The 72,089-nt window shown below is 31.6% G+C and overlaps 4 protein-coding genes and 1 pseudogene across 9 annotated transcripts; 4 read left to right on the plus strand and 1 right to left on the minus strand.

Moving 5' to 3' along the window:
- The first annotated feature begins 3,325 nt into the window (after positions 1 to 3,325).
- Positions 3,326 to 5,924, plus strand: LOC114168679. 3 transcript variants are annotated; one of them, XM_028053580.1, is made up of 4 exons: positions 3,326 to 3,431; positions 4,659 to 4,892; positions 5,017 to 5,091; positions 5,519 to 5,924. In XM_028053580.1, exons 2-3 carry the CDS (start codon positions 4,716 to 4,718, stop codon positions 5,071 to 5,073), a joined length of 234 nt encoding a protein of 77 aa, XP_027909381.1. In that variant the 5' UTR covers positions 3,326 to 3,431; positions 4,659 to 4,715; the 3' UTR covers positions 5,074 to 5,091; positions 5,519 to 5,924. The 3 variants fall into 3 exon arrangements, with proteins under 3 accessions (XP_027909381.1, XP_027909382.1, XP_027909383.1); XM_028053581.1 differs by having other exon boundaries at positions 3,337 to 3,431; positions 4,619 to 4,892; XM_028053582.1 differs by having other exon boundaries at positions 3,390 to 3,478.
- Positions 5,925 to 15,305: 9,381 nt separating this feature from the next.
- On the plus strand, positions 15,306 to 17,638 carry LOC114168154. Its single transcript, XM_028052888.1, has 2 exons — positions 15,306 to 15,539; positions 17,011 to 17,638. Exons 1-2 carry the CDS (start codon positions 15,425 to 15,427, stop codon positions 17,295 to 17,297), a joined length of 402 nt encoding a protein of 133 aa, XP_027908689.1. The 5' UTR covers positions 15,306 to 15,424; the 3' UTR covers positions 17,298 to 17,638.
- Positions 17,639 to 25,062: 7,424 nt separating this feature from the next.
- LOC114169915 (transmembrane protein 184A-like) lies at positions 25,063 to 29,362 on the minus strand. 4 transcript variants are annotated; one of them, XM_028055308.1, is made up of 5 exons: positions 29,266 to 29,362; positions 27,957 to 28,247; positions 27,686 to 27,808; positions 26,200 to 26,490; positions 25,063 to 25,563 (listed from the first exon to the last, which is right to left on the minus strand). In XM_028055308.1, exons 2-5 carry the CDS (start codon positions 28,203 to 28,205, stop codon positions 25,354 to 25,356), a joined length of 873 nt encoding a protein of 290 aa, XP_027911109.1. In that variant the 5' UTR covers positions 28,206 to 28,247; positions 29,266 to 29,362; the 3' UTR covers positions 25,063 to 25,353. The 4 variants fall into 4 exon arrangements, with proteins under 4 accessions (XP_027911109.1, XP_027911108.1, XP_027911111.1 ...); XM_028055307.1 differs by having other exon boundaries at positions 29,168 to 29,327; XM_028055310.1 differs by lacking the exon at positions 29,266 to 29,362 and adding an exon at positions 29,147 to 29,259.
- A 15,177-nt stretch (positions 29,363 to 44,539) lies between these two features.
- On the plus strand, positions 44,540 to 50,846 carry LOC114170185 (annotated as a pseudogene).
- A 2,050-nt stretch (positions 50,847 to 52,896) lies between these two features.
- On the plus strand, positions 52,897 to 54,362 carry LOC114170186. Its single transcript, XM_028055669.1, has 3 exons — positions 52,897 to 53,256; positions 53,344 to 53,748; positions 54,192 to 54,362. Exons 1-3 carry the CDS (start codon positions 52,897 to 52,899, stop codon positions 54,360 to 54,362), a joined length of 936 nt encoding a protein of 311 aa, XP_027911470.1.
- The last annotated feature ends 17,727 nt before the right edge of the window (positions 54,363 to 72,089 follow it).

Below are 72,089 nucleotides of genomic sequence, written 5' to 3' on the forward strand. Positions count from 1 at the left end.
ACATGAGTAATTCTCCTCACTTTAAAATTTTAATTAGTCAAAAAGCATGTTGTGAACTAATTTAAAAAATACAAAACTTACCTTACATTACATCTCTCCTATAAAAAAGTGGGCTAAAGTAGTCATTCGGTCTATTAATTTTCCGAATAAGTGCGAGAGGAAATAACATTAACATATTTGGCTATATTAAAAAGTACAGAAAAAAAAAGTAGAAAAAATATAAGTTAACCATTATCCGACACATAACAAATAATTCTCAAGGGTCCAAACATCTAAATGGAAAAACTTGAAAGTATGGTGGAGGCTAGTTTTGAAATTATTTGAAGAATTGCACTTACATCTCTCATGCCGAATAATATTTACAGTTATTTTAATTTTTATATAGAGAATCACCTTAAACGAGAATCACTTTTTCTTTAATTTTATTTTTAAATTACTTGTACTCTAATTTATAACAATATGTAAAAGTAATTTTTTCTTTTGTGTCCACATTTCATTTTTTTAGTTTTATCCTTAATTCTTATTTTAAAAATTAATTCTTTTATAAATAGTTTACATTTAACTGTTATTCTAAAAACTTCTTTTGTCTTTAACAATTATTTTAAAAATATTTTTTATGTGTTTTTCAATTTTACTTATTATTTTAAAAATTAATTATTTTATAAATAATTTATCTTTAATTATTATTTTAAAAACATTTTTTTGCTTTTGTACTATACTAGGCGAATAGAGCCGACTTCACTATCCATCCGGCCCAAACCACTAACATATAATAACACAAAATAGGGATATTGGTTAAACATACAATACAATGCATACATAGCGGTTATAGCCGCGCACTTCAAACACCACAGGAGTATTGGCCGCCCACTTCAAACACCACAGGAATATTGGCCGCCCACTTCAAACTTAGATAATGAGCCAAACTTCTAAACATCAACTCACAAACTTGGTCTTTGGGCTTAGAGCCAAGCCCATACATCCCAAACAGTGGACCAACACAATAAAAAAATGCTCAACCCATAATTCTATAAATATATGTGGACCCCAACAATCAAGGGTACGCAATTCATTAATCCACTAATATGTGATTTTTTTTCATTCACTAACAATTATTTTCTCTTCTTTTCTTCATTTATTCCACTTTATTCTTAATAAATATAAATTTACTTTATATATTAATTTAATAATATTACAATATCATTACCTACTAATATAATATCATATATATTTAAAAAATGATACAGGTGTGATATCCATTTCTATTATATCATGATATAATATCATATATCATACACCAATTTTTAATAAAGTAATACCCATTTCTATTATATTTGTTATTTTTTTCCTGCCTATTGATTTTGTTAGTTTGATCATATTATATATATATATATATATATATATATATATATATATATATATATATATTTTTTTTAAATAATCCCTTATTTTGGAATTGTAATATTTTAAAATACTTTAAGAAAAATTACCTGTGTTTAGATGATGTGAGATTTTAAGAAAATGTATGTATTTGTGTTCTTTAAGAAAGTGATATTTTCAAAATGTTGATGCTTATATTAGTGATGGTTATTTTGCTAAAGTAGAGTGTTACAACTAATATTTTTTTAACAAATTTTCTTATAAAGTGTAATTTATGTTTAATCTTAAAAAATAATTGAAGATATTTACATTAAGAAAGAACACATCTCACGATAAATATTCGAAATGAAAATAAATAGTTATGAATAATATGGATGACAAAATAAATTTCACAAAATTTGATAAAATAAACTTTAATAACTCCTTAAAAAGTAAATTTAGCTAATTTAATATTATAAAACCAATTTTTAAAAGTGTAATATACACTCACTAAACTAATAATACAATTTAGTCATTTATATTAGAGTTAAGATATCAACATCTATTTTTAAGATTTACCTTATATAATATATTATCTGAATTTCCCTACATGGAAACCTTTTATTAGATGTCCTATACATGTAACTTTCATAATTGTAAGTCTTATATGATATGATATTTTGGAAGGTTAGTTGAATATACTATACAAAGTAACTATGGTGGTGGATATATCTTGAAAAAGCTTTGGTGTGAAGGCAAAGCAAAAAATGGTGGCAAAACCTTATTTTATGAGTAAAATGCATTGTGCTCAATGATGAAATGCAAAATACCAAATAAATGATGGGAATAAATATTAGTCAACAAATTTTGAAATGACAGTGGGTGTACCAAAGTCATAGGAGCCATGTGACTTCCACAGATAGTTGGACCTACTTTACCCATTTTGAACCCTTTGTTTTCATATGGATAATGTCCTTATAAAAGATAACAATATTATTATATTCACTTTTGTTGGTTAATTCATCTTAATCATTTGACTTTCTTGATTGTTTACCCTTTGTGATAGGGAAATCAATTGCTTAATCATCCACCACTCTAACTAAATTATTTAATCATACCAAACAAAAGATGTTGAAAGCTTTTTTTTTTCTTTTTCTAAAATTTAGTTAAGTAATCATCTAGAATAAAAGTAAGATAGAAGTAGTTAATATCCCAATTCAAAGTCTAATTCTTTTGACATTATTTAAATTTGTTTTCTGGTGAAATTATTTATTAATTATATTTTATTTATGCTCCTACTGAGATAAATTAATCCAAGACAAAAGCTTCATAAAGGATAAACATTATATATATATATATATATATATATATATATATTATGAACTTTGTACTAAAATAGATTTCTTGCACTAAAACCTATTTTAGTACAATAATTTTGAAAATGAAATATTTTACTCTTTACTTTTTGAAAACTTTTCTTTCACTGCAAATTAAATTTACAAAATTGAATTAATATAAATTAAATTTATAAACTCTATTGCAAATATACTTTTTTTGAAAATCAAGGTTACCGAGATCTGCCAACTGCGAAATATCACCGAGTTCGTTATCCTCACGCTATTATTGTTTTATGAACTTTAACTAGTTTAAACTAAGAAAAATATATTTAAAAAATAAAAAAATAATTATAATTAGAGTTTAATTCTCAATGAATATAGTGTATTTTTCTTTACATTGTCAACTAATTACGAGTAATCAACAAATTATAAACCATGTTTAAATTATAAAGGTATGTAATAGAATAATTTATGGTTAGACGATAATATGAAAGGCACAGTTGCCACATATTTTTCTCTTATAATTATTGATTCAAACTTAAACAACTAAAACTATAATTAATTTTAAAATTTATTTAATTATATCTGATTTTTATGTATTTTTAACCTTTTAATACCTCTCAGGCAAACCAATTTTATAGTTTATTTTGCTGTGGCAGCCTCTTTGAAAAACAACACATCTTGCTCCAAAACGGTGCGGTTTGAAGGGACCGTAGTTCTTCTGTCTTTCTCCGCGTAAGTTCTTCGTCACTTTCATGCTAGGGTTCCAATTCCTCTTCACTGTAATTTTTGTCTTCGTTCTTTCCGTTCTAATTCTTAATACTTTGAAAGTAGAAAGTAGAAGAGAAAAAGAAAATTCAGGGGCCATTCTCCCAACTCTGAGAAAGGAAATAAATAAATTGAGGATTACTTTTGATTAACTTAGTGTGTATTTAGGCGATTCATTGTGTATTGTCCATTTAGAAAAAAAATTGAAACCTTCTGCACTGATTGAACTATAATATAATATATTGTATAGAATTTGATTTTATTTATTCGTGCATACTCTATACTCCATTGGACAAGTTTGTACTGTAATAATCTTTTACGCAACTGTTGAAATCTACTTGAAAATTTGCTTACCTCTCTGTTGTCCATTTGACGATGTTGGAAACTTCCACTCTCTATCTTTTGATATTTTGTGGGTTTTATGATTCCTTATGGTGGTGATTTCATTTAAAATGACTAAAAGAAGGACGCTGTTTTATATCAAATAAATTTTCTTAATACCTGTGATGATCAATGCAAAGGGAGACACTTCAAAACAACAACTGTGGATGCATGTTTAAGTTAAACACTTCACCATAACTGAATAGTGTCAGCTCTACTTTACATTTTTCATTTAATTCTGCTTTTAAACGTCAAAACCATTTTAAATGGGATTGCTACAGTGATTCCATATGTTCACAATTTCTCATACTCATGTTTAAAACATTGATCATCTCTGGATTTATTTTTACTCATGTATTATATAATGGTTGTGGTATATATTTTGATATTTTAAAATGTGGTACCTCCATGTGTCTTTTAATGCGTGAAGTTGTTTTCAAGCTTTGTAGGTCAATAGTCTAGAAATGTTCGTTGGTTATATATGAATACTATAAATACTCAAGTTGTTTCTTACCTTGTTGATAGTAATTTGCTAAAGACTAGAGGCTTATCTCAAGCTTTTAGTTTTTGAGGATAATTGGCATCACGAGGTTGCAATGAAACTGAAGCATTTAGGAAAACATATATGGTTAATGTGTGTAACCTCAGTGACTGGTTGGAGTATTAGATTTTTCACCGGTGTGGAGTTTATCATGTTTTTATGATACGTTGTTATTGATGAGGTTATCTATGTCCATTTTGGAATCTTTCTACTCTTTGATTTTTTGGTGTAGTTGTGCTGTCTGAGCATTTCTCTTGTTGATGTTTGCTCAGCTGAGTTAAAAAGTGGATTCCTTTGATCATTTGAAGGGTAGCAATACCCTTGATCAAATGATGGAGAGTGGACCTATTGATCAGCCTAAACCACAACAACAAATGTGGTGTGAGAAAAAACAGGCTGCTGTCCATGAAGAAATCAAGAGAATGAACCAACTTCCTGCTAATAGTACATATGGCATGCATCGTCTTAAGGTTCTTAATAAAATTCTGCAACTCATGTCAGTTCAGGTAAACCATTCTTTGTTTGTCATCAGCCTTAGGTTTTTGTCTTACTTTTAGTTTCATAAGCATGTATTTGAATTTTGGTCATAACAAGTGACTAATCCTATTACTCTTTATGCTGTTATTTTAGAGAACCGTATCACAGGAGCAGGAGTTGGAGTTGCTTTTTGCGGGCCTTTCTCTGTAAGAGTTATCATTGATGACGGTAAGTTCCGGGGTAATCTATAGTAGACTTATAACTATTTTGCAAAGTTCTTTGTGCTTGTGCATAGTTTTTATTTACTAACAGTGCATATGAAATTTAAATGCATGTTCTTTTCGCTTAGCAAAGAAGATATTTTGACAATTATCTATTACTTACACAACCATTTTACCACTATTTGTAGTAATAAAATATTAAATTATGATATTTAATTAAAATATAAATTAAATTATTAAATAAGAATAGTTGTAGAATAGTGATATTAAAATATATGGTTGTCAACATAACATAGCTCTTTGGCTTTATATATTTATATATTTGCAGTTTTTTTTTGTGTGTGTTTTTTGTTTTTAAATTACATTAATGTAATTTGGGTGCTTTTTATGTTTTTAAAACCAACTGATCCTGGTGTCTTTCATTTCTCATTCAGCCCCTCATAATTGTGGATCTGCACCTTGAAGGTCAAAGGGTAAAGAACAAGGCTTGTGGCTGTCTTTAAGCAACAATCTTACTCTTCTTTAGCTATTGTGTTTGATATAATAATAATATACATCATGTTGCATGTAAAAACAGCCTCCATCCCCTGTTTTTAGTGGTTCATTCATGCCATGAATGATGATCTTTCTTTCAAAATCTGGGCATGGATCATCTAAGTCCGTTGTTGATAAATTATGTAATTCATGCTATGGATTATGATCTTTCTTTCATAATCTGGTCATATGGTTCGTCTAAGTCCGTTGTTGATAAATTCTGTAATGGCTCTTGAAATGACCTGAAAAAGAAAATGCTGAACCTAAGTGCAAAGTATATTGTCAATGTTGTTTGAGTTTGTTGAATTGTTAGAACAAAATTGTGGGGTGATGTTGGTATTATTTTTTTTTTTTTTTTGTTGTTTAATGAAGACAAACGCGTCAAATTTGTTTTAGTTTTTTTACATGGCTACTGGTGATTAAATAATGACAAGCTCATTTTCTTTTATAAAATATTTTCTTTACTTTTGAAAGTAATAAACTCCTTTATAATGTTAATTGCAAATAAAATTATCATTTTGATTGAATTTTCATTTGTTTGTGAGCTCTTATTTGAAACAGCATAAACCATGGTACTTGAATTGCACGATTCATATCGTGAATCAGAGTATACTTACTATCATGGCATAAACTATTTCAATGATTGATTTAAAAATTAGAAGGACCTGCCTCTAATGCCTTTTTTGTTTTGGTGAGGTTTAAGTAAAAAGAACCTGTAATAAGGAAAAGTAAGAAGAAAGTGATTAAAACTTGTAGAAAATAATGCCAAATTTATTCTATATATTATTTTATTTCCACTAATTGTTGTAGGTACCTAGGGATGGCAACGGGATGCGTTTCGCTATCTCATATCTATTCTCGTAAAAAAGATTCATCCCCATATCCAAATTCAACGGATATCAAACTTTTATCCCATCTCCACCGGATAACGAGTATAATCTCATATCCATACCCATTTTCTTACTATTTCAATATTAATTTTAATTAATTTTATAAAATAATGAAAAATTATGGTAAAGGAAACATAATAGTACTAAATATTCAATATTAAAAGGATGGTTATTTCTTCGATATCAAATACTTTAAAATAAATTATAATTGTTTACATTTTAGATTATAATACCAAATAAAATTTCATGAAAACCAAAATAATTATTAAATTTTCAAATATTAATGAAACATAGTTGATAAAATATAAAAAATATTTTTTTTTGAAAAAAATAAAAAAATATTCAAATTAAAATATATTTTAAATGTTTGTTTACTTCAATCTTTTAAATTCTAATAAATCTCTTTTTTATACACTAATAAATGTTATAATACATTATTTGATCAAAATGATACAAAGATCAAATAATAATCATAATAAAAGTTTAAAATAAATTATAATTGTTACATTTTAGATTATAATGGCAAACAAAATTTCATGAGAACGAACACATTTATTAAATTTACAAATATTAATGAAACCTAGTTGATAAAATTTAAAAATATTTTTTAAAAAATATAAAAGGAAAACAAATATTCAAATTAAAATATATTTTAAATTTTTGTTTACTTCAATCTTTTAAATTCTAATGAATCTCTTTTTTATACACTAATAAAAGTTATAATACATCATTTGATCAAAATGATACAAAGAACAAATAATAATCATAATAAAAGTTTAAAATAAATTATAATTGTTTATATTTTAAATTATAATACCAAATAAAATTTCATGAGAACCAACACATTTATTAAATTTGCAAATATTAATGAAACCTAGTTGATAAAATTTAAAAATATTCTTTTTAAAATATTAAAGGAAAACAAGTATTCAAATTAAAATAGATTTTAAATTTTTTTTTACTTCAATCTTTTAAATTCTAATGAATCTCTTTTTTATACACTAATAAAAGTTATAATACATTACTTGATCAAAATGATACAAAGAATAAATAATAATCATAATAATAAAATTTTAACATAGATCTTGTATCTTTTGAACTTCAATTATGTTGGATGGTGATAAAAAAATATTCATGACAATTACATTAGATTTTTTATATTGTAGTAAATAAAAGTTATTTATACAATTATAGTGAAAAAATTACAGTATAATTGATAATGAGTTAGAAAATAAAAAATAATTAGATAAAATATATCGAAATAGTATTCTACATAATGAAAATAAACAATAAATAAAAATATTAAAAATTTAACCAATGTTTATAAACAATTTGAGAGACTATTGAAAGAAATTACACAAAGGAAAACAAATGTAAAATTAAGGGTATGATAAGTTGAAAAATATGTTAGAGATTTAAGAAAACTTTTTAAATATCAACATATATACTCAATGGTTGAGAAATAACAAAAATTGTTTTAATGAAACAAAAAAGTTCTTCAAATGAAACAAAAACTAATTATAATAAGTAAATGATTTTTTTTATATTACCTAGTAAACGAAATGTTTGTACTATTAAATACTTACATTGAGAGTATTAAACATTTTTATGTGAAAGGAAAATATACAATAAATAGAAATATTAAAAAATAATAGAAATATTCAAATATGATACATAAATATTAAATATAATAGAAATATTAAATACTTACATTGAGAGTATTAAACATTATCATGTGAAAGAAAAATATACAATAAATAAAAATATTAAAAAAATAGAAATATTCAAATATGAGACATAAAAAAAATTTAATTGACATACATCTTTTAACATAATTACATAAAAGTTATGATAAGATGAAAAATATAATTGGGATGCGAATGAGTTTCATGACAAACCAAATAATTAGAAGAAATAAATAAATAATATATATACATACATATATATATATATATATATATATATATATATATGGTTAGTTAATTAATTGTGAATATTTTAATAATTTAAATGGGGACGGGTATTATGGCGGGGATATGTACATCCCATACCCAGTTGAAAAAGTCGGGGATTTCCCATACCCATACCCATACCCAGTCAATGCGGGGATTCTCCGTCAAAACGGGGACGGGTTCGGACAATACCCACGGAGACGGGTTTATTTGTCATCTCTATAAGTACCGTGACTATATCAAAATTGTAATGATACTGACATTCGAAGAAAAAATAGTGGTTAGAACAAAGACTAATTTTTATGACAAAATAAAAAACTACAAAATAAATATCCTTTTTATATAAATTAGTAATATTGCTAGGAATAAATTTTAAGAGTTAAATATATTTTTGGTTCATTAATTTTCAACCAAAATTAAAATTAGTCCCTTTTTTGAATTTAATAAAATTGAGGCATTTTGAATTGGGTCACCCAACCTATTTTAAAACACTAATTTGGTTAAAAAAATTAAATTAACATATTTCTAAATTGAACGATTAAATTTTTAATCCAAATTAAAAAAAAATTAATTCTAATTTTTACTAAGAGATAAAAATATATTTAATTCTAATTTTAAATATTGAAAGAGTGTGTTTCATATATCTTTTAAATTAGCTTTTATTTTGTTTGTAGAAAACAATAAGTTAAATTATGTTTTTAGTCTCCATTTTTTAAATAAATTTCGATTTAGACTCTCTATTTTTATTTATCTCAATTTGGTTCATATTTAAAAAAATTTTGATGCAGTCAAGTCATTTTCATTAGTGGTATATTAATAACGTCAAAGAGGTGTCACTTCTTTAATTTTTTTTTATTTTCTTAAAAAATTGATTTTTAATATTTTTTAATTTTTTAAAAAAATTAAAAATTTATTTGAATACATAAAAACAAATAAATTTTATAATGTGTGTTGTAATTTGTTCTTGAATTTCATTTTAAACAATTTTAAATAAATATTCTGGTCAAAAGCTAGAACAATAAAATAATTTGGATGGATACCCTAATAAAGAAACCAATACGTAAAACAAAGTATTTTGTTATTTTATATCGAGAATATAAATATTTTCATTATCATTCTTTTTATATCCAAAATTCTTCTAAAAGAAAAGTATTTTTGACTTTTTGACATAAAAGTTAAGCCATAAAAACATTCATGATGAAATAAATTTAAATGTTATTATTTTAGAGTAAGAATATAAATTTGATATTTCTATATTATAAGTAAAATATATTAATTCATAAATTAAATTTAAATTTTACTTTTTAATTTCATAGAATTTATATTTCCATTTTATAATATATTCAAAAACATACACCGTTTATTGAAAAATAGATATCAATATTATTTATATTATGTAAATAGCAAATTGAATTAAATATTTTTAAATCGTTACGAAACTGAAACTTATTTATCTATTATTTTACATTGTAACAAACTAATTTTATAAATTGAATTTTTTAGAGGTGTTTTTTTGAATAATCTCTTGAGACCTCGAAAAAGTTGGTCTTCTTTAATGATCTCATCTATGCAATCTTTTTGTCAAATTCCATGGCCATGTTTCAACTTCCAAAGGTTGAAATCAGACCCTGACTGGTATAGTCAATAATAGTTTTGAATCATCTTATAACTTTTATATTATCCAAGAGTTAACCCATACCTTATTCGTTTTGATCAAGTATCGATTTTTAGACTTTGCAATGTATTCTTGTGATACTTATTCAAAAACAAAAATTCCTCTTACTCGCAAGACTAAATTAAAATAAAAAAATTAAGAAAAGGGTGGAAAATTAGAAAATATGATTATCATTGGTGACAACACAATATTCATGAAAGTGTAAAATTCAAATAATAACAATAGAAGCTGCTGCAACGTTAGGATAATCCCAACAATTTAATGGCTATTATCTATCCCGGCCATTACGACAACATAGTGCCTACATGCTCAGATTGCTTCTCTTGACACTTTCATTGATCACTCTTATTCTTCTATTTTGCATTACATCCTCTCCCTTTATCTCAGACATTTCCATCTTTATCTATAATTGTTGAGAAAAACAAAACTTTCGTATATTATCACAATATTGCAATCAATTCGTTATGAATTAAAATAAGTTAAATTATGTCTTTGGTCTCTATTTTCGTAACAAAATATCGATTTGGTCTTTCTATTTTTTTTATCTCAATTTGATCTCTATTTTGGGAGATTTGATACAATCAAGTGATTTCCGTTAGAGGTACAGTAACAACGTTAAAGGAATGTCACATGTCAATTCCTGAATTTTTTGAATTTTTTATTTATTTTTTAATTTTTTTTTAAAAATTAAATATTTGTCAAGTGTCAAGCTAACGTTGTGCCACATGGCAATGAAGTGTGATGTGGCAATGACGGTGTCATGTTTTGTAAGGCCCACTTACGTTGCTGCCCTTATTTTAAAGGGGCCACCCCAAAATCGGTTGGGCCTAGGACTGGCCCAAAGGGCAAACAGACCCTAAGTCTGTCCTAACACACTCTTCTCATCTCATTTTCAGAAAATAGTCGTTTGTTCTTCCCTGTCCCCATAAAACAGAGCTCTGCTAGGGTTTGGTTTTCGCTCGTTCGTGCTAGCTCAAGTTCACTCCGTCTCACGTAAGTTGGTCCTTGAACCTTACTCCTTCCCTTCTAAGTTGGTTTTCGTGATTTCTGTTAGGGTTCGCGATAGTAACCTTGTTATCCTTCGGTTTCACTGTTCCAGTTAGTGAATCTGCTCCTGGATCTACGGAGTTCCTTGGCTTAGGGTCGGAGTCTGATATTAGCCCCTTTCCAAGTAAGGGAATTTATGACTTACTCATGTATTTCGTTTTTCTTGTTGTTCTGCTGTTGTTTTAAGAGTCTATGGCTGGTGTGATATTGTGAATGCTTGAAACGTTCTAGCATGTTGGTTTGGATTGGTATGTGTGGCTGTTGTAGGGAAACAGTGGCGAGGTCTGATAATCTCGCCCAAGCGAGCCTGCCTCGCCTAAATGAGATGAGTAGAGACTCGCCCAGACCTTTTCACGTGAGGGGTCGCTCAGGCGACCAACTCAGCTTTGAGCGAGCGAGCGTCTCACTCAGGCGAGGGGATTCTCGCCTAAGCGAGGGGATTCTCGCCTAAGCGAGAATGCGCAGAGGCCACTGTTTTTGTGTGTCGAGCTCTCGCCTAGGCGAAGGGAGCTCGCCTGAGCGAGAGACCCTCTCGCTTGAGCGAGACCCTTCAACCTGAGCGAAGAGTTGGGCGAGAGTGCGTTCTGGTTTGGTGTTTCCCTGTTCGTGGATGTTTGGCTTGTATTTGATTGGATTATTATATAATGGCATGAGAGGAATGAATATGCATGAGTGGGAGGGTGTATGAGTTGTGAATGATGAACTTAAATAATCCTCGACATGTAATGAACATGGAATGGTTGGTTATGAAAGTGGCATGGTAATGAGATGAGTTGAAATTCTATATTCATGGATGGAGTATGATGAGTTGGTATGGGTTTGACCTGGAACATGAAAGAGGTTGATTATAAAGGTTGACATAATATATATACATGCATGATAAATATTACTTGGTTGTTTGAATATGTTTGGTCTGTGGTTAGTGCGTAATTCCTTGAAATCTCTAGGTGAGATTTCAGGGTTGTGTTTCAGTGGTCGGGACGTAAATCCATGGCCCTTGTTAGTGGGTGTCCATGGTGGTGCCCCATCTATATAGTCTGGTAAGGATTCAAGGTAAGGTTGCATCCTAACACTCTAAGGAGTCAGTTAGTCTCACTTAGAGTGGACTAACTCTTGTGGTGAGAGTAGCAGGAGGTCTGAAACTCATTAAGGGGCTAACCTTGTGTGGGGGGATTGGAAAAATAGTAACAACTTGTGACACATAGCTCGGGGGTGAGCAGAGATATCCACCAAAAGTGCAAGCATTCGCTGAATCCGACTAGATTATATGTATCCGGATGAGTCGAGTCGAGTCTTAATGTATTGATTGGAAGGTCATAACATGCTTGGATGATGTTTGTATATTGGACTATGAAAGTATATTTGATTGCATGATAAAACCATTTTTGGCTCTAGCTTACCCTTTGCTTGTTTGATTGCTTTGTATGTTTTTCCTATACCTTTGCGATGATCATCAATTTATTGATGGGAGCAGATGTGAGAGGTACTCGTGGTCAACCGGAAAGAGATGATTTCGCTGCATAGTCTACTTAGGCTGGACTACATGTTTTATTGGGCTTTTCTTTAGGGCTACCGCCCATGTACTAGTCTGTCTTTAAAAATTCCTATCTGTTTCTATTAAACTTTATATCTGTTTCCTTTTTGGCATCGTGGTGTGCCGTGGATAATTATAATGAGTTAAGTTTAAACTCTAGGACTGCACTGCTATATTATTTTAGTGTGACACTTCCTTTAATTATGTTTATTAATTAAATGGGGTGTTACACGTTTTACTATTATGCCATATGTCATTTTCTCATTCTCAATTTGGTCCCTCTATTTTTATTTTGTTTCAAATTTAGTTCCAACTTTTGTAGAAGATTTGCAATTTCGTCCCTTCCCAAATTGAAACAAAAATTAACTTTTATATTAATGAAATACAAATATTTTATTAAATTTGATATTTTTATTCAAATTGATATTTTTATTATATATTTTTAACAAAACTAAGTTTATTTAAATTTGTGTTTCACATTCAACTTCATTTACAATTGTTTTCAAATTTTAAATTTATTTGTTTTCAATTGTTATATGAACTTGTGAAAATTATTTTAAACTTTTATATTTAAATTTATATAATTGTTATTTTTACCTAGTGGCGGACCTTGCAATTGACAAAGGACGGTCATGACCCCAAACGTTTTTTAAATCTATATATTTTAATATATAATTTTAAATATATTTTTTAAAAATTTAATATTTTTAATATATTTTATAGATTTTATTTTCTAAAATTTTTTCATATATCTATATCTATATATAAAAGAATTTTCTTTTTCACATTTTCAATCTTATCGTTTAAATATTTTTAAAATTAAAATTATTATTTTAATAGTATTATCTTTTAAGTGATTAGTTGTTTAATTTAATGATATTTTTATTTAACTATTTTTTAATATAATCATTATAAATGAAAATTAATTATAGTAAAATTATAAAAATATTTATATTTAATTTTATAATTCTAATAATAACAATAATTATATTTTTTTGATTATCATTAAAAAAATAAATACAATGGTTTTATTAGTGTATATAAAAACATTTGGATATTACTCTTTTGGTTCCAATTTTCCTTCAAAAATATTAAGTTAGTTTTCCAATTTTTTTAATCTCAATTTGATTCCGATTTTTTTAAAAATTATGCAACTTGGTCATTTTTCGTTAATTTTTTACCAGATCAAGTTTTTTTAATCAAAATTGAAGTTGTGAATAAGGATGATTTGCTTTATTGGTGTAATTAACATAATCCTAGTATCAATTGTGATGAAAAATCTTTGCAAAGCTTCGAGAGATTTAACAAAAAGAACCAAATTGCATCAATTTTAAAAAATTAGGACTAAATTGAGAATAAAAAAATTTAGATGACTAACTTGACATTTTTGGACAAAAAATGAACCAAAAGAGTAATTCAACCAAAATTTTGATACCACAAAATATTGGTTGAAGATCCGCCACTGTTTTTATACCAACTCAAACATTTGTATAGAAATTATTGAACTTTACATATTTTAAAAATATACAATTATTGGAAATATAAATTCAAATAAAAAATTATATTAAAGTACGATGTAATAAAATACCAATATAATTTCTTAAATATTTTTTCTATTAGCATTACTTTCCATTAAAACCTTTAAACAATTTTAAATAAAGTTCAATGTAAAATGTAATTTTAAATAAACTTAATCTTGTTAAAAATATTTACTAGAAATATCAATTTTGATATAAAAGTTAAATTTTGTTTCAATTTGAAAATTTGGAAAGGGATAAAGTTACCAATTTTTATAAAAATTGGAACTAAATTGAGAATGAGAAAATGACACATGACATAACAATAACACGTGACATTATCACTACTACATCACACTATCACTGTCACGTGGTACGATGACAGTTTGACATATGACAAATTTTTTAATTTTTTTTTAAATAAAAGAATTTAAAAAAAATTATTATTTTTTAAATAAAAATATTTAGGAACTGACACGTAATCCATCTTTAACATTGTTACTACACCACTAATGAAAAAGATTGGATTGCATCAAATTTTTAAAAAATAAGGACTAAATTGAGATAAATAAAAATAGAAAAATCAAATTGATATTTTACTACGAAAATAAAGACAAAAAACATAATTTAACAAAAAATAATAAATAATAATTATTCAAATTCTCAAATATAAAATATTTTCTAATGTACGTATGTTTAATATATATATATATATATATATATATATATATATATATATATATATATATATATTCCCTTTCACATGATAATAAAAATAAAATATTATTTATCACTTTCTCTTAAATCAAAATACTTCAAGATACTTTTTGTAATTTTATAACACCACCTCATATTTTTAAAGACAATTATACTAACCTTAATTTGTGATTAAATGAGCACCAAAATAATTGCATTCTAAATAATATTAATATATAACTAGATAATAATAATAATAATTAAATTTCTTAATTAGCATAAATTATTTTCAATTTCATGTAGTTGAGAGCAAGGCAATATAAGTTTGATTTGACTTTTTGCCTACAAATATCTGATGTTATAAATCATATCTGAATTATAAATAATATCTTAGTTAAATAATATTGAAAGCTCCTCCATTACAACACAACCACATACACCTTCCTTAATCCCAAAGAAGATTATCATCGGAATCGAAAACTACCACCGGTGAACATGGCCGCTGCCGTCACTGAAATGGCCCGCCGCCATACGCTTAGCCAAATACTGGTGGATCTCGTGAAGTTCGCCGTGGGTTCTGCCATCGATGGCTCTCGCAAAATCATCCCAGGTCATTTCTTCTGCCAATTTCAAACTTTTCTTTTTATTTCACTCTCATCACTAACTGTTTGTCTAACTCTTCATGTAGAATCACCGAAACGGGTTGTTTCACTTCTTTTCAATTGGAATCCAACAGATAGTGTTTGATTTGGGATAAATTTTAGGGATATAAATTAATTAACTAATTATCGCGTTTTTAATCAAATCATCTTCACACTCAACTGCTAAAGGAAGGAAATATTTAATCACAGTTGAATTAGTTTGTGTACAGGAATTAAATTATTTCTGTAACTATTTTGAGTTTTTGATCAAGTGAGTGCTCAACCATGAATTACTAATGTTGGGAAATTTATTTCGATTTATACTTTTATTTTAGGTTTATATGCTCTTGCTTTTACTTCTATGCTTATTTCATGTTGTATTAGTGTTTTCAAAAACTGCATCTAAAAGTTTTGGATTAGAGTGGAAATAAGGTATTGGTATTGATATTATTTTTAGTTAAAGAAAGAATGTTAAATAACACTCATTTCATCTGTTTTCAGAATTGAAGTGAATGTACATGTGAAAAGTGAGTAATTGAACATTTCTGTGGAGCAACTTCAGGGTTGGGAGTATCTTGTCCTATGTTTGATTATGCATTTGTCAGTTATTCTGGTATTACTTGTCATCCATATTCTTGATTCTATGTCATAAGATAGCCATTGACTTGTGATTTTATTAACTGGATTTGGTTTTTCTTAAGCGGAGAGTGGAAAAGGATAAAGTAGTGGTTGATATTAAATCTAACTGTGGAGTTTTTTATTGTTTTTTTGCGTACTTAATTTTATCACAATTTAACCATTGACATTAATAGATATAAGAGTATTATATCCTCTAAAGGGTACTTCACATCTTGTAAGAATCATATCCTTGATACTCAGCTGTTATCTCCGGGGAGTTTAATTCAAACCATTTGTGATTTTTCACACCCCCTCCTTTGGTTTTAGAGATAACTGAGTGCTATGTGGTGAAGAGTTTGGTTTTCTGTCTGTCATGTGTATGAAAATACTGTTTTGGAAGAGGCAAAAGTCACATCGATGATTTGTACACTGAGAATCAATTTTTAACCATCAGCTTAGGGATATACTTGTTTAAAACCATGAAAACTTCACTCCTTATGACTTTACTAAGAGTTAGGGTGAATTTTCTGCACTCAGTGAGCTTTCGAATGTATAATGATCCTTTTTAATTTGTTTTTAGTTCTAAAAATTGCATCACCTTTTAATTTCTTGTTCTTCATTTAATACTTGAAGGTTGAAAAAATTCTTGCAAGTTTTTCTTGTACTTGAGATATTACTGCTACATTGAAGCATACACTATGTTAAATTAAAAATTTAGTTCCATCTCTTCTTACATTGTTTTCGGTTTAGTCCTTGCTTGAAAAAATGTCCCTACTGACGTACATGTTTTATATTTAAATATCATTACTGTATTTATTACAGGTAGGAAGCAGGTTGATAAGATGGTGCCAGAAGGATTGATAAACATACCCTTGCCAACCCCTGTAAATACCCAGAAACATCCTGACTTAAAGGTTGCAAATGACCTACATTTTGAGACAAAAATGGAGGAAGTGAAGGAAGACATGAATAGCATAAAGCAGCAGTACAAAACATCAACCAAACGTGCTGATCAGTCACAGATTCCAAACAAATCGGATGATGGCTTGAAGGAAATCAATCTCGTGCAGGGCAAGGGGAGGAGAGTGTTCATCCGATCTCGTCTATAGAATGGAATTTACATAACTTACACCAGAGATTCTACATATAATTAAGATAGTGCAACATAATATGTGCTTTGTTTTTCTTCTCTCCCCTCACACCATGTTAGATGGGAAGGGGATAATAACTATCTGGCTTGAGGTTTCACCGTTTGAGTCTGAGTACTGTGACTCCTTGTGTATTCTATCAGTCACCACTTGAGGTATACCAAATCTCCTAGGTCTTATAGCATGTCCTTCCCCATAGTATTAATATCATCATATAACATGTAGTTTATTTTCAGTCCCTGTATGTAACGTATCCTATAACATCTGTTTCTCAATGAATTAACTACGATTTACAAACCCCACTTTCTTTTTGTTTATTTCATTGTATTAACAATGAAGTTGAGGGACATGGTTATGTGTTTAAAACTGGACGAATTGATGAGATTTTGAAATCTGAACTATGTATTTGTTATGAACATTATTCTATTGGTTCGGCTAACTATTGCCATATCAGGGTAACAACTGAAGAATCTTTTATTTTATTAAATATTTAACCAACTGAACGAAATGAAATCAATACTTGAGGGTTTTGGATGTTTAAATGGAATGAATTTGTAAGAACATTGGTTTTGCGTTTCATATTATTTGATTTCTGCAAGAAACAAGGTTTTATCAAAACTTAGAGATCAGGATACTCTTGTAGTGGCACTACACCCCCTGTAGCAGCTAATGCAACTGAGAAAGAATACAAGACAAAACTCAAGATTTTTTATTCGCATAATTGATGAGTTGTTGGATATACTACGGGAATCAATGTTTTTCCCAATCTTGACCAAAAGTCTGGGTGTCTTTCAAATAAGAATGAAGAGTGAAGACATTCCCAAAACTGAGTTTTAGAACTCACGAAGGGTATTATGAGTGGTGTTTGCTTTTGGGCAAACAATTGTTCCAGCAACCTTTCAATTACTCTTGAATGAAGAACATCTCTCAATCCCTTATGAAGTTGCATGACTCCATCTTGTTTCTTCTTTTCAAAGAAAGTGATGAGGGCACTACATGACAGTATTTTGGATTACATGAAATACATAATAGAATCGGTCTATAACTTTTCAATTCATTCCAAATGATAAGTAACTTGGTAAAGTAACCGATTATGGATTTGTCAACTTCTCTAACTGAACCCATTTCTTGTATTAAATCCAAAATTCTCGAAAGATCTCCTAAAGAATATCGCAATTTTAAATCTTTTCAAATTTCTTGTATATTAGCCATCATGCTCTATCTAATTAGTGGAGAAACAAAATGAACCAACCATGAAACCACCATGTTATTGCACCTCTTTCAAACTGTATAAAGAACGTGATTTGATGCAGGTCTTTGAATTGAGCAGTTAACAAAGTCATATTTGTTCTTCATACTAATGCGATAAGCATGGAATGACTCCATAAACTGTAGTTTTGGATCAATCAAATATCGGAGTTACCAAAGCCATTGTTGGATTTTCTCCGGAATGAAGATAATAGGGATTATGTTTCTCCATAAACCTGTTTCTTTTATAAACATATATAACTTTGTTGTGATAACAAACTATTGTCAACTTGGATTTTGATAGAACACTTGAGGAGGGGCTGATACAACACGAGAAAGATGGTGAAGAAGGCCGTGTTAGTGGAAGGGCCAAGATATGGAAGGTTTACTCTAGGAGGAATAAAACAGACCCAGAGAATATTAATTAGTTAGGAGGGTAATGACGTGACAAAAGAAGACTAATATTTGAGAAGGGAGGAAAGAGAGAGGGGGATACGGGAAAGTTTGTTATGAAATAGGGTAAGGAGAGTGATCTCTCTGGAGGAGTCATAGACTCTGGAAATATTCTATACTGTCATACCACTGGTTTGCTCATTTTCACACATTCAATAATACAGTTTCCATACACTATCATTTGTTGTGCTGTTTTGATTTGTTTTTGTGGTCATAGCTTTATCACTGATCCGACCTGCCGGATACCTGCGATGAGAGCTAGCAGAGTTACCCTTTTTCCATGCCACCGAAGATGTCAGATAGAGTGGAAGCATTGGAGGAGCGTTTGACTGCAATGGAGGCTTCAATGCGCCAATCGTTGGTGGAGTTTCGTCAATCTATGCTGGAGGAATTTTGCTAGATTGCATACTGCAAGAAGTGAAGAACGGGTTTCATCGTCTCCGGAAATGGAAGCGTCACCGAAGGAAAGGATGACAATAAAGAAGGTAGAATTGCCTTTATTCGACGGAACTGACCCGGTGGGATGCAGAGACTTATTTCGAGGTTCAGGGGTTGAAGGAGGAAATGAAGGTGCGATTGGCTAAGTTAAGCATGGAAAGGGCCACTATCCATTGGTTTAATCTTCTCCGCGACTCTGGTGAGGGGTTGACCTGGACGAAGTTAAAACGAGAGTTGATTGGGAGATACGGAGGTGGTCGAAGTGACAATCCCTATGAGGAACTTAAGGACTTGAATCAAACAGGAAGCATAGAGGAATACCTGTCGGAGTTTGAATTTATTTCGTCCCAGGTATCACAGTTGTCGGAAGAACAATATTTGGAATATTTCATCGGTGGTCTTCGACCAGAGATTCGAAGACGTGTTCGCACTTTCAATCCTATCAACCGCTTAGAAGTTATGCGAATCGCGAGGAACATAGAAATGGAGTTATATAGGGAATAAAGTGGCAGAGGAGTCGGAGGACGCATGGGAAGAGGAAATCAGGGATGGGTTTCGAATAACCCAGATAGAACTGGTATCGGGTCGGGTTACAACCCAAATAAGATGGGTATAGGAGTGGGTCCAAGTGTTAGAGCCCAATCCAAAGGGTTTTCAAACGAAAGTGTGGCCCAAGGAGGGGTGAGAGCTGCTGGATCACCCATACAACATGCTAATAACGATCGATCTTCTCCATCAGAACGAAATAGGGGTACTAAACATCTCCCTTATTCCGAGTTAATGAACCGTAAGGCACAAGGGCTCTGTTTCAAATGTGGTGAAAAATATCATCCATTACACAATTGTGCAGAACGATAGTTGAGGCTGCTTGTGTTGGGGGATGATGAAACCGTGAATGAGGAAGGAGAGATTATTGCTAGTGAGGAGATGGAGCAAAAGGAAGAGTCCACATTGGACTGCGGAGCTATGGGAATGTTTGGAGGGGTGGAGATAGGTGGAAATGAAAAGATTATTCCTTCGACCTTACGCTTGGAAGCCTCTATTAATGGAGTTTTTGTGGTGGTGTTGGTTGACAGTGGGGCGAGCCACAACTTTATATTTCCTCATGTAGTGGCAGCTTTGGGATTGGAAATGGAGAATGAAAAGCCTATTGGAGTGCAGTTGGGTGATGGCCATAAGATACCCACTTTGGGTAGATGCAAGCCAGTGACAATCCAATTTGGAAATTTTCATACTGTTGTAATACCGCATGTGTTGGAATTAGGAGGGCTGGATATGATATTGGGAGTAGCCTGGTTACAAGAATTTGGTAAGGTGACTTTCGATTGGAAAAACAGAGTTATCAGTTTTAACTGGATGGGATACCCAGTGGAATTATAGGGGCAGAAAACAGAAAGGAGATGTCAAACAGAAATGGTGGCTTCTTTGCAAAGTTTAATGGCCCAAAGAACACATAAAAATTATCTAGGTATTGACAAGGGCTTGTCTATTACACAATTGAATGAAGTGCAGCAAATGTTGTCGACTTTCGAAGCAATTTTCAAGGAACCGAAAGGACTACCTCCAGCTAGAAAGATTTCTCATGGTATTGAACTGTATAAAGAGGTCGGACCTGTGAGTGTGCGACCTTACAAATATCCGTATCATCACAAAGAAGAGATAGAAAATTAGGTGAGTGAATTGTTACATCAAGGAATTATTAGGCATAACACAAGTGCTTTCTCAAGCCCAGTCATTCTGGTTAAGAAGAAGGATGCTTCATGGAGGATATGTGTGGATTATAGAGAACTGAACAAGGTAACAGTGCCTGATAAATACCCGATTCCTGTGGTGGAAGAGCTATTGGATGAGTTGCATGGAGCTGCTTACTTTTCAAAAATAGACTTGAAGTTCGGGTATCACCAAATTAGAATAAGAGAGGAAGATGTGCACAAGATAGCTTTTCGCACTCATGAAGGCCATTACGAGTACTTGGTAATGCCCTTCGGGTTAACTAATGCCCCAGCCACTTTTCAATCAATAATGAATCAAGTTTTCAAGCTCAATCTAAGGAAGTTTGTCTTAGTATTCTTTGACGATATTTTAGTGTATAGTCGGAGGTGGCAAGACCACTTAGAGAATTTATCTCTAGTGTTGCAACTGCTACAACAACAAGCTTTTGTGGTGAATCAAAAGAAGTGTGTGTTTGGCAGTAGACAAGTGGAATATTTAGGCTATGTTATCTTAGAATAGGGAGTGGCGGTTGACCCTGAAAAAATTCGAAGTGTAGTAGAATGGCCTATTCCTCGCAATGTGAAGGGAGTGAGGGGTTTTCTTGGGTTGACGGGATATTATCGAAAATTTATTGCAGGGTATGGAAAGATTGCCAAGCCTTTGACAGAACTAACTAAGAAGGATGGGTTTAAATAGGACTCAATGACCTTAACATCATTTGAAGAATTAAAGAAAGTCATGACACAAGCTCCTGTTTTAGTTCTCCCAAACTTTACGCAACCATTCGAGATTGAATGTGACACTTTAGGAGTGAGAATCGGTGCAGTATTGATGCAAAATGTAGACCTATTGCTTACTTCAGCAAGGCTTTATCACCAAATAATTTGAGTAAATCCGCTTATGAGAAAGAATTAATGGCTTTAGTGCTAGATGTACAACATTGGAAGCCATATCTTTTGGGCAGAAGTTTCAAAGTTTATTCTGATCAACGTAGTTTGGGGTATTTGTTGCAGCAACGAATAACTACAGCGGAACAACAGAATTAAATAGCTAAATTGTTGGGATATCAGTTCGAAGTGGTTTATAAACCGGGCCCCGATAATAAAGTTGTTGATGCTTTGTCACGGGTGTTTGAAGATGGTGAATTAAGAAATATTATTTCTTTTCCTATATGGTTGTAGGGACAGCAGGTACAGGGGGAGCAACAATCTGATCCGTTCCTTAAAAGAGTGGTGGACAACATTCAACAATATGTTAATCATAAGCATGGTTTCAGTTGGCAACAAGGCATATTGTTGCATAAGGGACGATTAGTTTTGTCAGCATCGTCTCCTTTGATTCCACTCATCTTAGAAGAATTTCATGCATCTCCTACAGGGGGACATTCAGGTTTTCTGCGGACATATAAGCGGGTTGTTGGGAATCTATATTGGGTTGGCATGAAAAAAAGGGTGCAAGAATTTGTTAAGCAATGTGATATATGTCAAAGGCAAAAGTATGCAGCAACATCTCCAGTTGGGCTCTTACAACCATTACCCATTCCTGATTGTGTTTGGGAGGATATTTCTCTTGACTTTATAACGGGGTTGCCCAAATCAAAGGGATTTGATGTTGTGTTTGTGGTAGTAGACCGATTGTCAAAGTATGAGCATTTTATACCTCTCAAGCATCCATATACGGCAAGAAAAGTGGCTGAAATATTTGCTAAGGAAATTGTGCGTCTCCATGGGATACCCAATTCAATTGTAAGTGATCGAGACCCCTTGTTTATGAGCTTATTTTGGCAAGAGTTGTTTCGTATACAAGGCATTGTGCTAAAGATGATTTCATCTTATCATCCTGAGACGGATGGTCAAATAGAAGTGGTGAATAGGTGTTTAGAGACTTACTTGCGGTGTTTTGTTTTGGAACAACCTAAATATTGGGTGGATTGGATACCATGGGTTGAATTATGGTACAACACCACTTTTCATGTGACTACGGGAAAAACACCCTTTGAAGTGGTATACGGGAGACACCTCCTCCGTTGGTTCGCTTTACACAAGGAGAAACAAATGTAGAGGCTGTGGCAACAAAATTAGTGGATCATGATGAAGCTCAGCGACAATTAAAATATCATTTGCAGCGTGCTCAACAACAGATGAAGAAGTATGCAGATAAGAAACGTAAACATGTGGTGTTTGAAGTAGGAGAATGGGTATTTGTAAAATTGCGACCACATAGGCAACAAATAGTGGCATGATGCATTAATCCAAAGTTGGCAACTCGTTATTATGGACCATTTCCTGTGTTGGCTAAGGAGGGAGCTATTTCATACAAGTTGAAATTACCCGAGACAACTAGAGTGCATTCAATATTTCATGTATCACAGCTGAAACGAGCAATTGGAGATTATTCTACAACACTTGAATTGCCTGCAGAATTGGAATTGGAGCCAGGAGATTTGGAGGAACTAGAGTCGATTCTAGCAACACGAAAAATTATGAAAAAAGGGGAGTTAATTGAGCAGTGGCTGATGCGTTGGAAGGGCAGATCTGCAGAAGAAACCACTTGGATAGATATAGTGTTGCTACAAAGCCAATTTCCTCATCTTCGCCTTGAGGACAAGGCGATTTTTGGAGGAGGGAATAATGATAGCACACTTGATGAGGGGCTGATACAACACGAGAAAGATGGTGAAGAAGGCCGTGTTAGTGGAAGGGCCAAGATATGGAAGGTTTACTCTAGGAGGAAGAAAACAGGCCCAGAGAATATTAATTAGTTAGGAGGGTAATGACGTGGCAAAAGAAGACAAGTATTTGAGAAGGGAGGAAAGAGAGAGGGGGATACGGGGAAGTTTGTTATGAAATAGGGTAATGAGAGTGATCTCTCTGGAGGAGTCATAGACTCTGGAAATATTCTATACTGTCATACAATCGGTTTGCTCATTTTCACACATTCAATAATACAGTTTCCATACACTATCATTTGCTGTGCTGTTTTGATTTGTTTTTGTGGTCATAGCTCTATCAGATTCTAACCCTCAACTATGGTTATATATATATATATATATATATATATATATATATATATATATATATATATATATATATATATATATATATATATAAAAGAAGATATTGCGTTCTTCTTGAGGAAATTTGTAGTTTTTTTATGACATTTTGATCTTCAGTAAGATTGAGGAGGAGTATGGAGAGCATTTTCAAGTGGTACTGCAGCTATTGATAGATCATAAGCTTTGCAAACAAACAAAAAAATGTAGTTTTGGTCAGAAAAAATTAGATTACTTGGGTCATATTTTTTTATCACAAGGAGTGGCCAGTGACCGAAAAAACTAGAAATATAAAGAGATATTAAGGGGATTTTTAGGCTTTATTGAATGTTATATAACGTTTGTAAGATACTATTACAGGATTGCAAAACAAATGGAGGCCCAAGAAGCTTTTGAATCACTTAAAGTATTGATGACAGAATCATGCATCTATACTGTACCTGATTTTACAAAAAACCCTTGTAGTAGAGACTAATGCATGTAATAAAGAATTGGGAGTTGTATAACAGCTCCACTAAATTGACACCATTCAAGGCCTTATACTAACACGTGAAAGAGACAATATTCTCCACGACTTTAAGACGTACCTATTGAAAGCACAAGATGAGACGAAAAAGTTTGTTGATAAACATATCGTACACTTTCAAATTGAAGATTGGGTATATCTAAAATTACAACCCTACAGACTGAATGATAAGTTGAGTCCGTGATTTTATGGCCCTATACTTTCCTTTATATTCAATCCATTCCTTACACATACTTTCTATGCAATTGCAAGATGAAAGAGGCTATAAGGCACATGAAAAAATGGCTATAGTAATATACGTAATAGTAAATAGCTTGTAACTCAAGGGTTTCTGTTGGTGTTAGACCAACAAAAATAACAACGTATGCAATGAATTAACACAAACATAATGAAAGCAGAAATGTGTGGAACAAAACTTTCTAGATCTTAGAAGTAGCGCCAATGTATCTGCATCTTATTCAAAAGACTTTGTTCATTTCTGGCACATTTATTTACTTATTGTGTCACCACGGACAAGTGAGGATCAACACTGATACAGAAAGCAAATAGATTGAAGTTAAAAATACTCAATAATCCTTGTCCTGGAATCACTTTGACTTTTTATCTGAAGCTGCACTACTTTCGTTATAAGCCTTGTATGGTGCGGCTGTATATGCATATTGCTGATATATAGAGAAGAAAACCATCTCAATGCAAACCAAAATGTTTTGGTAGCCCTCTTCAATGCGTTCCACAGATAGCCAGGAGTAACGGGATCGGATTATTCCCAATGCTGCCAGAAGTTCAAGCACAATTCCCTGCATAATTGAATGAAGTTAGCAGTTAATCTAATATATCATCTGCATTAACGCAACATAATCTTGTATATCTAACCCAACGATGCCTTATTTCTAGGATTGTACGTGTGTATAGTTCAGAACCCTGAATAAGTTCTCTAAGCCTAAATTGCAGTCCACAATATACATAGGGTGTGTTTGGAAGAACTTATTTGTTGTTTATTTGGATTTATTTATAACAACTTGTGTTTGAAAAAAAAAAAAAAATACCTATGAAAACAGCTTATGCTAAGTGTATAAACTGTTTTCAGATTAATTCAAATAAACTTGTTAGGATAGTTCATGAAAATGACTTACAACTTATATGAAAACAATTGAACTTTATTTTCTCTTTCGTTAGAAAAAAACTAATAAGTACTTCTACTAATAAGCACTTTAAGTTATTTGCCCAAATAGGCCTATAATCTAGAATCAATTAGTTAACTAAGAGTAATGTGCAGAGACTGAAGACTAGCAGTGTTAATAAATTAGAAATTCACACCAGATTCAGCTTAAAAAAGAGATGAATTTTAATAGAACAATCTAAATTCTACAGAAGCAAAATCTTATATAATTCCATCATGGCTCAAAAGATCAAGCTAAAGCATAGGGGCATACCTGCCAAAAGCAGAAAAAGACAATCCCTTTTATGCACAAAAACTTGGCAAGAGGCTTATGCGGTTCCAACTCTTTAGAAAACACATGGTAGAAAACAACAAGAGAATAGAGTGCAAGTGACACTGAAATGTTTAGGATGATTGTGTTTGCCCAGCTGACCCAACTGGGATAAACATCAAAATACTGCAGAGTTATCATCAGGATTGAGCACACCGGACGTATCACAACAAATTGCCAAGTCCAGTTTTTGAGAAGCTTCAGTGTCTTATGGTCCAAACGTGTAGTGTGAGGCTGCAGATTGTGGTCATGATGAGTTAAAGTTCACATGTATTAGTAGAAATGTCCAGGGAAGTAAGCATTACAATGTTTAGTGTAATTAATTGATGAATAAGTGTTGCTAATGATTCAAAGCATCTTATGAAGAACATGCAACTTTACGCAAAATATCCCCAATGGACTACGTAACTAGATCACTCCTTCACTTGGCAACAATATATCACTAGAGTTTTTCTCTAAAGTGAGGGCTTAGTACGGAGAACATGTATACTAACCTATAGGTTTACAGTACCCTATTAGTTAAATTTTGTTTTTCATGAAAAAAAAAGGCAGGCTATTTAATTTAATATACTACAAATGATGATTTTACTGAAACAAATTTATTGTTGTTCTGTTAAATCCTTATATCACTTCACAGTCATCTTATGCGTGTGTATACAAAACCAGGTTGTTGCCACTGAAAAGGAAACATCAAATATGGTGTAAGTGGTCTCAGTGTTATTGTCACTTTAGAAATGCAATATCTCAAAGTAACAGGAGAAACAATAAAAACAATAAAGCTGATATGACAGAAATATGATATTTGATCTTTATTCATCTATTACTTCTTGCTGGCTCTGCTGCTCTTGTTTTAATATCATTAAAAAGACATTCAAACCCATAAAAAAACGCATAACCTAATCGTGCTGTACATATGATCTAGCATTTCTCAGAGCAAACAGGTTGTTGGGCTTACACACCAAGGAATTGATCCATAATGCTCCAACTCTTCCCACATTGATTTCAACTCAATAAAATATTCTGTGACTGTCAACATACCATGCCTGAAATTGTATAACTCTCGTTGAAGTTCTATTGTATCTTGCAGATTCCACATTGACTAGAAATATAACCAAATTATAATATATAACTGGATGTAAAGTTAAGTTAGGCCTAAATCAGTAAAGTTAAGCTAGGCCTAAATCAACTTTCTAATGATATCTTTTTCTATCAATACAGACTCATTATTTATCACAATGGAAAGACAAATAACACCAGTAATGGAGATAATACTAACGAATAAAGCACCCTTTTTTCGGACATGGTCCAAGAGGCCATACATCTACTACTCCAAAAACTTCACTTGTGTGATGCACCATTTCTGCAAACATAATTATGCGGTGGAACACATTCATAAAACATTGCAAAAAGGTTTATGAGTATCAACCACCTGAAAAAGTGTCATTGGAAATGAATGATGAATCTCTCTTCCCTTGATCTCATCCGGCACTATGTTCTTACTCAAGGAAATGTTCAAATAACTGTACATCAAGCTCAAAAACTTAGCAATCACCTGTTGCAACACATTGAGTAAGTTGTGAACTACTGAATTATAATACATTAAATTACTAAAATGAACTAAATTTAAATATATGTAGCATGAAAATACTAGTAAGGGTTACCCATAGGACCATAATAAAAATTATGGGTACAAATCTTACCAGAGCCTCATAACACTCTTTAATGGAGTCCAAGAAAGTGAAAAATGTTTCACTTCCAAAGAAATTTATCAAACCAACATAGGAGTCTACAGCATACAATGGGGCCATAAGGATTATAATTACTATGGCCTTTTGCTCCTTTGGTTTCCTCCAGTTCGAAACATGTTCTGCGAGTAGCTTCATAGCAAAGTGCACTGTTATCATGACGCACAAAGTGGATCCATAAAACACGATCTGTGCAGGATGCATTTTATTGTCTCTGATGTTGAGCTTGATAGGACCTTATTGAACCTGCAAAAGGATGACTAAGGTTGTTAAGAGAACTCATCTGAAGATAATAATATCGTGAAAGGTAGCTCATAGAACTCTAATGCAATGCATAACCAGTTTTAGTAAAGGCTTATTGATGGTTAATACTTAATGTGAACATTATAATCACATACCATAATTATAGTTAACAATGAATAAGAATATTAATTCTACAAGGTATCCCCATGCCTACACCCAAAAATCACCGAGACTAATTCTCCAAGGAAATAGAGTATTAATCGAGCCACAACTTCTCTCCCTATATTGGTGTTGCTCTATTTGCATAGCCAGGAACTGAACCCTTATATCACATGTTTAAAGGGCCAAGCTTAAAATCACTCATTTAGTACCACGTTTTCTACATAAACAACATCATTAATCCCGATATTCCGTTCTGTTATGGAATCAACTACCTAAATCGCTCCATCAATACTCACTTTCGTAAACCCCTACAATAATCAATGTCCTAAACCCTTCCATTCACTGCCAAGAACCCTAAACCCTTTTAAATAGTCGCACCTTCTAGAGCACAGAATTCACCCTTGATCGAGGATAATAACACTTCTGACAAAACAAGTGTATTTCCCTGACATCTCAACAAGCATAATAAAAAAAAAAAAAAAAACTAACTTCGAGTGAGTAGTGTGACTGACTATAACACCACAACCACTAAATCTTATATGCCCTTTTGTTCTGCACCCTGAACCAAAAGTGAAGCTATGAATCTAGATTTGTAGATATTCCGAATGAATAAATGCTATCAACAAACATGTATACTTTGTATCTCAAATAAGCAAAAACATTCCATAGAAGTGAATAAGCCACATGATATACCACAACAGAAATTTAATCACGCAAATCATGAACAAGTTTGGAAATACAAGCAGCAATGGCGATGTTACCAATGTTCTAAACTTTGATTTGCCTTCTTCTTGGTATTTTGTGGAATTGTAATTGTAATTTGAAAGTAATAAACACCACAATTAAATTCTTGCCGTACCGTAGTTGGGAGGACTCGATTGATTAGATTGGTGATGGAGAACACTAAGTGGCTATGATGCACAGTCAAAGTCCTGATCAACGACTTTCTGGAATTTCTGAAAAGTCCAACAATAATATTTAATGCATAAATAAACATTCATATCATATTTTTAAATATTAAGTTGTATTATAATTAAGATTTGTCGACATTAGTGATTCAAATCTATGTTTGAAAGTACAAAAAAGAATACTTTACATTAATTCTGTAAGAATGCAGACATTGCACGTTTCTTACTGCTACAACACATGCTTTATTTTATATAAGAGAAGAGACACATCGTTTTTTAATATTTAAAAAGTAGAAAGAAAAATGAAAATGATAAATATTAAATAGAAAAAGAGAATTTACTATTATTATCTTCAAATTAGATTTTAAATGCAGAAAAATGTCTGTGCTGTGTGTCATTACAAAAATATAATAATAATAATAATAATAATAATAATGTTATTATTTATATTAATAGTGTTTCTTTTAAAAAGTAACTTTCGAGTATATTATTTATTTTAAAATGTAATTTGTTGATTTTAAGATGATGCATTTTGTCTACGTTAACCGAATAAGGAAAGCATTTATGATAAAGAATTTTGAAAACACACCAAGAGATTTTTGTAATATAAATTATGGTTTGATTACTTAATATCATACGATCCTTTGCAATAAAAATTAAAAAATTAAAAGGAATCTAATATTATATACAATTGGGAACTAACAAAAGGCAAAATTTTCAATTGAATAATATATCTGACCTATTTCTCAATTCAAATTTTTATCTACAAAAAGTAAAAACGCTGATGTGTCAATCTCTCAGCATTTTGAAGTATTAAAAAAATGGAAAAGAAATTTAAAATCGAAAGTTTTAATAAAAACTTCTTTCTCTCTCTTCCTCAGTCTTCTCACCTTCCTCCGTCTCAATTCTTTCTCTCTCTTTCTCATTCTCTCTGCGACTGCCTTCTTTCTTCTTTCTCTCTCTTTCTCATTCTCTCTGGCACCACCTTCTCACTTCTTTCTCTGTCTTTCTCTGTCTCTGTTTCTTCGCGTTCATCATGGTTTCATCTTCTTCTTTTCATCGAGTTGTTTTTAAATCACAAAAAAAAGACTATGGAGATGGTTTCTATTTTTTTCTGAGCTTTGTTCTGATCATCTTCTTCTATTCATCATTTTTCTTTTCTTTACAGGCTTCAACTGACGCTTACAAAGACATGCATCTGAGATTTGTCATTCATCTGTCTATTTTTGTTGTGGATATCTTTTTTTTTTTTGGTTTCTCAAGCTAACTGGTATTGTTCTTTATGTTTTTTACAAAGATCTAATGGTTTCTTTGCTTGATCTTATTTTTCAGGTGTGTAAATGCTTGAAATGAAGAGTACAACCACAAACATCTTTTTTAAGCAGCAAAAAACCCAATCTGGAGATGCTTTTTCTATTTTTCTTACATTTCATCTGTTCATCTTCTTCTGTTCATCATGTTTGTGTTGTTTACAGGCTTCAACTAAAGATTACAAAGACATGCATCTGAGATTTGTCGTTCATCTTATGTTTCTTTTGTGGACATCTTTTTATTATTGGTTTTTCAAGCGGAATGGTACGGTTCTTGATGTTTTTTACTTAGATCTAATGGTTTCTTGGCTTCATCTTATGTTTCAGGTGTTTAAATGCTTGAAATGAAGAGTACAACCACAATCATCTGTTTTACCCCCCAAAAACCGAGTCTGGAGATGCTTTATATTTTTTTCTGAGCTATCTTCTGTTCATGTTCTTCTGTTCATCATGTTTCTTTTGTTTATAGGCTTCAATTGAAGATGAGTGTGACATGCATCTTTTTTTAACCACCAAAAAACCGAGTCTGACGATGCTTTATATATTTTTCTGATCTTTCTTCTGTTCATCTTCTTCTGTTCATCATTTTTCTTTTGTTTACAGTCTTCAACTGAAGAGTACAAACACATTCATCTGATATTTTCCTTTGATCTTCTTTTTCTTTTGTCGATAAATTTTTTTTTTTTGGTTTCTCAACCCAACTGGTATGATTCTTTATGTTTTTTACTGAGATCTAATGGTTTCTTGGCTTCATCTTATGTTTCAGGTGTTTAAATGCTTGAAATGAAGAGTACAACCACAAACATCTGTTTTAACCAGCAAAAAACCGAGTCTGGCAATGCTTTATATATTTTTCTGAGCTTTTTCTGTTCATCTTCTTTTGTTCATCATGTTTTTTTTTTTGTTTACAGGCTTCAACTTAAGAGTACAAACACATGCATTTGAGATTTTCCGTTCAGCTTATGTTTCTTTTCTCGATATCTTTTTTTGTTTGCTTTCTCAAGCCAACATGTATGTTTCTTTATTTTTTGTTCTCAGTTGTATTTGATTTTTGGCTTCATCTTAAGTTTCAGTTTTTTTAATTTTTTCAAATGAAGATTACAACCACACACATCTTTTTAAAACCGCAATAAATCCAGTCTGTAGATGCTTTCTATTTTTTTCTGAACTTTCTTCTGTTCATGTTCTTTTGTTCATCATTTTTCTTTTGTTTAAAGGCTTCAACTGACGAGTACAAACACATGCATATGAGATTTTCCGTTCATGTTATGGTTCTTTATGTTTTATTATTAATTGTAATTGATTCTTTGCTTCATCTTAACATTCATGTTTTTTAATTCTTCAGATGAAGAGTACAACCACAAACATCTTATTTTAACCGCAAAATACCGAGTCTGGAGATGCTTTATATTTTTTTCTGAGCTTTCTTCTTTTCATCTTCTTATGTTCATCATTTTTCTTTTGTTTAAAGGTTTGATCTCCAGACTACCAACACATGCATGTCAGCTTTGTTCATGTCGTATTTTGTTTTTATTTTTAATTTTTTTCCATTATTTCTTTAAATTTTTCACAACTCTTTGTATTCTGTTCTGATTGCCACTTTCCATTTTTTACGACATTTGAAATATTTTTAGATATTTTAATTTATGTCAAAAAATCAGTTCACAAATCTTAAATTTGTAATTTTAATTATTTATTTATTTTATTATTTCAACCCTATTATCTTTTAATTCGTACTTTTTTTTCACTTTTATATTCACAATTAATTGCAAAAATTATGATGCACGCTTCACCTGTAAGTACGGACTCTACCAAAAGGAATGACTTATCCTTTTCTCTTTCTATATATTTGCAACAGTAATGACTTTTCGTTTTCTCTTTCTATATATTGGCGACTACATACTGACAAATCTTATTTCTGTTGTGTGACCCATTATCTTCTCTTGAAATTATTCTTCATACCCACTCTTTTCTCAAACAATGGAATCCATGTGCACACCACAAGCCATACTTTTTGGCAAAATGCTTGGCGGATTCGTGACTATGTTTTTGAAAGACCAGGTATTTTTTTTATTCCTTCACATTCCTTTGTATTCTTTGTTTGTATTTCTTTATTCTAAACTTCCTTATCTTTCAAGGATTTTGGACACGTCGACCGACTCTTCATAATACATAATATGAAGGACCTTGGTTCACAGTGGACCATTGTTGATTACGACAAGAATGTTCATAATGTTACGTACAACATGAATATTCACACTCCAATGATCACCCAAGGCTGGAATGATTTAATATCTTTTTATGCAGATGAGTCTGACAAATTGGTTGTCTTCAAATATTTTGGAAATTCGTCTTTCCAACTACACGTCTCTAAACGTGTTTGCGACTCAACATTGAAAGCCAACTTCTTCAACCATCTTTCTATTCGTCGTCCTCTACATACTTCAAACTTAAAGCATTTTGAAGTTCAACTATCAACATACTACTGTCGAGCCAGCCACTTGGTTAGTTTTAATTTTTTTGGATTATTTATTTACATGTCTTCTTAATAAGTAAGATATTTTATTCTTTTTGTTGCAGTATTTGAAAAAAGAATTTGCCACTTATTTTAAACGTAATGGTCTTAGATCTATTGTTCTACATGGACCAAAGGGAGAAGTCGAATGTAAATTGATCATAAGACGTAATTCTGTTAAGATTGGAACTGGCTGGAAAACTTTTTGTAATCTTCATCAACTTTCTGCAGATGATCATCGTGAGGTGTTTTTTGAAGTTGAAGGTCACACAACAACCAACCATATCAAAGTTTTTTATCCATTAATCTGGTTTTAAGTTATAACATTTTGTATATTGTTTTTGTTAATCTTCTTTTATATATATATATATATATATATATATATATATATATATATATATATATATATATATATATATAAGAAGATTTTAAGGTGAATTATATTTTGTATGCACTTATTACATATATTACTCTCTGTGTTTGCTTTTATACATTTACTGTGTATGAAGTTAATTGTTTTTTTCGTTTTATGTTGACGAGTTTTGTAGATTTTTATCAAATACATTAATCACTAATATATTTTTATAAAATAAATCTATTACATTTAAATCAATACTTTAAACAAAATATCAATTATTGTTAATTACACATCATTAAAGGACAAAAAATATTACTCATTATTTATTTGCAGAGAAGACATAAAAATCTTTAAATTTCTAATTTGTAATATTAATTTAATTTAATATTACAATAAATAATCCTTTTAATTAATTTGAAATCACCCTGTCTATCAGTATTCCCCGCATTAATTACTGCACTGCTCGAGGTAATGATGATTGAACTCCTCGATTATCTGCAACACTTATCATTATTTCAACTGATTCAGCTGATTAAATTAATTACCATTTCGTTTTCCAAGAGACGTTTAAATTTTTGAAACGTTTTTCTCATTATGTTTTTCACTTCTCACGAGAATGATGATTGCACTATCTGTTGCCGCGTCATACTTATCTCAGTCTCCAGACTCTTCCACTGTCTGGTATATATTTGTTTCATTAATATTTTTTGCAGGATGAAAGTAATTAACATTTCACAGATCATCAAATTTCCACTTATCTTCTCTGCTTCACCTTAACACCATTACACTGCGATAACAAGCCATCCTCTGCCATTTCAAGAAGTTCATATCCATTAGAGAAAGGTATGACTGTTAAACCCTTCAAATTGTTTCAAGAACACCCTTTTATGAACTATACTTCTCTTCATCTCCTATATCTTCTCGCCATATTTCTTTCTCGCCATATTCTATGCATGTTTTTATAAGCAGACTTTTTTATAATCGGTTTTGATCTTCATCTTCGTTTCATTTTTCTAAGCAAACGTTTCTATAATCGGATCAGATTATCATCTTTATTGCATTGCTCTAAGCAGTCGTTTTTATAATCGTTTCTGTTGATCTTTCTCTGATTTTTGTAAGCAGTTGTTTTTATATTCGGTTATGTTCATCATCTTTCTTTCATTTTTTAAAACATACGTTCTTATAATCTGTTATTTTCATCATCTTCAACAATTTGTTTTACATTGTTAGAGTGCGTTTAATTTATTTTTCCAAAAACAAACCTATCTTACCAATTTTACAGATGACCACTTAGCAATGCATCCTTGGTGAACAATCCATACTTGGCTCAAAGTGGAAGGGTGGATTCTTTACTATTTTCATGGAAGACCAGGTTTTTGTGAACTTGCTTCTTATACATTATTTACCATCATTGTTCTCCGATATCCTTTACTAATATTTTTTTTATATTGGTTTTATTTTCAAGGATTTTGCGTTCGTCAACCGTTTGTTTGTCATTCAATTAGGCAATGAACTGGGGCCACGTTGGACTATTTCTGATAAAAAAGGCCATGTTCACCATGTTACCTTCAACATGAATACCTTTGGTCCGCGAATTACTGATGGCTGGGTTGATATAAGAAAGTTTTATCAAGTCCAACCACCCAAACTATGTTATTTAAGGCATACTGGGAATTCTGCTTTTGAAATACACTTTTACGATCACTGTTTAGAATCAACTGTCCATAAATTCCTAAGTCATGTTCGAACAAATGCTCTCTGATAAGGTCTAAGTTAATTCATTTTGAGTTCCGGCTTTCTAAGTACAACTGCAAAGCAAACTTTCTGGTGACTTTTTTTATCTTCTTTTTCGATCATTGAATACAATCTGTACACAAAACTTCATGTATTCTTTTTAACCTTTACACATAGAAAATCATTTGTTTTTGATATTATTTCTTATATTTTTTATTTTCAGGGTTTAAATTCAGACTTACGTCAATATTTTGCCAACACTCAGTTCTCACACATTGTGCCTTACGGTCCAAAGGCACAAGTTGAATGCAAGTTGTTGATTAGACCTAGATCAGTCAAGATAGGAAGTGGATGGAAACGTTTTCGTGAAGTTCATGGACTGGAGGAAAAAGATTTAATTCTTTTTGAGGTTGACGATGAACAAGTAAGCAATGATGTCAATGTTCTTCTTAATATAAATGATTATTATCATCCCCTATGAAGAATCTATAAACAATATTACTTAACAGATTGATAATCTGTAATTTTTGTATCAAGTTTTTTTGTTTATTATTATATTATATATATGTATATGTCTTACTATGTGTATTTTGAACTTTTGCAAAGTTATTTACTCCTACCTGCTCCATATCTTCTTCCATATTTGAAAATCTGTGACATTTAATTACTATCAGACACAAACCATATCATGTCTCTGCGTTTTAAAAATTTATTATATTAATTTAAATATATCACTTTCCAGAAGATTTTTCATACACATCCCTTATAATACTTTTATAATATTTTATTTCAATGTCTATTGATATGACATTTTGCACTGCTTCATTATGTTTCTTTATCTTCCACCTTCCACGAGATTTCTTCTGCTGTAAGCATCCGTCATTTCATTAAATATTTAATTGTACTATTTATATTAGTTTTTATTCTAATTTTGTACGTTATTAACTTAAATAATCCAACACAGTGGCTTCTCCTCGAAGTTGCTAACAAAGTTCCTTCTCTTAGAAGATTCTTTTGCTTTTGTACACCACACTTTTATTTGACTTTTTGTAGAGATCCAACACAGTTGCTTCATCCAGAACACGTTTCACATCCATTAACGTATTCTTACAAGCCATTAACGTTTCCACTCATCACAGGTATGTACTTCATTTGTTTTATGTACAAATATAGTAGTCTTGCTGTACAGACTAAACGATATGAGATTTGCAGTTCTAAAATTTCGTCTAAGTAATTATGGTTTTCTATCATTTTTTTCTACATTTCCTCTTTCGTGAATGCATAAGAAACCAGGATGTATTTGCAGTTTTTGATTCTTTCCACATCACTGTTTCAATTAATTGTTCACTGCTCAATCCATCACGCCAACAATTTTTTTATTCACTTTCAAGTCATCTGCTTCATGCTTTATTTTCATCAGAATGCTTCTCTCTTATTTTTCCTTTTCTATGAAACCTGTGAATAAATCAATATGAATACTTAATTTCTTCTGACATCAATAGCTGTTTTTTGCAGGTTTCACCAATATATATTCGCATGACTTCTGTCAAAACGTTCGTACTCCATGTTTGAAGAGTCCTTATTTGAATATATTCTACTTTTTGCTTTCTTCTACCATTTCAAAAATTGCCATATCCATGTTTTGATTAATCGTTACACTTCTTTTACTCTCCTTTGACCAATAAAAAATAGATTCTGATAAAGTTATTATTTGAACCTTTTTTTGGGATTTCTTTATTTTAGTTGTATGAATTACAATTTTGTCTTATTAGTTCCTTATTTCTCTATGTAAGTATAAATATGTCACGAATCTAATCCTGACTTTTTTACTTTTCATTTTTCAATATTGTTGTTGTGAGTTCAACATGTCTCTCTGTGAAGTTCCAAAACAAAGCCAGAGCGTAAGCGAAGTAAGTCCCCAGAAGGAAAATTGGAATATTATCGTTAGGGTCATTCGTTCATGGTTTGTTCCTGACTTTACTAAACAGAGGTGTCCTTTTTCCATGGAGTTTGTTATTCAAGACAAAGAGGTTATTATTCATGTTATTCTTTAAATTCTTCCATTACACCTACTTTCGTTTACAAATTTGAATGAATCAAATATTTGTATGCTAAACATATTTATACTTAAATTTATATATGTTCTTTTTATCTGTTTCAGGGTTCTAAAATACATGCTTCAATTAGACGTACTCTAATTTACAAATTTCAGAGTGAGATTTCTGAAGGCCATGTTTATGCCATACAAAATTTCAGTGTTGCTCCGAATTCTGGAATATACAGAACAACACACCACCCTTATAAGATAAATTTCCAGTTTGGTACAAAAGTTTCTTTGCTTAATGTTAATTTGGTTTCTGATATGAAACCACAATACACACCTTTGTCCTTATTGACAACCACTGCATTTGATACTGATTATTTAGTTGGTAAGTTAATCTTTTTAGTTCCAATACTATTCATATTTTTATTAATAAACATTTATTGTTAAAGTATATGATTTAACATTTATGAATTGCATTGTAGATATCTTGGGATTACTGGTCGGAGTGGGGACTGAAAGAGAATTGCAAGTTGATGGAAAGACAACAAAATTAAATGTCATAGCAATAGAAGCTAATGGATATTCTATATCTATACTATACTAAATTCCTTTTATATTTCTTTTCAAATAACGATTTGACATAACATTTTTTTAATCTTTAGGTTTCGAATAGAATGTACTTTGTTTGGTATTTATGTGGATGAACTGAATGTATTTCTTTCAAGTGGAGAAGTACAAAATGCTGCTGTAAGTATAGAATTTGTGAAAGTCAAAACTTTTCAAGGTAAAATTTTGTTATTACTTTTACAAAGTACTTTGTACTACTTATTCCATGTTAGTCTCACATACACTATATTTTTAAATATAGATAAGGTTCAAGTTCAAAATTGTAAGTTCTGCACCCGTATTAAGTACAATGTTAACTTCAAGGAAGCATCTGAACTGAAATCAAGGTAATATTGAAATTTTTCTTCAGTTTATTCGAACTTTATAATCCATTTTCGTAACTATATTTTTGTTACTTTATAATGCAAATTATCCTTCATTTCCTCAACTTGATATTTCAAATGTACATACATTCAATAATAGATTTATTTTTTATGAGAACAACTATATTTTCTTTTGCACAGAATGTTTGAGAACAATGAATCTCCCTCTCAAGGATTAACGCAACTTTCTCAGACTTCCAAAAATATTGTCGAAGAGGACTTTTTAACACTTACACCTAGGACCACCATTCAAGGTCTAAAAGATTGTAAAGAGGTTAGAATATTTTTTTTTTATTATTGTGCAATTTTTGTTATTCACAATAATCTCTTCATTAATGTTTTTTATATTGAAAGGTCACCACTTACATATTGTTTGAAACAATTAAGCATATCTTGGTTGACGATGACTGGTGGTATACTGCTTGTGTGTGCAACAAAGCTGTTTATCCAGATTCCAAGATGTTCTTTTGTGAGAAGTGTAACAAGCATGTTATAAAAGTCTTTCCAAGGTTAACTAATTGTTTATTAATATTAATGTCAATTTAAAACAACATTGTAATTACAACTTTTGTTCATTAAATTTTTTATTCAATTTTCAGATATAGGATTAAGATCCGAGTTATTGACTCTTTCGATTCAACCACATTTGTCCTCTTTGATAGGGATGCAACTACCCTTTTCAAAAAAACTTGTGCTGATATGTTAGACACTCATAATAAGATATACTCTTCAATATATCCACTTATATATTTAATTACACAATGTTTAATTATTTTGTTTTTGTAGATGAATGCTTCTGGAAATTTGCCTAAGCAGTTTGATGAGTTAGTTGATAGAAGTTTGCTTTTTAAAGTCGAAAGTAGGAACGATCAGAATTTCAAACTTGAGCAGTCTTTCAGAGTGAAGAAAATATGTGTTGATGATGATATAATTGAGAAATTCAATGATTCTTCCATGAAATCTGTGGCAAGATATAATTTACGATGAAATTTGGTACAATATAATCTCATTATAATGCAGTTATCTTTTTCTTTTTATAATCTCATTATTTATACCTATCTGAAGGATGTTTATGCTGGGAATGGTGAGTTTAGCAGGGAAAAAATGCGTATAATCAATGAGTCCACCGTTAATATTTCAGAGGTATACAAATTATATAAATGTTTTTGACATGATGTATTTTTTTAATACTTTTAATAATGTTATCAATTTTGAACATGTACTGTAGGATTTATTAGTCCGATTACCAAAGAAACAATTGAGTGTGGATCCCAATCACCTGAACTAATCCAAGATAATCCAACCAACGATGATGCTAACAGTTCACATAAGAGAGAATCTAGAAAGAAGACTGCATCACTTGAATCCATCGAAGAAGACAATGTTCCATTGAAGCTTTTAAAAAGAAATATTAAGAAGGAAAAAGCAGTGATTTGAGATCTGATTTTAGTTATTCTATTTCAAGACAATTTTTTTATGCCTTTCATTTTGGGAATGTAATATGTCTACGCATCGTTTTGTTTTTAATTTCATCTGAACTACAACTTCTATGTTCACTTTCATCTTTAATTTCATCTGAACTACAACTCTTATGTTCAATTTGATGATAACTATATTATGCGCTTTTGAGTTACATTATTTAGAATTTTATTTATTTCATACGCTGGTCCACAAGACATTGTTGACATTTTTCAATTTTTGTCAACAAATATGACTACCAGCTACATCAAAACTTATGAAAATTGATTTCATTTTGTAGCATGATGTAATTAAAGTCGTAAATATCATATCTTTTGTGAAAAAGATCTTTTGTTTATACTTGTGTGACTCATAAATAAGATATATCTATTTTTACTGACAATAGAATTTATAAATGTCTATTTTTCATAATATTTACTTTTCATAAATAAGATAAATATGGCAAAACAATTATCTGTTGACAGATTTTAAGTTGTCACAACAGAATTGGATGCCATATACAATTTTTATTGACTTATTTTCTGTTAATTACTAACTTATTAAATATTGTACATTATAATTGAGATATATTTATACAAAAAGTACGAATGAAATATTATATTTTTACGTATAATATTATTACTAACTTTTAATATTTTAACTTTATTATATTATAAGATTTTATGTTATATATTACAGAAGTTCATTTTTGGAAATTTGTTATTGGTATATATTACATATATTATATTATGATATTGTGTAGCATAATAGAATAATTTAATATATCTTTAATAACGTTATATCTTTTTAATGTTTTATTCTATTATTATCGTCTTCCCGTTTTCCAATGCAGTAATAATTACATTACTGTTGAAGAATCTATTTGTAGTCGTCCCGTCTTTTCATGTGTCATTTGTCTTCTATAAATAAATATTCATCTCCATTCTACCATGAAGATTAAACTTCAAGATCAGTTCAATCATATTCTACATTCTTCCAACTTTTACTCTACTATCTCTCTCAAAGTCCAAGCAAATGGAAAACAACTTCAATGAAGATGACGTTATCAATAGAATGAGTAGGTACCAGTTCTCTATTATTCACCTTCAGGACGAGGTAAGTTCATCGTCAAATTTTTCAGACATATTTTCTTTTACAAGATTTCTTCTACTCTTTTTATTTGTGTGACAGATTTCTTCTTCTCTTTTACAATATCCTCATTTTAACCTTAACTAATCCATTTTTTTCTTTAAAAAATTCTCTCTTTGGAGGCTGTTGGTTTTGTGGATCATGCATTCGCCATTCTTTATGATGACGATCTTAACCGTCAATGGACTTTAAGAGATGAAGAAGGGAATAGACATGTGGTTACTTATAACAAGAATTTACAAAAACCAATGCTAATTAGAGGATGGACTGAATTAAGGCACATATATGAACTTCACAATTTCCACACTATTTATTTTGGATATGTGGGTTATTCTTGCTTCCACATCACTGTTTTTCCCAGTAAATGCAAACCTTTGTCTATTGCACGTTTTCTTAAAAGAATTGAGGCAGATCAACCACTCTTCATATTTTTGAATCCAAACCAATGCAATGCTAGCCATCTGGTGAGATTCATTTCATATTTATTACTAAATGGATGTTTATTTCATATTTATATTTATGTTTCCAAATTATTTTAAACATTTAATCCATATACTAATTTCATTAATACTTTATGTATGTTTTAGGATTTGCCAACTGATTTTGGCAATTATCTTCGTCAAGGAAGATTTAAATACATTTTTCTTTATGGACCGCGTAAAACAGTCAAGTGCAAACTACTGTTGAGAAATCATCCTAAGAAGTCTAGCAAAATTGGAAGTGGCTGGAAGGAATTTTGTACTGCTCATGGATTTCATCAAACTATTGATTGGTGTTTGAAGTGGACCACATGAAAAGCAATCAGAATGTCAAAGTGCTAACATATTGTAATTTTTAATTTACAGTTAGTATAAATAGTTTTGTTTTTATTTCTGCCACTTATGTAGTTTTCAACCTAGAAGTTTTTTTATTTTCAGCAATGCATATGTATAGTTCTACCTTCTTATCAATGAAATCTCTTTGAAGCTTCTCTGAATTTCTCTGAAAGATGAAAAGTGATACATGTTATGGTATGATATTCATAAATAAAATTATTTTGTTCTATAATTCAAATGAAATATATATGATGCAATTGAAAGATGAATAGTTCGACGATTAATGAAAAGTTGTCTGTTCTATAATCATATGTATGGATGTATGTTGCTTTAGTATGTGCATACACTGACTGTATGTTATCATTTTCACACATAATGAGGTTAAGATTGCAGATACTTCCTATCAAACAGTCCTCTTTGTTGTACTATATATAGTAGTGCATAAAAAAGACGTCTGATTGTACCTACATAAAAAACAAATGTTTTGTTAGTTGCAAGAACAAATCAACTCTGAAATAAGTGCTATATATATATGAATGATTCTGATATATTAACACTCAGCACTGCATGCTCTTTCTATTTTTAATGTTTGTCTACTGAAACAAGTGCTTCCTATTATAACTACAAATATTTCTGTTTCCACAATTGTGATTAGAGGTACAATCTACACCAAAAAGTTTAACAAAGACATTCACCAATATAGTAATAAAACAGTAAACACTTTTCCATCCATTGAGTAACCTTACCTTTATTTTTGCTTCTTCCATTGTAACCTTTGAAACTATTCCATAACATTTTGGTACTGTAATGGAGCAAAACGATTGTAAAAATGCAAGGCTGAGAAGGAAATTGGTGCTACAACAAAGGTTCAATGCAAGAAGTAATCAATATTCATGTAAGTCATTAACATCTTACTTAAAGCATTTATCTTTTCTAATTCTTCATCAATAATTTATTTAAAAATGATGCATTTGTATGTTTGTATGTTTTTTTATGTTGCAAATGACAAAGAAGAGAATGCAAGAAAGAAAACTAAATTTGCAAACCATTCTTCTCAAAGTAAACAAATCTCAGGATTTCTTTATATATATATATATATATATATATATATATATATATATATATATATTTGTAAATGTATGTTTTGGATTGTAACTTCACAACACAGATGCATACTCAAACATCTTTGTTGTTTTAATCACAGATAAAGCAATTGTATCTCAAAGATCATTTCAGAAAAATATAGACAGGAATCCATTACAACAGTTGGATATTAGTAAGTTTTTTTTTTTCTAAGCTATATCTTTACAAATTGTTAAATGAATCAATGAAGTATTGTTGTTTATTTTTTTAATAACAATGCTTCTACTATAATCCTATTCCAGATGTTGACAACAACAACAACAACCTTCAGAATATGAATTCAATATTTCACAGACAAATTGGTCAATTTTAAAGTTCTTCCAATACTTAATTTTAACATTGTTTATGAATAATATTAATTCCGTCTCACTTTAAACTAACCTTCGTTTCAATGCAGTAACTGTCAACAATTTTTCAAGTTGTTCAAGTCATTTAGTTGAACAACAAATCACTTCACAATCTGCAACTTCCACTTTAACATACCATAATCCTTTCGGTATATTTCTACATTCATCTTAATTTCTTATATACCTATTTAAATGACAAATTTTAACATTGTTTATGAATAATATTAATTTCTTATATCAATGTTTTTGAATGACTACAACTTTTAACAATAACAGTCAGAGAAATTATGGACAAAATAATTACAATTCCAGTGCAGGTAAGTACATTTGGATTCATACTCACAATGCCAATGCAGGTAGGACAATTGTTTTTTGTTGTTTTTCATAGGTGGCAGATCAGAGGTTGTAAATGATTCGCATTCTGTTTCTAAGAATAAAGTTGTCAAATATCCTTTTCAAGTCATACAATCACTTCAAAACAGATTCAATCTTGATGATGAAACAACAACACAACATAATTCTTTAGACACAACAAATGATGATTCAGCAACGATAAGAGATGATGGTAATTCAGATATTAAACTTATTGATGTTAATATAAATTTTTTTGAAATCATTAATTAATTTTCATCTTACTAATATTGAAGAACATACTACAAGTACTACAACTACAAACGAATTGTATTGCAAAGGAGAGTTACAAGGTACATAATCTCCAACACAATTGTATATAACTGCAGATTAAAATATATGCATTTTCATGCTAATGTTTTGTAATGATGTTTAGAACTGCTCAATATTGGAGAACCTTGCTTGGAATGCCAATACTGTAAAGCTCAACTTTGGTATGAAGAAAGAGTAAAAAAATGTAACACCTCAAAGGAAGTTGAATTCTTATTGTGTTGTCAAAAGGGAAAAGTCCAAATTCCACTATTAAAAAGACCACCTAATTTTCTTGAAGGTTTGTTAAATGGTGAAGATCAGAGAAGCAAATCATTTCTACAAAACATAAGAGTATACAATAGCATGTTTTCATTTACTTCAATTGGTGGTAAGATAGATAATTCAGTGAACAATGGTTCTGCTCCACCACAATTTATTCTGAATGGACAGAACTATCACCGTATTGGAAGTTTATTGCCAGAGCATAGATCAAAGCCAAAGTTTGCACAGCTGTACATATATGATACCGAAAATGAAATGACTAACAGAGTCAAGCATTTCAGGTCAATGAATATATTAACTAATTTGATTATATGAAATATTTAAATACATGTGTTGACATGTATTCTCTTTATTATTTTTTAGTTCAAACACCAAGGAATCTGTTATAGATGAATCATTGGTTGCTGATTTGATTGAAATGATTGACAATCACAATGTTCTTGCGAAATCTTTTAGAAGAGTAAGAGATTTGTCACTGCAACATATGGAATCAGATTTCACGCTAAGACTATTTAGAGGCAGAAACAAAGACCCTAGAGTATACAATACACCTTCATGTGATGAAATAACTGCACTAATAGTTGGTGATTTTGGCAATATGGATGTAGGCAGAGATATAGTGGTAAAAAAATGTTCTGGTGAATTGACCAGATTGCACGAAACTCACACAGCTTTCATTCCACTGCAATATCCTCTCATGTTTCCATATGGAGAAGATGGTTATCAAGAGGATATCCCAATAAGTGAATCTCATTCAAAAACAAAATCCAGGGTAAAAGTTAGAATTTCTTTGCGAGAATTTATTGCCTTTAGAATACAACAAAGAGTTGTAGAAGCAGGAAATATTGTGAATGGATGCAGATTGTTCCAACAGTTTCTGGTCGATTGCTATACAATGGTTGAAGCCCAAAGGTTGTCATTCATCAGAGCTAATCAGAAGTTAATTCACTGTGATATTCTTAATGGATTACAAGAAGCTGTTAATAGAGGAGAGACAAATCCTTCTTTAATTGGAAGACGTATTGTCTTGCCTGCTTCATTCACTGGTGGTACCAGATACATGTTCAACAATTGTCAAGATGCTATGGCAATTTGTAAAAAATTTGGATATCCGGATTTGTTCATTACTATAACATGCATTGTGAATTGGAGTGAAATAAAAGAATTTGTCTTAGCAAAAGGCTTATCAGCTTCGGATAGACCTGATATTGTATGTAGAGTGTTCAAAATGAAGCTGGATGAAATGATGACAGATTTTAAGAAAAAGGACTTCTTTGGAAAAAGCACTGCAGGTATGTTATATATGAAGTAATATACATTATATAAATTTTTATTAAATTAAATTCTGACAACTATATTTATTATTTATTTATATATGCAGGAATGTACACAGTAGAATTCCAAAAAAGAGGTTTACCTCATGCACATATACTTTTATGGTTGGATGGAGAAAGAAAATTGAAGAATTCAACTGATATTGATAAAGTAATATTCAGCTGAATTGCCAAATGCTGATTTGTACCCGAAATTGGAAAAAGTTGTCTCAAGTTACATGATTTATGGACCATGCAGACCTGCAAGACATAATTCACCTTGCATGAAGGAGGGAAGATGTTCTAAATTTTATCCAAAAAAATTCACATCTTCGACTTCAATTGATGAAGAAGGATATCCATGCTATAGAAGACTTGATAATGGTAGATTTGTTGAGAAGAATGGAATTAAGCTGGACAATAGAAGTGTTGTTCCTTACAATCCACCACTTCTAATGAGGTATCAAGCACACGTCAATACAGAGTATTGCAACAAGACCAATTCAATAAAATATTTGTTCAAATATGTGAACAAAGGTCCCGACAGAGCTACTCTTAAAATAAGCAACAACTCTGCACAGTCTGAAAAATCAACCATTATTGATGAAATCAAAAGGTATTACGATTGTAGGTATCTATCACCATGTGAAGCTGCTTGGAGAATATTTGCTTTTGACATCCATCACAGATGGCCTCCTGTTCAGAGATTGACATTTCATCTTCCTGGCCAACAATCAACTTTGTTTAAAGATGATGATGATATTAATGTGGTCTTCAACAGATACGAAAATGCTAACACAATGTTTCTAGCTTGGTTTGAGGCTAACAAAGTTTATGAGGAAGGAAAACAATTGACTTATTCAGAATTTCCAAGCAAATTTGTGTGGCTTGCCAAAGAAAAAGAATGGAAACCAAGGAAGAAAGGCTACAACATTGGTAGACTTACTTATATTCCTCCTGGGTTTGGAGAACTTTATTATTTGAGGATATTACTGACCATTCAAAAAGGTTGTATTGATTATGAAAGCATTAAGACAATTGATGGAAAGTATTATGAAACATACCAAGAAGCTTTCTATGTTTTGGGATTGTTGGCTGACGACAAAGAATATATTGATGCAATCAAAGAAGCAAGTGAATTTGCTTCAGGGTATCAACTTAGAAGATTATTTGTTACTTTGTTGTCGATGAATACAATTTCTAAACGAGATATAGTTTGGAATTCTACTTGGAGTATTTTATGTGATGAAATTTTGTACCAAAAAAGAAAGGAGATGAACTTACCAGGTATTTTATATATATATTTCTTAATTTGCTATACATATATATTTTAATTGTATTATTTACTTATTGCAGGTCTTCAAATTCAGACTGCTGAATTACAAAAACTATGTCTGCTGAAAATAGAGGAAATGCTAATGTCAAATGGTAGAAGTTTGAAAGATTATCCTTCATTACCTCAACTTGATCTTTCAGATGTACATACATTCAATAATAGATTTATTGTTGATGAGCTGCAATATAATAAACAAGACATGGCGAAAGAATTTTCGTTTAAAGCACTGAATGATGAACAAATTTTCGTTTGTGTTTGTTTTAGAATCCATATTTTTCCCTCCTTTAAAGGTGTGGGGCCAGGCAGCGTAAATGAATTGTGTTTCCAGGGCATGCGGAATATTGGATTTCAAAACACTACAACAGTTTGTTTTATTTTTTTCGCTTTCTGTTTTTTTTATATCTTTTGGAGTTAAATGATAAGAAAAATAAAAAGGGCTAGAAATCTTAACAGAATTATTGGGTGGGATTAGATAAAGCTAAACCCTAAAAGTTTTCTTTAAGAAAAAGGGGTAGGACGGGAGAAGGAAAAGAGAGAAAGGGTGCAAGTTAGAGTTTCCAGTGGCTGTGGTAGAGAAGAGGAACCATCTAGAGAGGTAGGGGAAGCTATACCTTATTCTTTCTTCCTGTTTTCGTGTGTTTGATGCATGAAGCTTAATATTCTCTCTTGTATTTTTCTATACTTTGGTTGTTTGGTGAGTGGGTTCTTGGAGAATTTGCATGATGTTATAGATCGATGATAAGGGTTGTTCTGCTTTTGATTCTTTTAGTTTTCAAACCCACTATTGATGAATATACACACTTGCTTTTCTTTTCATTTCTTACTTGCGTGAGGTCGGTATTGGATGAGTTATTACGCTGTCGCCACCGTTTGGGTAGCATTCGTTTACGCTGTTTGGTGTGCAACGTTGAAGAGGTTGTTGGTGTAGTATAAACGTGCGTGCATGCAGTTTGTTTGGGTTTTGTTGAGGTTGTTTGGTGTTCTTATGGTAATATGGTGCATATTCTTGGGTGGATGTTTCTTACCACAAATCTAGTTGTTGAAGTTTGGGGGTAAATGGGTTCATGAATATACACGGTGCAACAGTTGGTTCATGGTGCAGAAGTGGGTTAATGGTGCAGCAGTTTGGGTTGCATGGGTTCATGCGTTGGTTCTTTTATTTTATTTTATTTTATTTTTTCTTTTTGGCTTACCTTTTCATAGTAAACTGCAGAGTACATGTTCATGGGGTGCAAATAGATTCACGGGTTTCCATTTTTCTTCCTTCTCTTAAGTTCTTTCTCTTCTTTAATTATAATCAATACATGTGGTATTATTTTGGCTTTTCCTTTGGAGTTGAGAGTGCAGAATATTTCACGGAAATAGGGTTTCCTTTCGGGTAGTATATTTTTGCTTCGTCGTTGGAATTGCATGGTTTGATTTTGTGTTTCTTCACTTTGCAGAGGGTGCAGGGCTCACATAATTATTTTTTCTCTCTCTTCTCTTAAAATTCTTTCTTTTGTCTTTCTTCCTTGTACTTTTCACGTAAGTGTGGTCTGCAGGTGAAGTGTTGAATGAGGGGCATTATTCTACTTCTTTTAAAAATCTTTCTCTTGTTTTTTTCTCTTTCTATCAAGGCCACTCGTGAATACACAAGGTGGTGGAGGCCACGGGGATTGTTTTATCTCATTTTCTCTAAACCAATCATACTTCTTTTGATGAAATTGTGTTCATTTTTGGTGCAGACCGTGGCATAGGGTTCTCTTTTTGCGTTGCTTAGACTTCACATTAATAAAGAGTGAAAAATCATTAGTTTTCTCTTGGTTTTCTTTTAGTTATTATTTATGCGTAAAGGAAATTGGGAAGGGCAACGGGTTGAAACTTGGATACATGATAAGTAATATCTTTGTTTGTCTCTTTAAAAGGTTTGGGTGGTTGTTGAGTTGTAATTTATTTATTTTCTTTCCTATGCATTTTATTAAATATTCTGTGTGTATTACATACACGGGTGATATATGAATTTGGTTTGGTTATGAGACTTTAACTTTTAAGCATGATGTGATGATGTATATTTTGTTGGCAATATGAAATTCTCATGTGTTTCATATTGAGAGTATTTTGCTTTGCTTGAAAACTCTTGGTGAAATTTAATGAAGATTTTAGATGAATGTGATGTTATGGTTGGTTTAGTATGATTGTTTGGATTTGGGGTTTGTGTGTTCAAACCAAGGATGGATTGTGATCATAAAGTTTTCGTGTTAATCGAATGCGACGTTGAGTATTATTGGACAAGTTTTATTTATGAATTTCTTATATGAATATCATTGTTTATGGTATTGTTTATGGTTAACTTACCCCTATTTGTTTGTTTGTATGTTTGTTGCATGTGTGATGATCGTATAACGTGTGTGTTATACGGGAGCAGACGGTAATGCAGATATTTCTGACTCGAAGTAGATATCGGAAAGGATGGAGTGGACTCGGGGATTTATAGTTTATTTTGTTGATTTAAATCAAACAGTGAAGACTATGAAATTTTCTTTTAATCTCTAGTATTTAGTTGGAACTTTGTTTATTTAATACTATTATTATTTCAAATTAACATTTGGATTACCTATTTACTTTCTAGTTAAAAGTTTTTAATTAGTACATTTTCAATGTTAATTCCCTTTTCCGCTAAACACAAAATTTTTCTAACATTCCGTGACATCCCAAAAATTGGGGTGTTACAACTATGGTGGTACAGGTAAGACTTTTATGTGAAAGACATTATCGGCTGGTCTAAGAAGCAAGGGTATGATTGTTTTGAACGTAGCATCAAGTGGAATTGCTTCTTTATTACTTCCTGGTGGAAAAACAATACACTCTACCTTTTGCATCCCACTGTTAATTAATGATGAATCAACTTGCAACATAGCACAAGGTAGTCTCAAAGCAAAACTTCTTATGGCAACCAGTTTGATTATCTGGGATGAAGCACCAATGATGAATAGAATGTGCTTTGAGGCATTTGATAGAACACTAAGAGATATTATGCGAAATGTTGATGATGCCAATAAAGACAAATCATTTGGTGGCAAAGCAGTTGTGTTGGGAGGTGACTTTAGACAAATTCTACTAGTTATCAAAAAGGATCTAGGTTTGATATCATAAAATCAACAATCAACTATTCAGAGTTATGGAATTGTTGTAAAGTGCTACAGTTATTCAAGAACATGAGATTAAGTACTACATCAAATACTGAAATAGCCAATGATATTCAAGAATTTGCTGATTGGATATTGAAGATTAGAGACGAGAAAATGGATCTAAATGAGAATGGTGAGTGCATGGTTGAAATTCCAGAACAGATCCTGATTACAAACACAGATTTACCTTTATTGGCATTGGTTGAATTTGTCTATCCTCAATTTGTGGTTAACATGTTGAAGCCTAATTATTTTGATAATGGAGCAATTTTGTGCCCAACAAATGATTCTGTAGAGCAAGTAAATGATTTCATGTTGTCTTTAATTGGTGGTGAAGAGGTGACTTATTTAAGTTCAGATACACCTTGCCAATCTGATGAACAAGATGAAGTGCAATCTGAATGGTTTACATATGAATTTTTAAATGATATCAAATGTTCAGGGATACCAAATCATAAACTGAAGTTGAAAACAGGTGTTCCAATTATGCTCTTGAGAAACATTGATCAAGCAAAAGGTCTATGCAACGGCACAAGATTGCAAGTCAACCATTTAGGCAAGAATGTAATCTGTGCAACTGTAATTACTGGAAAAAACATTGGTGATAGGATTTTTATACCAAGAATGGATTTAGTGCCATCTGATTCAGGGTTGCCTTTCAAATTTCAAAGAAGACAGTTTCCGATATCGTTATGCTTTGCAATGACGATTAACAAAAGTCAAGGACAAACACTTTCTAGAGTCGGCCTTTATCTTCCACAACCTATATTCACACATGGCCAACTATATGTTGCTATTTCTTGAGTCAAAACCAAAAGAGGATTGAAAATACTTATACTGGATGAAGATGGAAAGGTAACAAACACAACTAAAAACGTTGTGTACAAAGAAATTTTTGAAACTCTTTGAAAAGAAATCAATTATAGGTATGTCATTTCTAATTTTTTTTTCATTTCAAAACTGTTATAAATATATATCAATTTATTTATGTTATTTTCTGCCATGCAGGAAAATCATGGTACAGAAAAAGTTGAACAAAGAAGTCGTTGTGTACAAAAGGAAATTGTGTACAAAAGGAATTTATGAACTTCAATACCAAAGGATACATTCTAGGTATGTAATTTATTCTTTTTTTATTCTTATATTAACAAAGTAGTGTATTAGTCATATTTTTGTTGTTGGTGGTTGACGATAATATTCAATGAAATCAAATATTAACTTGACATACCACTTTAATTACATTCTAAATTGATCTATTCTATTGATACACTTCAACATCTTTTTAAAACATTAGATTCTCATCATATAGATTATTAAATATCCAAAAACCCATTGCTATTACCACAATTATTACATATAAAAAAACTCGTGCATTGCACGGGTAGAAGGACTAGTTTGAAACAGAATTCAACTTTCCCTTCTCATCTTTTTTTTTCCTTTTTTACATAAATCAATATAAAAATTACACTGAGGTGAGAGGAGGAAACAAGAGTAGAAATCAAGAAGAAAGCTTGAGAGGCAAGACCGAAGTATTATCTCCCTAATTTCAATGTCTTTAACATATATTTTTTCTAGTCACTTCTGACCATGTTGTGAAGTTGTAGAATATCATCTTAACTTTCTTGAATTATAATTGATTTTAAATGTATTGTTTTAACTTGTCCAATCAATATTAATTGAGATTTAACTAAATTTATTGATTAAAATAATTTTTAAAACCTTGTTAAAAATTAGATGTTTTAAATAAATGACCCTAATTAGACTATCCAAATAGACGAGTCTAATTAGATAGTCTAGTTTGTTGGACTTCACTAGATGATGAGATAGATCATCCATAAATTGAGTTTAGATGATATGATATAATTAACAGATGTTTCTTGAACATTTTAACTTATGTTTTTGTGCAACTGAAGTATAAGAAAACTATAAGAAAGCTCATGTGTAGTCTATAGATGATACAATGATAGATGGTCAAATGGACTTTTGGATGATGTTAGCAAATTAATTTGAGAAATTTTCTACTGATTGTAAGAAGCTAGAATTATAACCTTAATGAAAAAAATAAAATATTTTAAAGATTGAAAAAATAAAGATTATTCATGGAAAGTCCATTGGAGTAATTGTCTAATCAGTAAACCACTAAGAAGTCAATTCCGTGAAACTACTAGACGTCTTATGTGTCGACCATAACCTCATTTGAGATTTAGAATACTGGTTCATCTTACCCTTACTCGTCTCATTTGTGTGCAACAACCTCATTTCAAAGTTGGACTAGAGACTAGTCTGAAGTATGGACAATAGGCTCATTTGATTTGTGAACCATTGGGACGTCTATTATGTGGATAATTGGATTATCTTATGCTTTGAAGGCTCATTAGGTCGTTTGCTACATTGGAGCTTCTACTATAGAATTTGCCTTGGAGTATCTTCTGTGTTGGATTTTCTATACCAATATAAACTATTTTGCAATACTAAAATCTTTGTAACATAGTTGGTTACTTTGAATCAAATGCCAAAGATTTTATCTCTGAGAAACAAATTCATTTCACTGGAGATTTCTATGAATAAACATCCATTAGTGATTAATGATCATCATTCGCCACTCAATCACTCATTACACCACGTTTCATTTTCTTATTTGTAATACTTTTGATTCTCTTCTACATAGAAGGATATTTTTTCTAAGTTGATTCTCTTATGAATTCATAGCTAATTTAGAGGTTACGTGTAATTAAAGTATTTTTCATTAATATTTGCAAGGGAGTCTACTTTATTTATTCTTTTTGACTTATGATTTTTGCTTTCAATATTGTTTTAGATTGTTTTTTTATAATTCAATTATATTCTCTAATTAAGAATTCTTATTGTGAAATCCCCTTTTTATTTGAATTCCAACGCCATGATGCAGCAACATGAGACGTCTATGCAGCGCCAAGAGGCCTCTCTAGAACAATAATAGATGGTGATGCAGCAAATGGAGGCTGCGAGACTGACTTCCGAGGCTGCTCAAAGAAAGCATATGGAGGCTCTCCACCAGTTAGAGAAGAACATGGTTGGTGCTCCAGTGTACGATCCTCACCCCCAACCTCCACCCCTTGAATGGAGTTTGGAAGATTTCTTGAAGCACCAACCTGCCAAGTTTGATGGAAAGACGAGTCCCGATCAGGCAGACCAATGGATGAAAGACATGGAACGCATCTTCGATGCCAAGAGGTGCCCGAATAAGAGCATACTTGCTTTCACTGTCTACATGCTCACAGGAGAGGTTGAACATTGGTGGGTCAACATGAGGCTGGTCATGAAGGAGAAGCATGAACAGGTTACTTAGGAGGCATTCAAGAGGAAGTTCCTGTCTGAATATTTCCCAGATAGCGTGAGATACGCTAAGGAGGTGGGATTCCTTCAGCTTACACAGGGAGACAAATTAGTGGTCGAGTATGCTGAGAGGTTCAAGCTCTTGGGGCGCTTCTATACCATGGCACTTGATAAGGAGTGGCGATGCAAAAAGTTCGAGAATGGACTACGGGGAGATATCAGATTGATGGTGGCACCACCCTCCATCAAGGACTTTGCAGCTCTAGTGGAGAGAGCTCAAGTTATGGAGAGAATGAAGACTGAGGTAGAGGCTCAACAAGGTCAGCAACAGAAGGTCAGTGGATCATCTGGGTCCAGACCTAGAGTGGAGGAAAGGAAGAAACCCTATGCTAGGCCGCAACCTCAGGTGGATAGGGGTTTCACATCTCAGCAGTTGTTAGTGCCTAGATGCTATCAGTGTAATGGACCACATATGAGGAGTGCATGCTCGCAGTTGGTTGGTACACGAAGGTGTCATGGTTGTGGGAAGATGAGACATTTGATTAAGGATTGTCCTTCCTCCAAAGGGACTACGACGAGGCCCCCGACTTAGACTCCAGTTTAGACTTGTCAGGGGAGAGGAGGCAGTAGGCCTCAAGCGGCGGGCAGAGTCTATGCTATGACTGGGACATAGGCAACAAGCTTAGGTAATCTTTTTGTTGGATGTTGTGTGATTGCAAGAAAATCCCGATGTATGCTATATGATTCTAGAGTGACATACCCTTTTGTGTCAGAGTCTTGTGTGTAAGATTGGGTCTGCCGGTTAGCGAACTACAATTTGATCTTGTGGTGTCTATGCCGACATCTGGGTTAGTTAGGACATCGTCAATATGTGTTAGGTGTCCAGTGGAGGTAGATGGGTACATGTTTAAAGTTAATCTGATATGCCTACCTCTACAGGGCTTGGACATGATCTTGGGAATGGATTGGCTCTCTGCCAATCACGTTCTCATTGATTGTCGGGAGAAGAAGTTGTTGTTCTCCGACTCAGAGGAACCTGAGTTGTTTTCTTCTCATGGTGTTTTGAAGGAGATCAAGGACGGCACACAGTGCTTCATGATCTTTGCCTAGTTGAAGGTTGAGAAAGAGGAGAAGATAACAGTGATTCCCGTGGTGCGGGAGTTTGAGGATGTATTCCCAAGAAGAAGTATCAGGGTTGCCTTCGAGGAGAGAAGTAGAGTTCTCCATTGATCTGGTACCGGGGATGGGTCCAATATCAATAACCCCTTATCGTATGGCTTCGGCAGAGTTAGTGGAGTTGAAGAAACAAATATAAGAGTTGCTAGAAAAATAGTTTATATGGCCTAGTGCTTCGCCGTGGGGAGCTCCAGTGTTGTTGGTTAAGAAGAAGGATGGTGGTTCAAGACTGTGTGTGGACTACCGTCAGTTGAACAAGCTGATCATCAAGAACAAGTACCCCTTGCCAAAAATCGATGATCTGATGGATTAGTTGCATGAGGAGTCAGTGTTCTCCAAGATTGACATGCGGACGGGATATCACCAGATCTTGGTAAAGGCGGAGGATGTTCAAAAGACTGTCTTTAAATCCAGATACAAGCATTATGAGTATGTGGTTATGCCTTTTGGTGTGACCAACGCTCCAGCCTTGTTCATGGACTACATGAACATGATCTTTAGGCCATATTTAGATAAGTTTGTCGTGGTCTTCATAAACGACATATTCATCTACTCCAAGACTCACGAGGAGCATGCCGAACATTTAAGGATAGTGCTTGGAATATTGAGGGAGAAGCAATTATTTGCCAAGTTGTCGAAGTGTGACTTCTGGATGAGGGAAGTGCAATTTTTAGGGCACGTGATATCATCCCAAGGTATAGTTGTATACCCAGTTAAGGTGGAGGCTGTGATAGAGTGGGAATGTCCCAAGTTAGTGACGGAGGTCAGAAGCTTCGTGGGTTTGGCTGGATACTATAGGAGATTCATAGAGGGATTCTCCAAGATAGTGGCACCTTTGACCCAACTTACCAGGAAGAACCAACCTTTCGCTTGGACTGACAGGTGTGAGGAAAGCTTTCGAGAGCTTAAGCGGAGGTTGACTAGTGCCCCAGTTTTGGTCATTCCCGATGTTAGTAAGTCCTTTGAAGTTTACTGTGATGCTTCTCACAATGGATTAGGTTGTGTGTTGATGCAAGAGAGGAAGGTAGTAGCATATGCTTCAAGGCAACTGAAAGTCCATGAGAAGAACTACCCCACCCATGATCTAGAGTTGGTAGCGGTGGTGTTTGCTTTGAAAATCTGGAGGCACTACTTGTATGGCGCACAATTCCGTGTGTTTAGTGACCATAAGAGCCTCAAGTATCTTTTTGATCAAAAGGAGCTGAACATGAGACAAAGGAGATGGATTGAATTCTTGAAGGACTACGATTTTGAACTCCTATACCACCCGGGGAAAGCAAATATAGCAGTAGATGCTTTGAGTAGGAAGACGGTGCATGTGGCACACTTGATGATTAAAGAATTGGATTTTATTGAAAGTTCCAGGGATATGAAGCTTCAAGTTGAGTTGGAACCAGAGTCGATTTGATGTAGTGCCTTAACTATATCCAATGACTTCCTGAGATTGATTAAGGAGAGGTAAGCTGAGGATGATAGTTTGCAGAAGGTGAAAGAGTTGCTTGGATCAGATCAGGCCAATGAGTTTGCCTTGGGTGATGATGGCATGTTGAGATTCAGAGGCCGAATTTGTGTGCCTGGTGATGCTGAGGTGAGAAGGTTGATTGTTGAGGAAGGGCACAAGAGTCGTCTTAGTTTGCATTCTGGCATATCAAGACCTCAAGAAAATCTTTTGGTGGCAAGGTATGAAGAAGGACGTTGCCTAGTTTGTATATGCCATTTTGACTTGTCAAAAGGCGAAGGTGAAACATCAGAGACCCGGTAGGAGGCTCCAACCATTGGATATACCGGTATGGAAATGGGATAGCATAGCTATGGATTTTGTTACCCATTTGCCACAAACCGTGAGAGGTCATGATGCTATATGGGTTGTGATAGACAGGTTGACCAAGAATGCTCACTTCTTGACAGTCAATCTAAGGATGTTTATTGCCAAGTTGGCTTAGTTGTACATCAAGGAGATTGTGAGGCTACATGGAGTGCCCAATAGCATAGTGTCTGATAGAGACCCACGGTTTACTTCTAGGTTCTGACAAACACTAAAAGAGGCTTTGGCGAGCAGGTTGAGGATGAGTTCTGCTTATCATGATCAAACGGATGGACAGCCTGAGAGAGTGATTCAGTCCTTGGAGGACTTGTTGAGGACATGCATCTTGGATCATTTGGGTAGTTGGGATGAGGTGTTACCGTTAGTGGAGTTCACCTACAATAACAGCTATTAGGCGAGTATAGGGATGGTGCCTTATGAAGCTTTATATGGAAGGAGATGTAGAACTCCCTTGTGTTGGTACCAGGATGGCGAGTCAGCTTTAGTTGTGCCAGAATTGTTGAAACAAACCACAAAGAAGGTCCAGTTGGTGAGAGATAGGTTGCAAGCATCTCAGAGTCGACAGAAAACATATGCAGATCGACAGAAGAGACCCTTAGAGTTTGTAGCTGGGGATCATCTATTCTTGAGGGTGACCCAAACTACTGATGTGGGAAGGGCTATCCGCTCAAGGAAACTTTCTCTTAAGTTCTTGGATCCGTATCAGATCTTGAGAAGGATAGAGCCTGTGGCTTACGAGATTGCTTTACCTCCACAGTTGGCTAATCTCGGTGTATCCCAGTTGCGGAAGTACGTGTTTGACCCATCTCACGTGTTGGAGACTGATAATGTGCAAGTTAGAGAGTATCTAACAGTGGACGTCTAGCCAGTTGGCTTAGAGGATCACCGAGTTGAGGAGCGTAAGGGAAAAACCATTAACCTTGTCAAAGTCGTTTGGGACTGGAGGATGGGAGATTCTACGTGGGAGTTAGAGGAGGATGTGAGGAAGTCATATCGACACCTTTTCTGGTAAGTCTTAATTTTCGAGGATGAAAATTATTGTTGTTGGAGAGGTTGTGAAATCCCCTTTTTATTTGAATTCTGTTTTAATAAAGGGTTTGGGCGTGACCTCTTAGAGGGCCTAGAGTCAGCCCATTTTGGGGACCCCCAAGACCCCCTCACAGCCCCTTACTCCTCATTCTGCTTCATTATACAGGAAAGAGATCCCTCCCCTTCCTCAAACCCTTGAGTAGCAGCTTTGCTAGGGCACAAATTTTTGCCTCCTCAAGTTAGAGAATCTTCTTGGTTTGGAGCTCCCTCAACTCGTATCTCCAACTCCTTAATCTGTTTCTGGAGTGGTGGTGCTCTCCTTGGGGTGGGGTTCTGTTTCGTTTGTCTAAGCTTGAGTAAGGTAAGGGAAGTTAGGGTTTCACTTTTCTTTAAGTTGTTTTGCTTTATCCTGATTCGTTTGGCTAAGTTTGATTAGTGTTTTGTGGAATATGAGCCAAGATCAGGGAAAACGTTAATTTTTGGTGTATTTCAATATTAGGGGTTCAAATATTCATGAAACTATGATATTTGAAGTTATTTCTCGTATTCTGGAAGCGTCGGGTGGTCGCTGGGCGAGTGATTGGTCGCTGGGCGACTATGTCTTTTTCTAATATGCACAATTATTGACTTTCCTGACTCATTAACTGTTGGATTGAGCTCAAATTTAGACATTTGGTTCATAACATACTATTTGATGGTTTGACCGGTTGGATCATCGATTAGATGCCTATAGCTTGCGAAATGTGTCACGCATTACTGTAGTGATTTTGGTTTTCTAATAATAAATTTACTTAGGAATTTTGGTGTAAGAATTATGGTTGTGTGTTGTGCTTGATTGTATGTAATTGCAGGTACTTAAATTTTGGCACTCATTTATTTGGGATGAATACTATTTTGTGATATATGTGTGTCATGGTATGCATTTATAAAGTATGAGATTAAATGAAATCTTGTTATGTTGAGTATGAAATGGAAAACATGACTTGTTTGATTGGTGGTGGTTTGGCATGAGAATTGAATGCTTGATATGGCATGTGGATTTTGTTGGTAAAAGAATTTCAAGGGAAACTCTTGATGATGGTGGTTAGTGTATACCTTGATATAGGAGATGTCTAGATAAAGGAAGGTATCCTGAACTCTAAAAATTATTCACGCTCACACATAGTAGAATAATTTATGTGGTCAGAGTGGCAGAAGGTCCTAGTCTTGGGACATATTAGGCCCAAGGCATTAGAGGATTAACCCTGTGTGTGGTTGGGTGATAACCCCTTACGTCTAGACTCTGCAAAGTTTAGAAGCCAGCATAGGTGCATACTTCCTTTAGAATTCTATATCAAGAGTATGATCCAGATATTGAGTCATAGAGTCTTGAAATTGTTTGCTTTCACATGATTTGGGTGGCTACTGCTTTATTTGTGCATAATATGATCTGACTATTGATTTGCTCTATAATATGATTAAAACATTTTTTGCTCTAGCTTACCCTTTCTCTTGGTGTGTGTTTCTTTGCTTGGTTTTCCTTTTTGCAATGATCACTAATACTATTGGTGTGAGCAGATGTGGTGATGATTCTGCTGTGTAGATTGGTTCCCATGGTCTGGGTTGTGGCTCACAGTTGAGCTCTTTTGAAGAACTCTTAGTTTGTTTTAAATTCCTTGCTCCCTGAGCAATCCTTTTGCAAAACAATAGTACTCTTGTGTTATGTTTTATGGCATCGTGGTGTGCCTAAACTTTCATTCCAAGTATATTATGGATAATTGTAATAGTTAGTACATGTATGCTTCATGTCATGTGCTCTTTTATATTGTAATTATGTGATGCTTAATTTTAGTAGATTACTCTATTAGAAATAGAATGTCACACTTATTAGTTTGTTTGGTAAATTAAGAACCTTTATGTTTTCTTATTGCAAAATACACACACACACACACACACACACACACACACACACACACACACACACACACACACACACACACACACACACACACACACACACACACACACACACACACACACATATATATATATATATATATGCACGAAATTTATTGACACATGCTTAATTAATTCATATTCATTTGGAAATTAAATGATTGGTGATTCTATGGTAACTTATGAAGAATTCAACAACTAATTATTTGGATAATGAACTTGTCTTCATATAATTGTTTAATTTTTACATCGTTATAGCAAACCCCTTTTTATTGTTATTTCATGTTATTATGCTATCTATAGACACTTTTAAACATTGTTTTTATTTCATGATACTATGTCCTTTGTAAACACTTTTAAGTGTTGGCTTATTGAAGTTCAAATTGAATTTATTGAAAGATGATTTAGGTTGACTAACCCTATCTTCTCACATTTTAAATAGAGTAAGATCATTCCTTAGAATGTCTAATCAAATATTAGATGCTCTATCTCGAAAATAGATGAGTTGTTTATTAGACGATCTACTTCTACTTAATTTATCATAGAAATGACAATGACCAATAACAAAAGTAAAAATTTACAAATTCAATTAAAATTTAAAAGTAAATTAAGAAATGAATATTTATATATAATTTAATTAACATAAACCTTCGCTTTATACAATTTGTACAAGATACAATAAAAAGAGAAACATTTTACATTATTTATAAACACAACAAAAATTAAACAAAAACTAACATTAATTATATTTTTCAAAAGCAACACCATTATAAACTTACTATACTTTTCAACAATTTGACATATTTATATTTAGGTTTAAATACTAATTTAGTCCTAATATTCCTTTAGTTTTTTCAATTTGGTCATAATATTTTTTTTTGTTCAATTTTGTCTTAATATTCGCCAATTTTGTTCAATTTTATTCTTTTTGCTAACATCATTAAAATAGTTAACGAATTGTAAACAATGACGATCACTTGTCATTTCGTGTTTTATTTTATTTTATTTTATATTTTTTATATTTTTTAATTTTTTAATTTTTTTTATTTTTAATTTTTTTTATTTTAAAAATAAAATGTCCACGTGTCAAGTCAATATTATGTCATATGTCAGTGTCAGTTTTCTATAGTCAATTTAGTTTTAATATTCATTATTTTTGTTCAATTTAGTCCTAATTTTATTTTAAAGTTGAGCAGTTTTGTCCTTATCCAAATTGAGACCAAAATTAATTTTTATATATGAATGTTATATTGATATTTTTTTAAAACTTACAATTTTATTAAATGTTTTTTGTTTAAGTTATATAAGGTTTAAAATTAGAATGAAAATTTTAAAAGTAGAGAATAACACAATTGGTTTAAAAATTGAAGAGGTTAAAAATCACATCAAGTATTAAAAACAATTGGGACCAAATTGAACAAAAATAATGAATATCAATATCAAATTGAATACAGAAAACTGGCCTGACATGTGGTATGATATTGGCTTGACACGTGGACATTTTATTTTAAAATAAAAATAACTTAAAAAGTTTAAAAAATAAAATAAAAAAGAACCACAAAGTGACATAGATAGTCAATGTTCATAATCCGTTAACTATTTTAACAATATTAACAGAAAATATCAAATTGAACGAAATTGACAAATATTAAAATCAAATTAAACTATATATATATATACTAAATTGAAAAAATTGAATAAATATTAGAATCAAATAAGTCTATACCTTACAAATAAAATTCGACTAATTTTGAGTACAACTAAGATCATATTATGCGTTACCTGCTCCCAAAAACATAATTACATCATTAGTGTTTGGTAGCAAAGTCCCAAGCTGAATGTCCAATAAAATTCATCCACCCAAGATCACAATGATCAATAACAGTTACTCCACTAACTTGACAAGTCACTAACATAGGATTAGTGTTAATGCCTAAGACTTTCTTCAAAAATACATATTTAACCAATTTCATAACACATTTAATCTTTCATTAACTAATTTAACTATTTTTTTTTCAATATTTTTTTTTTCAACCCCACCGTAACCAGGGTTCAATTAAATTCTACCACCCACCGTCATATAGAACACCCAACAACAAATATAGTGGATTGGTTTAGTCTTGTTTTGTCATTTATTTTATAATTATGTCTCCTTTTGAATATGCTTACTTCCTTTTATGTCTTATTATATTTACCAATCATTTGCGATCTATTTATATCTTAAAAATTTAATAAATCTAGTCATGTAGTGATTCAAATATTAACAATTTTCACTCAATAGCATTTTTAACAATTTTAATTACACACCATCTTAATTATTTCAATACAAACAAAATCTTAACGATTTCAACTAAACAACACCTTTGTATTAAAACATTTTCTCAAAAAACTTTGTCTATAATTGTATCGGACCTGATCAACTTAACCATATACATGACAACCCTCACATACATGCCGGAAACAACCTAAGTAAACGACTTGGGCTGGCATGGACTCAGACTCATAACTGAATAAAAACTAAAGTAACAAACAAACCGGCCAACCTAGGACAGTGTGCGGCCAAGAACGACATCCGACAAGTCTGGAATTAAGCGGATCATACCGCCATTGAAGACTTAGTAGAATGGAAGCCCCCACGTTCAATAGACCTTAAGGGCCTGGATTAGGGCCCAGGCCCACTCACAGCCCAAGCTAGAGCCCAAAGTCAAGGCCCAGCCCACGAGATAACCAGACATCATTAATGCTCTATAAATACGCGTGGACCCCAGTAATTAAAGGTACGCATTCATTAATCACAAATTTGACCTTTTTTAGAGTTTTGACTCACTTGAGCTTCGGAGTCCCTTTTGCAGGTAACCCCTTCTGGGTCTAATCCGACATGTATCGACCGGGAAGAGGCCAATCGAGGAGATAACGGACTACATGGGTAAGGTGACTCTTGTGCCTAACCTATCTTGTTTGTTCTCTGCAAGAACAATAATAAAGAGGATTACCATATTAATAATAATAACCATGTGCATTCAACTAATATATAATACATGGCTTCAACTTATCATGGAGGATTATCATGGAGGAGAGAGTGATTTGAATGGGAGATGAATATCGTGACTATTTTTATATGTGAGATCGAAGGAAGAACTTTGAATAGAGATAGAGATGATGAGTAGAGATGGCAACGGGGCGGGGCGGACACGGGTTTCGCTATCCCATACCCATCCGTAAAAAAAATTCATCCTCATCCCCATACCCAAACCCAACAGGTATTAAACTTTTGTCCCATCCCCATCCCCACCGAGTAACGGGTATAATCTCGTACCCATACCCATACCCATCTTCTTACTACTTCAATATTAATTTTAATTAATTTTTATAAAATAATAAAAAATTATGGTAAAGGAAAGATAATATTATCAAATATTCAATATTAGAAGGATAGTTGTTTCTTCGATATCAAATACTTTAAAATAAATTATAATTGTTTACATTTTAGATTATAATAAAATTTCATGAGAACCAAAATAATTATTAAATTTGCAAATATTAATGAAACATAGTTGATAAAATTTAAAAATATTTTTTAAAACACATAAAAGGAAAACAAATATTCAAATTAAAATATATTTTAAATATTTGTTTACTTCAATTTTTTAAATTCTAATGAATCTCTTTTTTATACACTAATAAAAGTTATAATACATCATTTGATCAAAATGATACAAAGAACAAATACTAATCATAATAAAAGTTTAAAATAAATTATAATTATTTACATTTTAGATAATAATACCAAATAAAATTTCATGAGAACCAACACAATTATTAAATTTGCAAATATTAATGAAGCATAGTTGATAAAATTTAAAAATATTTTTTAAAAAATATAAAAGGAAAACAAATATTCAAATTAAAATATATTTTAAATGTTTGTTTATTTTAATTTTTTAAATTCTAATGAATATATTTTTTATACACTAATGAAAGTTATAATACATCATTTGATCAAATTGATACAAAGAACAAATAATAATCATAATAAAAGTTTAAAATAAATTATAGTTGTTTACATTTTAGATTATAATACCAAATAAAATTTCATGAGAACCAACATATTTATTAAATTTGCAAACATTAATGAAACCTAGTTGATAAAATTTAAAAATATTTTTTTAAAATATAAAAGTAAAACAAATATTCAAATTAAAATATATTTTAAATGTTTGTTTACTTCAATCTTTTAAATTCTAATGAATCTTTTTTTTATATACTAATAAAAGTTATAATACATTACTTGATAAAAATGATACAAAGAACAAATAATAATCATAATAATAAAATTTTAACATAGATCTTGTATCTTTTGAACTTCAGTTATGTTGGATGGTGATAAAAAAATATTCATGACAATTACATTAAATTTTTATATTGTAGTAAATAAAAGTTACTTATACAATTATAGTGAAAAAATTACAGTATGATTGATAGTGAGTTAGAAAATAAAAAATAATTAGATAAAATATATTGAAATAGTATTGTACATAATGAAAATAAACAATAAATAAAAATATTAAAAAATTAACAAATGTTTATAAACAATTTGAGAGACTATTGAAAGAAATTGCACAAAGGAAAACAAATGTATAATTAAGGTTATGATAAGTTGAAAAATATCTTAGAGATCTAAGAAAACTTTTCAAATATTAACATATATATTCAATGGTTGAGAAATAACAAAAAAGTTTTTTAGCAAAACAAAAGAGTTCTTCAAATGAAAAAAAAACTAATAATAATAAGTAAATGATTTTTTTATATTACCTAGTAAACAAAAGGTTTGTGCTATTAAATACTTAAATTGAGAGTATTAAACATTCTCATGAGAAAGGAAAATATATAATAAATAAAATATTAAAAAATAATAGAAATATTCAAATGTGAGACATACAAATTTTTTAATTGACATATATCTTTTTAATAATTACATAAAGGTTATCATAAGATGGAAAATATAATTAAGATGCGAATGAGTGTCATGACAAACTAAATAATTAGAAGAAATAAAAAATAATATATATATATATATATATATATGATTACTTAATTAATTGTGAATATTTTAATAATTTAAACGGGGACGGGTATTATGGTGGGGATATGTACATCCTCATACCCATCCCCATACCCAATTAAAAAGTCGGGGATTCCCCATACCCATACCCATACCCAGTCAATGCGGGGATTCTCAGTCAAAACGGGGACGGGTTCGGACAATACCCACGGGGACAAATTTATTTGCCATCTCTAATGATGAGTGGATATGGAATGATGGGGAAACACATGATTATATGGTAAAATATGCATATAAGAGATTAAATAGTAGAATTGTAGATGAGGAAACATTTTTATATGACTTCTTTTGGAAAACAAAAGCCTTAACAATAGCCCAACACTTCTCTTGACGCGTGATTATTAATAAGATTACCACACGAGACAACTTACAACACATGGGTGTAAAGCATGATAGTAGAATGCGTCATGTGTTAATCTTGCAATGAAACAAGTTCACATTTATTCTTTACTTGTAGGATAGCTACACACACATATGGAGTTTGTGTGATTTTTGGACAAGGACTTCTTTTGTATCTTAATAGTGCAAAGATACATTTTTGTCAATTTGAACATCTTTGTTTAAATAAGAAGTCTAATACAATGTGGAATTGTATGTGGATGACAAGAGTTTGGAGCATTTGGATTCATAGAAGCAACATTATTTTCATAAATGTAATAGTTGAGGAAATTTTTCTAGTTGCATAAATTAGAGCTTGGGCATGGATTTCTAAGAAATGTTCATTTGCTAGTTTCTCATATTCTGATTGGTGTATGTGCCCAACCACATGTCTAAAATCATTGCGCATTTAATCACATAAAAAGAAACACTTTTATTCATGTTGGTTATCTTCTTCAGTTTCTCCTTCATTGTGTAATACATGTTTTTATTACTTGTATCTATGTAAGTTGTTTCGGGTATAGGGGTCAAGCACCTATCTCCAACACTCAAATTACCCTTTAGTCCTTTTGTCCAATGTTCTCCTCAGCTAGCTTGTTCAACTCTTTCTCCTGTTCAAAGTCTTTTTCTCCTTCCGCTTGGCTGATCGGGCGATCGGTGTACCTATCTAAAAGGCTCAGATGCTTAAATCAGTTCAAGTCTGATCGGGAGATAGCAATAAATGTTGTAATAAATGCGAGTTAAAGGTCCATACCCACTTACCTTGGGCCTCTATTTATAATTTTTGGTATGGGCCCGTGATTAACGTTTCTTAATCATGGCCCAATTACTTTTTAAACTTGATTACTGACTTGTATTATCTTAACTTATTTTTACCTTAATGATCCAGTTTTGGTGCGGCCGCTCGACCGGCGGGCCGTGCGACCTTTCGGCTGTTCTCATGAATGAGGGTCTCCACAAAAGTGGAGACAAAGTTCAAATGGAAATGAACGCAAGGGGTGTTTGGTCGTGGACTCCCTTAAAGCACTCCGGAGATTATCACATCAATGTCCCAAAGAAAGGTCCGCATGTAGCGGGCGGCCTGCGGCCGCTTGTCCTTGGTCTGCCTGACCGATGGTTCGACGATGGGCCATATAGTACATAAGTGATGGTTGTTGTCCTTCTCTTTTAATGCAAATTTATTATTTGCGTCTTTGACCCTCCATGTCACCATTTTGCGGACTTAACGAACTCAAGTTTCAATAACCCTGAGCAAAAATGATGCTCATGGAATAACTCATCTTTTCATTGTTTCTCTAAATGCTTGACTTTTGAAAATCATGGAGATATTATATGACAAAAACAAAGGAAGTGAGAGCGAAACTAATCATGGAAAGTCCAACAAGTCTTGGGAAATAAGTTTCAATGGCAATGATAAAAAGACAAGATAATCTAAAAGAATGTTTATATAATTGCACCTTTAGATATGAGAAACGCTTTTATATTTGTTGGAATATATGTTTTTGTAGTTAGTATTGTGGTTGTTAAGAATTCTTTATGAGTGTTCTTATTGTCTTTTGTTTTAGGCTTGTTAGAAAAAATACTTACGAAGTGATTATCTTTATTTTCTTCTCTTTACTTCTTGTTTTTTTTTCTCTTCTTTTTATATTTTTGTATAAGGATTAGGATAATCCTATTGTCCCCTTCCAAAATAAAGAGAAAATACTCCAAAATAATAAATTAATAAACACTACCCATGACCAAAACATTTTTAAACCCTAATACATGTTCTCATACCAATGCTACAAAATCCAACACAAACAGAACATAATTTACAACTATCAATAACTCTATTTATTGTATTTATTACTTGTATATCAAATTTTTCTCAAAATGAGAAACACACATGTTACTTGGCACACCATTCTACATATTTATACGTTATTATAATAACAAAATATTGTTAGGTCCAACGCATGGAGTGAAGGAGCCACGTGAGTCGATGAGTTGGCACATGAATCACATGACATTGTGATCTCCAAAAGTATATTCTCTAAAGAAGAATATTGCATGCTAATTAGTTAAAACTTATATATTTTATTTTAGATTAAAAAAAATAATAAGAACAAAAGAAATAAAAAATGTATTAAATGAACAGTTACAAATAAAATAAAGGGATTTTGTTCATTTTTTGGGGGGAAGTTATAGTAGCAGTATATCCTAATTCTTAGAATAAAAATAATATATATATATATATATATATATATATATATATTGTTATTTCCAATTTTTAAGAAATAAAAATAAAAAATATTGAAAACATATTTTCCTCCTTCTTTGTGATAAAAGAAATTAATAAACTAGAATTTTTTATATAGTTTCTTTTTAATATATTTTTAAAACCACTTTTTTGAAACTAAATTAAATTAGTTATAGAAAAAAAAATAGTAGCTTGATAATAGAGATTGTTTTTGAGATTTTTGAGACTTATTGAAAGATATTTTAATTTTCTACTTATAAGGCCAAGAGAACAAAAAATAAAAATTTTCTTTGTAAAAGTAGACTCTTAGATTTGAGATAAATCGAGTTTAGGGAGGTAATGTGTTATATATGACCAAAATGATGTCATTGGCCTAGGATGACATCATGTCGACATGAACATTTTAGCCAAAGTCGTAGTGCACACCTCAACCATGTTGCATTCCTAGATAAAGGTTAGTATGAATGATAAAGAGATCAGGGAATAAGATGGATTAGCAAAATCCTAAACTGTCTAAGAAAGGTATCAACCTAATAACCTAGGTCCAACAAGGTAGAAACCCATGAAAATACTATAAATAGCATTATTTACAAGGTATCTTTTACGTATCCATTCTAGTATTTATTATTGTCTTATACACATATCTAACTTGAGTGTTATAGTGTCTTTGTAGCCAACTGTTTGGATGTTAGAAAGATCTTATCCGAACACATCTCGACCTTCATCAATAAGTGGAAGGATACATCACAGACTTACAACAAAGAAGAAGAAGACATAGGAGTGTTTCTTGTGGAAACCAATCATATTTTGGTTCTGCAAGGCGATCTAGTATGGTGAATGACTAGTAGCGTAGGGAAAACCAAGGGGAAGTTCTCGACCAGTTGAGAAGGACCATTTCAGATAGTTGAAGATGTCGGTAAACGAGCATACCTGTTAAAGTACCTGTTCGACAAAACTATACCTAGGACTTGGAATGTAACATATTTAAAGTTTCCCTTTAGTTAGAATTTGTATCCCAATTGTAAGAAGTTTGGTGTACACTGTGCTCATTCGATCTTTTTTTACTAAGGATGATTTTGACTAAGAAGGTTTTAACGAGGCACCCATTTAATAAAGAATGATTTTCAGTATATATTATCTTGTTTAAGTTTGGTTAAGGAAGCTTTGATATGTGATCCCTACCAAGTTATATCTCGATCAAGGGAGAATCACAACGATCCTTGCCATTTTCATTAAATCTTGACCGTAAAGGTAACACAAGATAATTCTTCCTAGTTTCAAAGTCCTTAAACGAAGACTTGTGGAGAACTTGGTCGAGTAAGGATAACTAACTAACCAGTTCACCTGACCGAGTGCTATAGTAATGAAAGAAGACTTGTGGAGAATGTGTTAATTTTAAAATCATGCATATGACATAAAAAATCTTGAAGGGCAACCAAACTATTTGGATGTAGTTGATAAATGGCACATTCAAAATGCATAGAACCCCATTTGCTAATTCATCAAAAGGAAAGCGGACTTGTAGCTCGATTATGAAGGTTATTTACATATTAAAAAGTAATCCCGATAAGATTCTTGACACACATTGTCAATGACGCAAACCCTGTGAACATAAGCTATGTCATCCTAAACATTCTCTCAAGCATATGCACAGTCTCACATAACAATCAAGTAGTAGACGACCATCGATACTTAGGGAAGTACTCTTTCACTTGGGGAACTATCCAATCATACCTTCCTCCTAGAGGAATTCATTCTCTACCCATTTTTTGGCGAAACCATCATGACTTCCCATACTATTATTGTCACTAGGGCATGAAATACTCGTAGAAGATCTCACCTTCTGTTCATACCTGTGCGCCTTCTCGGCATTACTCGATGACATATCGAAAGCTACAGACAAAGGAATACCTAAACAAATGACTAAATGAGCACTAAAACACAACACATCAAAGCATAAAACCTCATCTCCTAGGATAACACAAATGGTCCCCAAGAATGAAGCCATATTTATGGCAACCAAGGCAAATCCTTTCAACTCCCCCGCCTCATCTTGAACTGTTAAATCCTTTTAGATCTAACAGTTACAACGATAGTCTATTGTTCTTCTTGACTAACAGTTGCTTTTAACAAACGCCTACACCATCAGTCAAGTCTTTTTGTCACTATGCTTCCCAAGACTATGGACTATTATACCTATAAAGGCCAAGAAAACCAAAGAATGAAAATTTTATTTGCAAAATGAGAATCTTATATTCAAGATATATCAAATTTATGTCGTTGACCCATGACAACATCATGTCAACATGAACATCTCGGTCATAAGAGTAGTGCAAGCCTCGTATGATTGATACAAGGATTAAGAAATAAGATGGATTAGTGAAACCCTAAACTACCTAAGAAAGGTACAAACTTGGTAACCTGGGCACCGCCAAGTAAAAGTCCATGAAAATGCTATAAATATCATTATTCATGAGGTAATTCTTATGTATTCATTCTAGCATTTATTATTGTCTTACACATATATCTAACTTGAGCATCAGATGTCTTTGTAAGCGTCTCAGTTATTCGATTGTTGGAGAGATCTTACTGTAACACATATCGACCATCATCAATGAGTGGAAGGATACATCTCAAATTTACAACAAAGAAGAAGAGGACTCAAGAGTGTTTCTTATAGAACCAATTATAAGCATATTCCAGTCCTACAAAAACATGTTTGGTTCATTTAAATAATGACATGATGGTAACTTTGAAGCCACTCAAGTTCATAAATTTATTTCTATAATATACGCGTAGAATTATCCATTAGTTATACTTGTTTATGATGAAAGATATTCTTTTAGCCATCCGAGTAGCCAATAAATATGTGTAATTATCATCTTGAATATATAGTTTTTATAATAGTATATATTTAAAAAGTCATACCACTATTATTTAATCAATTTTCTTTTAATAAATTATGTTAAGTATCACTATCAAATAGGGATGGCAAATATATCGTTCCTGTGGATATTATTCAAAACTGTTTCCGTTTTGATGGAGAATTCCCATATCAATTAGATACAAGTATGAATATGCGACTTTTTTAAATGCGTATGGAAATGAGGATGAATATGTACATGTCCATCTCGTCTTTGTTCCTATACTCGTGTCAATACATATATTGTCTTCATACTATCTCTGTTTAAATTACTTTAGTACTTATAGTTTATTAAGTATATATATATATATATATATATATATATATATATATATATATATATATATATATATATATCAACACCTAATTTCGTCCAAGAAACTAAATAATAAATAAAATAAAATAAAAATATTTTTTAATAATAATAACCTTATTTTTCTTATTTCTTAGAAAACTAATTTAATATATAATAAACTAACTAAAAGTTTTTAAAATTGAAAAATAAACTAAATAGAAAAAAATAAGAAAAATAACTTTTATAATGAAAATAAGTTTTTAAAAGATAAACACCAAAAAAAACATAAAATTAATGATTAAGAATAAGAATTAAAAAAAGAGTTTTATAGTAAAAAAATAATAATAAATTGAAAATAGAAAAACAGGTTTTTAAATAATCAAAATAGTTTTATAAAATATATTTGAATTTGTAAAAAAAATGAAAAAAGATAATGGTACACACAACTATAAAAATATTGTTTAAAAAAATATATATTAGGCTAATAAGTGAATAAAACAAACTAATAAAATTAAAATAAAGTAAGGAAAGTTTTTTTTTTCAAAATAAATTGTTATGTGTTACCGTTACTCAACTACATCCTACTAATACTTCTACAATCTATATTCTCTCCCCATTTCTCTCAACCTCCGCACACAGTTAATATCTTAGACGATACTAAAAAAAAATAAGGTCTTAGGATCTCATAATCTTTGACATTCCTCGAGTTCTTTTTTCTTTCTCCGTTTCATTAAAGATAGTGTTTTCACACAATACATAACTAGACATTTCTCCTTTATCCACTGTCATCTTCTTTCCAAGGTAAAAAATATGCTTTGTGGATCTCACTCTCATCAACATTTGTTAACGATCATTCTAGAACAACTCACACTAAGGGATCACACACCTTGATGCACAAAGAAAAAGCACCTAAAAAATACTTCTTGGAGGGGCAAAGCCACCAAAACATAAAGCTTTGAGAAGATAAGAGAGATACACTTGCAAACATTGTTTCAATTTTGAAAAGAAAAATCATCAAACAAGTGTGAAAAAATCTAGGTTTTTCTTTCTCCTTTTATATTTACTTGTGATATTTATTATGAGATCATAGCACCGAACATATTGATTGTTTTTTTCTCTCTTTTCCTTCTCTTACACTAAAGCTTGAACTCGTCATGAAACTATATGTACATGTTCTAACTATCATTACTTTTATGAAATTGTCTCTTATAATGTGGGTTTGTTATGCCAAAAGAAATGGTTGGTTGTGTAATATACAAAATCTGGAAAGGGCCTTATTGCCATTAATATTAGATGAAAGATGCATGTGTGTGGGCATAAAAGGTGTCAAAGAAACATAAAACCTTATATGTATATATAATTTCTGCATTTGAAAGCTTCTTTTGGTACGTTAGTTTATTGATCAAAATCTTTTATACTTTTTCCTTAATTTTTTTTATCGGAATGCGAGTGTTGATTTTAATGGGTAATATAATATGCTGCTTATATTGGATGTTTCAAAATAACGCACAAGATGCACACTAAACATGAATACTGGAATAAAGAATTTTGAGATAGCTATTGAATAATAAATATGTCTAGGCATTAACTGAGAAAATTTTATTTTTGTTTGGTGATATTCTTTTCTAAAAGACATATATAATATTTTACAAAAATTATAAATTATTTATTTTGTTTTTTATACATATATCGCATAACATTAATTATCATATTGAGCCTAGAATTTGCTTGATAATTAAAATTTCAAAATTCTCATTAACTATCATGTTAGGTCTCAAACTTGCTTGATCATTAAAATCATTCAAAATATTTTCATAACATCAACTATCATGTTAAGTCCTGGACTTGCTTGATAATCATTATTTTCATGATATTAGTTATCATGTTGAGTCTCAAACTCACTTGATAATAAATA

Source organism: Vigna unguiculata, chromosome 11 (assembly GCF_004118075.2).
Source record: "Vigna unguiculata cultivar IT97K-499-35 chromosome 11, ASM411807v1, whole genome shotgun sequence".
Classification (NCBI taxonomy): Eukaryota; Viridiplantae; Streptophyta; class Magnoliopsida; order Fabales; family Fabaceae; genus Vigna; species Vigna unguiculata.

What these genes read in the sequence shown, in the direction of transcription:
- LOC114168154 (XM_028052888.1), top strand. Translation starts at nt 15,425, where the DNA reads ATGGCCGCTGCCGTCACTGAAATGGCCCGCCGCCATACGCTTAGCCAA. An exon ending in CTCTCGCAAAATCATCCCAG is followed by an intron (nt 15,540 to 17,010) that starts GTCATTTCTTCT and finishes TATTTATTACAG; the next exon opens with GTAGGAAGCAGGTTGATAAG.
- LOC114170186 (XM_028055669.1), top strand. Translation starts at nt 52,897, where the DNA reads ATGGTGATGCAGCAAATGGAGGCTGCGAGACTGACTTCCGAGGCTGCT. An exon ending in TGAAGGAGAAGCATGAACAG is followed by an intron (nt 53,257 to 53,343) that starts GTTACTTAGGAG and finishes GGATTCCTTCAG; the next exon opens with CTTACACAGGGAGACAAATT. An exon ending in GGAGTGCATGCTCGCAGTTG is followed by an intron (nt 53,749 to 54,191) that starts GTTGGTACACGA and finishes CTACCTCTACAG; the next exon opens with GGCTTGGACATGATCTTGGG.
- LOC114168679 (XM_028053580.1), top strand. Translation starts at nt 4,716, where the DNA reads ATGATGGAGAGTGGACCTATTGATCAGCCTAAACCACAACAACAAATG. An exon ending in TGCAACTCATGTCAGTTCAG is followed by an intron (nt 4,893 to 5,016) that starts GTAAACCATTCT and finishes CTGTTATTTTAG; the next exon opens with AGAACCGTATCACAGGAGCA.
- LOC114169915 (XM_028055308.1), bottom strand. Translation starts at nt 28,205, where the DNA reads ATGCATCCTGCACAGATCGTGTTTTATGGATCCACTTTGTGCGTCATG. An exon ending in TTCCAATGACACTTTTTCAG is followed by an intron (nt 26,491 to 27,685) that starts GTGGTTGATACT and finishes CACAATCTGCAG; the next exon opens with CCTCACACTACACGTTTGGA. An exon ending in TCTTTTTCTGCTTTTGGCAG is followed by an intron (nt 25,564 to 26,199) that starts GTATGCCCCTAT and finishes TCAATTATGCAG; the next exon opens with GGAATTGTGCTTGAACTTCT.